Here is a 72,089-nt window from a genome sequence, read left to right on the forward strand (position 1 = left end):
AGATCATGAGCATGGATAGAGTAGATTGGGAGGAGATGTTCTCTCTCAAGAGCAAGGGGGGAAAGATAATTGGCAAAAGCAGCATGTAAGAACACGTTTCCACACAGTGAGTGGTTAGGATCTGGAATGTGCTGCCTGAGCATGCGTTGCAGGCTGGTTCAGTCAAAGCTTTCAGAAGGCGCTTGTAATCTGAATGAGTCATGTACAGAGTTACTGGAGAAATTGGGAGCATGGCACTCAGGGAATAGTACGGACAGAGCTGATACAGCCACAATGGGCTGAATGGCCTCCTTCTGCACTCTGTAGCTACTCTGTGATATTCAAGTTCTTGGGTTCAAATGCCTTCTATTCTATGGTGTTTTTGATGTTTATTTTGTTCTACACATATTTTGTGTCAAAGAGCCAATTGGGGGAGAGTCCACAACAGCAAATCCAAAACCCAACAAAGCATTTTTCAAAATTTATTCACAGAACATGTGTCACTATCCAGCATTTATTGCCCGTCCCTAGTTGCCCTTTGAGAAGGTGGTGGTGAGCAGTCCTCTTGAGCGACTGCTGTCCATATGGTGTACTTAGATCCATAATGCCTTTCGGGAGGGAATTCCAGTATTTTGAACCGGTGACAATGAGGAAGTGGTGATATATTTCCAAGTCAGGATGATAAGTAGCTTGGAGACAAACTAGCAGGTGGTGGTGTTTCTATGTATCCGCTGCCCTTGTCCTTCTAGTTGATAGCAGTTGTGTGTTTGCCCAGTGCTGTGAAGGAAGCCTTGGTGAATTTCTGCACTGCCTCTTGTAAATGGCAAACAGATGACAGGCTACAGGAGATAAGTCCAGACAAAGTGTGCAGCAAGTCTTTGACAAATTACTATTGAGGGAGAAGGTCAGTCAGCAATGACCCTCAGCTGTTTCCTGTCAGTGTCTGTGCTCTTGTCAATGGTAGATACTTCATAATGAACCTGTTCAGAAATATTGCTATGTTAATTGTATCGATGAGATACATGGGTGACAGGAATTTCCGAAGTAGGCGCATGAGATAATTATAAAGAGAGACTGTGCCCCTTAAGAGACTGTCATCTTACAAATCTGATTTCATTTAAACAAGATTTGTAGTTCTGCAATTGTTGCAATGGAATAGTATAGGAGACAGTGTGTGTGCATTCATTCACTTATTGTCTCAGCACCACAGAGGCTAGAAAGCAGAATCAGTCCCCAAAACCAAAATTTAATTTAAACTTCAAAGCTTCCTCTCACAATTTTCTGTCATCAGCCTTAAAAGGGTAGACACCCATTTTGATCATTTTGTTTGCTTCAACTGGCCTGGTACAACTTGTTTCATCGAAATAGAGTTGAGAGAAACCTGGGTGCCCACCAGCACTCTGGAAGCATGCCACAACTGTCTGGTCTTCCTGGAGTGGATCACCAACTACCCCAGATTGAAACTGAATTTTGTTTTTGTCAGATCTCAGTTTGGTTGTGTTTGTTTGATTGGTTTTGATCAGTGTACGGAGAGAGAGGGAGGCTGCTAGGATTCTGGCTTGGTCAGTGAGAAGGGGACATATGTAACACTACACTCTGTGAGTAAATCCATCAATGAAGAAAAGAGGCAGTGTCAAGTGTCAGACCTAACTGTTTGGCTTGGGATCGGTACCGTGCTCTTGACCGAACCTTTGGAGATTGGAGAGGAAAGTGTCTGTGTCTTTCAGCAAAATTTATGCACCCCAGCAGCAACTTGGGCGATCCTGTTTGTTTGACCCTGTGGGTCAAGGCATCAGGAGGGGTCCCAGGCATACGTTGGAACCAAGAGTAAGGATGCAAATAGGAACCATGTCAGTTGCTTAAAGTCCCCTCTTCTGCCCTCTGGAAGGTTTCCCATTGACCTGTGGCCTACTCAGTGCAGTCCCAGCTGGGGCATGCAACTCTGCAATCCCTTGCGAGAAACTGGTTCCCTGTGTCATGGATCATCATCTGTGTTATTATCATCATCCTTATCATCATCATCATCATCTTCATCTTCGGTATTGTCGTCCTCATCTTTGTTATCATTGTCCTCATCTTCTTCATCATCATCCTCCTCATCTTTGTCATCCTAATCCTGCTCCTCCTCCAGCCTGTGTTTTGTACAGGTGCCATGCCCATCTCCATTCATGACTACCTGACACTCCACCTGACTCCAACCAAACCAATGCACCAAGTTAACTGGGCAGTGATTGCATTGGGTTGGCGACTGGGGTTCTCAAAAAGATAAGGGTTAGCCGATCTGTCCTCACTGCAGCTGGGGGAGAGAGAGAGCGCGTTCAACTTCTTCAGCCTGCCTCTGGATTAGACTAGGCTGATGGGTAGCTTGGAAGGTGCACGTCCTTTCTTCTCTGACACAAATCACGGAAAGAACTGGGTGTTAAAGTAGCTGATTTAAGGCCCTAGAGCACGGCGAATCAAGAGGGACCACAAGGTGCAGTTAATTAGCAACCAACATGATTAAAGTGGTTTTTGGACATTGCAGAAGGCAGGTGGAACAGTGACAGGAGAATTGAGTCAGTGGACCGTCACTAACAGCTCTGACTTGCTCATATTATTTGTTCAAATGAAAATCTAATTACCAGATTCAGACCGTGGTAACTGCTGGAGCCTGAGAGGGAGACAAGCTTGTCTTCAGTTTAAATATTGTAGTCAATGTAACTGGTCCACTTCATTTTTAATCTAATGAGCCGACCTTTTTATTCTCGCTTATTTGCATGTGCAGGATGTTCTGCCAGGGAGGAAAAATAACACCGACCTTTCGTTGGTATTTTCTTTTCGGAAAGTTTCTCATTATTCTTTATTCAATAAGACTAAATTCCCTCGTTGCCCTTGAACTGAGTGGCTTGAAAAGGCATTTCACAGGGCAGTCCAGAATCAACCACATTGTTGTGTGTCTGGGGTCACATGTAGGCCAGACCAGGTAACAATGACAAATCTCCTGCTGTGAAGATAATTAGTGAACCAGATGAATTTTCATCAGTGATCATAGCAATGGTTACCATTCGTCAGGCGTGCTTGAGATATTCTATTTTTTTAGAAATTACATTCAGTTTTCACCATCTGCTATGGTCGGATTTGAAACCTGTGTTCACAGAGAATTAGCAGGGGCCTTTGGATTGGCAGTCGACCATAGTCTCTCTCAAGGCTGATCAATTCTTGATTGAGTTTTTGATTGAGGATATGGCTAAGAAGATAGACAAGGGCAGAGCGGTAGACATTGTCGACACAGACTTCAGTAAGATTTTGCTTTGTTTGTTGGAATTTTAAAAACAGAAGATCAAGAACAATTAAACTTTAAACGGGAGGAAAGGCAGAGAGCAGGAGTCGTAGTTTCAGGAGAAACCACGTGGGATGTCAGAGAATTACTCCAGAGTTCAACAGAAAAGAAACGTCAAAACAACCGAGCTGCTTGGCCTGCTGTGTTCATCCAGCCCTGCACCTTGTTGTCTCGGATTCTCCAGCATCTGCAGTTCCTACTATCTCTAAAACAACCGAGCAGTGGGCTTTCACAGCTGACTGACTGTGAAATTAAAGCCTCTCTGAGAATCGGAGTTTGGTCCAAGACAAGCAAAGAAGACCTCATTATCAGAACTCCCCAAGCTGGGAATGTTAGGATTGCAGAGCCTGATCAGCTAAGTATTTGTTTTTAAGATGTATAAAGCATATAAATCTTAATTTTTTTTAGAAATCTTTAGTAATGAGAGGGCAAGATTTTTTTGTGTTTTGCTGAGATGTGTATCTTGATTAAATTCTTTTTCATATAAATCAACTGTTAAATTATCCTAGAGCAGTGTTTGAAGAGCAATAAGACTGTGCTATTTTCTGGGTCTGTAGATTGTTTAAGGCGCAGAGATGGCCTTTAGTTGAGTGATATGCTCTTCCTGTCGGATGTGGGTGATTGGGGAGAATTTCCATGTTCCAGATAATTATGTCTGCAGGAAGTGTGTTTAGTTGTGAATCCTATTGGATCGCATGGGTAGGTTGGATCATCAGTTGGAGGCACTGGGGAAATTACAGGAGCCAGGGGGTGCGATGGATGGCAGTTTCAGGCATGTAGAAAAACTGCAGATGCAGTCAGGTAGATGGGCTACCTCTGGGAAAGGTAGGAGAAGTAGGCAGGAAATGCAGGAGTCTACTGTGGCTATCCCTATCTCAAAAAGTATTCTAATTTGGAAAATGCAGGGGGTGAAGGACTCCCAAGGGAATGTAGCACTGACAGCCGAGTTTCTGTTACGGAGACTGGGTCTAATGTAATGTGGTGTATCTCATGTTCCTGGCAATTGATTGTGATAGGGGCCTCTCTAGTCAGAGGCACAGACAGATGTTTTAGCAGCCAACAACGAGACATCAGCATAGTGTGTCGCCTCCCTGATGCCAGGGTCAAGGATGTCTTGGAGAGGGTGCAGAATATTCTCAAAGGGGAGAGTGACCAGTAGGAGGTCATTGAACACATTGGTACCAACGACATAGGAAGGGGAAGAGATGAGGTCCTGAAGAGTGAATGTAAGAAATTAGGCAGGAGGTTTTAAAGTAGGTCCTGGAGGGTAGTAATGCCCACATTACACCCGGTGCCAAGTGCTAGTGAGGGTAGGAATAGGAGGTTAGAGCAGATGAATGCATGGCTGAGGAAATGGTGCAGGGATTTGCAGTTTTGGATCATTGGAATCTCTGCTGAGGAGAGGTGACTGTATAAGAAAGTTTGTACCTGAATTGGAAGGGGACTAATATCCTGGTGGGGAGATCTGCTCATGCTACTCCTGGGTTGTGGGATGGGGGAGGGGGTGTTTGGGGGTGTTGTTGGGGAGGTGGATGGTGTTGTGGGACCCAGGGAGACAGTGAGAAAAGAGCAAAGTCTGAGGATGGTACATTTCAGAAGAGGAGCAAGTTAAACAGTGAAGGCAGGCAAGAGCAAGATAGAGAATGAGATAAGACTGATAAATGAAACTGCATTTATTTCAATGCAAGAGGCCTGACAGGTAAAAGGCATATGAACTCAGGACATGAATGAGAACGTGGGACTGGGATATCATAGCTATGACAGAAACGTGACTCAGGGACGGACAGGACTGGCAGCTTAACGTTCCAGGATATAGATGCTATATGAAGGGAGGCCAGGTGTTTAGGGGAGGTGGTGGTAGAGCGGGGTGGGGACTGGGGTGCATTTTTTGGTTTGGGATAACATTACGACTGTACTTCGGATATTTTTGTGAGATCGTCCAGTGACGTTTAATGGGTGTAATGGAGAAATAAGGAAAGTGATGATCACTTTTTTGGGATTGTGTTAGAGGGCCCCCAGTAGTCAGCAGGATCCTGTGAAGATGGATCACTAATTTTGGACAATCAGTGTTGCAGGCAATTGACCAGGAGAAGAGATAAAATAGTGGGATTGGTCTGGGGATGTGGGGGGAGACCTTGAAGGAAACCCAGTTCGTAAAATCTGAATTGGAGAATGATACACCACTTTCAGGCAGACAGACTGAGCAGGAATGGAGTTTAGATCACAACTGTGATACAGTCTTGAATAAATAGAAATAGGTTTCAAAAGTTAATTGTTCCAAATGCAAGTAACAAATTAAAACGAAAGCATTCTGAGATTATTTTGCAAGGAACAGTTAATTCCATGTTTGTTCTAATCAAATTGTTGACCCTCTGTAATTATTTTTGCAGATACAGTCTATTGTTGAAGTAAGCAGCTAGAATAACAACAATGAGATACTTTGAAGAACAGTTTGTATTGTAGTTGTTCAATAATTGGAAGCCAGCAACAGCCTTGAATGTACACACAATACACAGAATGTTGCACAATACTGCAGCTTGCTCCTAACCAGAAACTGAACGACACCAGCCTTGTCTGTGTTGTGGTTTCAGGGATCAAGTCAAGGGCTGGGAAATCTGCTGTGAATCACTCTCCTCCCATCTCCCAAAGCCTATTCAGCATCGTTGAGACACAAACCAGGACTGTGTAATGCAACGCTGTACACTTGCCTGGATCAGTGCGGTGCCAACAGCCATCCAAGGTAGTCAACATTGAGGGCAATGGTCGGTAGGGCTCCCCACTCACAAACGTAAACATTGACTCCCTCCATCCCCAATGGACCTGGCAAAAGTGTATACGATCTGTAAGATGCACAGCAGCATCACTTCAAGGCTCTTTCATCAACATTTCTGTGTCTGTGACCTCTGACTCCTAAAATAACAAGGATGCCAGACATTGGGAGTACCGCCACCTGGAAGTTGCCCTCCAAACCCCACACCATCCTGACTTCGAGCTGTCTTGCTATTGCTTCATTGTCGCCAGGTTCAAAATCCTAGAATTCCCTTCCTGACAGCACTCTGAGTGTCCATACAGGACATGGACCCCAATGTTACAAGAATTTGGATGAAAATATAAAAGGCATGGTTAGTAAGTTTGTGGCGACATCAAAATTCATGGCAGAGTAGACAGTGAAGAAAGTTTTCTAAGATCACAAAGGGATCTTGATCAAATGGGTCGATGGGCTTAAAATTGACAGAAGGAGTTCAATCTAGATAAACTCAATGTTTTGCATTTTGGTACAACAAATGGGGGTCAGACTTATACAATTAATGGTAGGGCCTTGGGTAGTATTGTAGATTGGAGCAAACGCGGGGTTCAGGTACATAATTCTTTGAAGTCACATTTGGACAAAGTGGTTAAGAAAGTGTTTATCACGTTTAACACAGTGCGTAGCTGGAGGAGCACAGCAGGCCAGGCAGCATCAGAGGAGCAGGAAAGTTGACGTTTCTGAAGAAGGGTCCCGACCTGCTGTGCTCCTCCAGCTCCACACTGTGTCATCTCTGACTCCAGCATCAGCAGTTCTTACTATCTCTGTTTATCACGTTTGCCTTCATTGCTCAGATCTTTGAATACAGGAGTTGGGAAGTCATGTTGAGGTTGCACAGGACATTGGTGAGGCCATTTCTGGAATATCGTGTCCAGTTCTAGTCGCCCAGTTATAAGAAGGATATTATTAAGCTGGAGAGGATTCAGAAGAGATTTCAGGATGTTGCCGTGTACAGAAGGTTTGGGTTATGAAGAAAGGCTGGATAGTATGGAACTTTTTTCATTGGAGCATTGGAGGTTGAGAGGTGACCTTATAGAAGTTTATAAAATCATGCAGGGTATAGATAGGGTTAATAGTAGTTACCTTTTCCCTAGGATGGGGTATTTCAAGACTAGTGGACACATTTTTAAGGTGAGAGGACAGAGATTTAGAAAGGATATGAAGGGCAAATTTTTTTACACAGTGGATGGTTCATGTCTGGAATGAACTTCCTGAGGAACTGGTTGATGTGGGGCACTATTACAATATTTGAAAGACATTTGGTTAAGTACATGAATAGCGGAGGTTCGGAGGGATATGGGCCAGGAGCAGCAGGCAGGTGGGACTGGTTCAGTTTGGGATTATGTTCGATATGGATTGGCTGGACCACACCGTCTATTTCCATGCTGTATGATTCTATGACGAAGGCAGCTCACCACCACCTTCTCAAGGATAGCTCATGTTGCCTGACAAACTTTGGCCAAGCCAATGTTGCTCATGTCCTGATGTAGATCAAAGAACACCCCCCCAATTGTTTCATCAGCGACTGTGTCTTTCTGACCTACACAGTTTTGGAAGATCTGAGTGTTCTGATCCACCCTTACAGATTGTACCTTGGCCAGAGGTTGCGATATGGAGAATTTCCCTCATTACTGCAGGAAATCGTCTCCAAGTGACCACTGGTCAGGGTGCCCAACATGTGGATTCTCGAAAGCCACTGGATGGAACTCAGCCTTTTTGTCGTCGTGGATCACAGCTGAAGAGGGGGTGTACCTTTTGAGTTACTGGCAACAGAAGAAGGCAGACCCATTGAGTGATGCATCGCTTGTCCCCTCTGAATTGTGTCTGCTTTCATCATCTTGACTGGTATCTTATCTTGTAACTCGTTCTGAGTTTGCAACATTGGACTTATTGTAGCAGAGTGGTATTGTCATAGGACTCGGAATGCAGAGACTAATGCTTGTGGACCTGAGTTCGAATCCAACCTTGGCAGATGGTAAAATTAGAATTTCAATTCGTGGGTTGAATGAATGAAAATGTTGGTTGGCTTATTGTTATAAAAACCCAATCGAGCTCACCAATGAAGGAAGGGGCTCCTGTAGTACAGTGGTAGTGTCCCTACCTCTGAGCCAGACAGGCCCTGGTTCAAGTCCCACCTGCTCCAGAGTTATGTAACTCATGAAGGAAGTCCTTACCAGGCCTGCCCTATGTGGTGACTTCAGACCGACAGCGATGCGATTGACTCTTACCAGCCTAATGAAATGACCAACGAACCACTCAGTCCAAGGGCAGTTAGGGATGGTCAATAAATGCTGTCCTAGACAGTGAATTAAAATAAAAACTTAAACCAGAGAAAGCCAAGTCCAGTCAGTGCCCATAGCCATCCATCAATTCCAGTACCCCACTTCTTAGATCATGTCCTCTGGTATTAGAAGCCTTCTGGAAAACTTGCAATCCTTCCAGAATATGAAGGATCATAAAAGAATCCAACATGCAGCAGGTTGTGACTGGTCAATGAGTGTCAGAGAGCATGTGGAGCCATGATTCCCCACCACTGCATGATCCATTGAAACTTAGAGATCCTACTCCCCAGTTTCATTTCTCAACACTTGTCCCTGCCCATCATATCTCAGTGGGCCAAGTCCCACTCCAGGGTTTCAGCACAAAAGCATGACCTGAGAATCCTGCCTAGCAAGAGAAGGGGGAGCATTGCGTTGCTGGGAGGTGTTGTCTTCTGAGTCAGACATAACACCATGTTCTCATCCCACTGCTCGTTCAATAAAATAGGAACCTATTGTGCTATGAAAGAGAGAGGGAGCAAGCAAAGTTCTCCATATTTTGCTTGGTCAGCATTTATCCCTTGACCAACGTGGCTGGAGAAAATAGATGCTCTCATCACGTTGCTTTTGTTCTCTGAGCTGGCTTTGTATGCACATTCTCAGTCCCAACAGTGTGCTTGTGTGTGTGTGTGTGTGTGTGTGTGTGTGTGTGTGTGTGTGTGCACGCATGCGTGCTCCTGTGGGACCTGGCCGTGTGCGGTTGTCAAATTATGATGACATGAACAACTCAAAAGTGCTTCCTTCATTCGCAAAACACTTTGGGACATCCTAAGGCCCTGAAAGGCGCTTTGTGAGTTCTTTTTTTGAGTTGCCACTTGTTGAAACTACCCAGACCTCTCATGTTCAGTCGCTCTTTCAACTGAAGTGATTGGGAGCTTCACAGGTCTCATTGTCCCCACTGGTCTGAATGGAAAATGGCCCATTTTAGAAATGTAAAGGAAATTGGGTGTGCTGTACTCTGTTCGATTCCCAAAACTCCCATGTAAGCTGAGGAGGAGAAACCTGTGTTTTGTTTCTCTTCTCCTTATTTTAACAATTACAGCATCACTGTCCGACTCCTGCTATTCCCAGGGTCAGGCTGATTAGCTAAGAGGTAGCGCTATCTCAATGTCCAGTTAGTTCCCTTGGGCAAGTAACATTTAGATTTTGTACAACGAGTGTTGGCATCCAGTATTGCTCATTTCAGGCTTGAAGCATGGCAAGTAATTCACTCCCACAGTGCTCCAGGAGTTTCTCTCCATTCTATTTCCATCTCTTACATTGGGTATCAATGATGGTTCCATTTGTTACAAGTTAATGTACTCTGCATGCTGCCTGATCCCATGAAGAACCTTCATTTATCTCCAAGTGTGCTTGCCAATATTTGCTGCATTATGTCCACTGTTGCACTGTGGACTCATGCCCACTTCAGATTAGGCTGAGACTATCTTGCATCCTTGCAGTCGAGAATAAGAAGTGGCTTTAACCCCGTTAGCCTGGGCTTGACTCCAAAGCCAGCCCTAAAATTCAGCCTGACATTCCAGTAAGTTCCGTAAGAACTGCAGACGCTGTAAATCAGGAACAAAAACAGAAGTTGCTGGAAAAACTCAGCAGGTCTGGCAGCATCTGTGAAGAAAAAAATCAGAGTTAACGTTTTGGGTCCGGTGACCCTTCCTCTGAAGGGTCCCACCTCCTGTTGTTCTGAGGAGGGGTCACCGGACCCGAAACGTTAACTCTGATTTTCCTTCACAGATGCTGCCAGACCTGCTGAGCTTTTCCAATAACTTCTGTTTATGATTCCAATCAGTTCCTCTGCTTTGTATGCAGTTCTTTCAATATGGTAGCTAGACTTGGGAGATGTTAATAGGTTGTCTCTGCTATTTTGCCACTAGCCCTGATTCCCCTGTTCAAATTGAACCCAAATAGATGCATACCTCTACATGGTATGGGTCCTGTCAGACTATCATTTTAGTTTCCTTCTGTAAGACTGACAATGGTACTTCGTGAGGACTGAATATTATAGGCATGTGTATATATATCCTTCAATACCTTCAATATCTGTGATCCTTTTTGATTTGCATCTTGAGGAACCAACCCAGCCCTCTGGGGTTGAGAATTCCTGTTGTCTGATTAATGTGACAGTGGATGAACTTGAGGGGACCTGCCTGTCCAGAAATAGGGCAGTGTGTTTCTCGATACTGCAGCAAATTGCACCATCACCACTGGCGCATGGGGACAAGCTGAGAATCAGAATTGCCACACAGGCTCTTGCCCGAGGCACTGCAGGTGCCCTGAAAATGCCATTCACCCCACGTCCACATGACTGAGGTGACGATTCAGAGGTGACTTGGAAGTCAATGTCCGAAGATCTCAAATCAAGGGCACGGTTTGCAACACGTGCAACCCCTGCAGCGAAACACCTCCTCGTGTGGATCATTTCTCAGGGCAAACATGTGCCTCAGGTTGCAGCAGATGGGACGGCAAGAAGGTGATGAGTTGAGCAGGTCTCGATATTCCTGACGGTGGAGAGGTTTCGCCTGTTCCGCTGAGGTGTGCTGTCATCGTTTGAGAGCCCAGGGCTCAATCATGAGAGGCCACTCTGTCGTGAGAGGAGTTTGCACCAGCTGTTGAGGGTTCACTCTCCTGGAGTGAGAAGGCAGACGGGTTTTTTTTTTCGCGGTGAAGCCCCTTTCTGGGATGGCTTTGCACTTTCTGTGTGATCCTGAGGGGAGGGTGCAGTGAGTGGTTGGAGTCGCTGGCTCAGGGATCTGCTTTCACAAACCAACAATCTCAGAGACCCTGAGTCTGCTTTTCCCCCAGTTTGAAGGTTGCATTTGAGAGTCAGTCAGCTCTTGATCCTGCCCCACGCTGTCCTTCCCTGTCAATGGCATGTTGCTGGCAAGGTGAAAGGTAAGCAATTATATAGGAGCAGGGGTAGGCCATTCGGCCCTTCGTGCCTGCTCAGTGAAAGGCTGTTGTCGGTCAGGAAGATAAGGATGTTTCAATGAAAGAATAATGGGGAGGAAGTTCAGGTGGATCATAAGCTAACATGGAATCATTGTGCCATCTGTTGGTGCATGGTTCATAGGTAGGGAGCATTAAGTCCTGAATGTCACCCACCCCACCCCAATCTCATCAACACCACTTCATTCGCTGAGTCGGCAGCAGGTTTTCAAGCTGAGTACGTTGGCCAGTTTCCACTTGCACTGATGGATGGTTGCCTGGAAGAACCCTGAGTGGGATGAGGTCAAGTGGAGACTCTCTGTTCTCAGGGTGAAAGTATTTGCATTATTACTCTAAGAGCTGCGCGCAGCCTGGGACAGGTCAAAGAGGGACAAGAAGCAGATGGGTTTCTCTCTGTTTAAATGATCGAAGTTCTACAGTGTTGAAAGCAGGTCATCTGGCCCGCACTGACCCTCCGAAGAACATTCCATCCAGACCCACCCCTCTACCCTATCCCTGCATTTCCCATGGCCAATCCACCTAACATGCACATCTTTGGACTGTGGGAGGAAACCGGAGCACCCGGAGGAAACCCACGCAGAGAATGCGCAAACTGTGCACACAGCCGCTTGAGGCTGGAGTCGAACCTGGGTCCCTGACTCCAGAGGCAGCAGTGCAAACCATTGAGCCACCACGCTGTCCCATTTGGAGCCATTCAGAGGAGAGCAGAAAAACCCTGCAGCACCGAGGAAAGCTACAAAGCACATTCCTGCAGTTGCACAGCTTTTGAAAAATTGAAGCAGCTTGGAATAAAGGAGGGTTAAAATTTGAATCAGAGACAGTAGGAACCGCAGATGCTGGAGAATCCGAGACAACAAGGTGCAGGGCTGGATGAACACAGCAGGCCAAGCAGCATCATAGGAGCAGAGAGGCTGACGTTTCGGGCCTAGACCCTTCATCAGAAAAGGGGGAGGGGAAGGGGATTCTGAAATAAATAGGGAGAGAGTGGGAGGCAGATAGAAGAGGGATAGAGGAGAGGATAGGTGGAGAGGAAACAAACAGGTCGAAGAGGCGGGGATGGAGCCAGTAAAGGTGAGTGTAGGTAGGGAGTTAGGAAGGGGATAGGTCAGTCCAGGGAGGACGGACAGGTCAAGGGGGCGGGATGAGGTTGGTCGGTAGGAGATGGAGGTGCGGCTTGAGGTGGGAGGAGGAGATAGGTGGGAGGAAGAACAGGTTAGGGAGGCAGGGACGAGCTGGGCTGGTTTTGGGATGCGGTAGGGGGAGGGGAGATTTTGAAACTTGTGAAATCCACATTGATACCATTGGGCTGCAGGGTTCCCAAGCGGAATATGAGTTGCTGTTCCTGCAACCTTCGGGTGGCATCGTTGTGGAACTGCAGAAGGCCCAGGATGGACATGTCGTCTGAGGAATGGGAGGGGGAGTTGAAATGGTTTGCGACTGGGAGGTGCAGTTGTTTATTGCGAACCGAGCGTAGGTGTTCTGCAAAGTGGTCCCCGAGCCTCTGCTTGGTTTCCCCGATGTAGAGGAAGCCACACCGGGTACAGCGGATGCAGTACCTCAAGCTGCACCTCCATCTCCTACCGACCAACCTCATCCCGCCCCCTTGACCTGTCCGTCCTCCCTGGACTGACCTATCCCCTTCCTAACTCCCCACCTTCACTCACCTTTACTGGCTCCATCCCCGCCTCTTCGACCTGTTTGTTTCCTCTCCACCTATCCTCTCCTCTATCCATCTTCTATCCGCCTCCCACTCTCTCCCTATTTATTTCAGAACCCCATTCCCCTCCCCCTTTTCTGATGAAGGGTCTAGGCCCGAAACGTCAGCCTCTCTGCTCCTATGATGCTGCTTGGCCTGCTGTGTTCATCCAGCCCTGCACCTTGTTGTCTGGAATAAAGGAGGAGCAGTTTTAGAGGCCCCAAAAAATTTGGTGGGATAGAGAGAAAACTGAATTGCACGTTCAAATAAGCAATGGATGGAGTGTGCAACATGTGGTTTGCTACTAATATTTGGGGTCGAGTACCCTAACATTTTAGCGCATGCCGTGACCCACCTCCTGGAGCAAGAGGGACTTGAACCTGAGCCACCTGGCTCAGAGGTAGGGACATTACCACTGTGCCATGAGACTCTCACTTTGAGAGTGTATACTTACGTGAACAAATCAAACAGAAACTAAGAACCAGACTAATTAATGGAGCAAAATTGACTGGAAGGCACCATGTCCGTTGTCTGGTTGCTGTTGAGAGCAGTTGATGCTTGTTAGAGTGCATCTGGGGCACGTGTTGAAGAAACAGGTTGTTTTTTGTGGTGCAATGGTAGTGTCTCTACCTCTGAGTCAGGAGGCCTGGGTTCAAGTCCTACCTGTCTGAGAGCTATTATTGATTAATAATATGTAAAGAAGCAGGTTCTATCTGGTTGTGGCATGATTGTGGAAGGGAGTCTGTACTTGTGCTGTACAGAGTTCTGTAAATGAGCCAGATTTGGAAGACAGGTTCGTTTCTGATTTTGCCTTGGCCAGCTGCATGTCTGTGAAATGAGTAAACATCATTAACTGACCAGTGAATTCTTTGGAAAATCTAATGGCTGTTGCTAGGTTGCAGGTAGTTTCTTTCCAAAAAGAACCTGCACCAGCACTTAGCTATAACTTGTAATGTAAAACATGCTTGACAGGAGTGTTATCAAACTAGATTGAGCACTGAGTCACCTACAACAAAACTGGTAGATGACAGTAAAAACTTGGCCTCAATATAAGGTTTTACTCAACATCTTAAACGAGGAGGAGTGGACCAGAGGCAGAGAATTGTAGAGATGTACAGCACAGAAACAGACCCTTCAGTCCAACTGACCAGATATCCTAAATTAATTTGCCAGCATTTGGCCCAGCATTATCCCTCTAAACCCTTCCTATTCATGTACCCATCCAGATGCCTTTTAAATGTTGTAATTGTACCAGCCTCCACCACTTCCTCTGGCAGCTCATTCCATACATGCACCACTCTCTGCGTGAAAGAGTTTCCCCTTAGGTCTCTTTTATATTCCGCCCCCCCCCTCACCTTAAACCTATGCCCTCTAGTTTTGGACTCACCCACCATGAGGAAAGACTTTAGATATTCATCCTATCCATGCCCATCATGATTTTATAAACCTCTGTAAGGTAACCCCTCAGCCTCTGGCGCTCCAGGGAAAAGAGCCCCAGCCTATTCGGCCTCTTCATAAAGCTCAAACCCTCCAACCCCAGCAACATGCTTGTAAATCTTTTCTAAACCCTTTCAAGTTTCACAACATTTTTCATATGGCAGGGAGAGCAGAATTGAATGCTGTATTCCAAAAGTGGCCTGACCAATGTCCTGTACGGACCACAACATGACACCCAACTCCAATACTCAATGCACTCACCTACAAAGTCAAGTGAAGTAAATGCCTTCTTCACTATCCTGTCCACCTGTAAGTCCACCTTCAAAGAACTATGAACGTGTCCCCCACCAGGTCTGTTTGTTTGGCAACACACTCCAGGACCCTATCGTTAAATGTATAAGTCTTGCCCTGATTCACCTTACCAAAATGCAGCACCTCACATATATCTAAATTAGACTCCATCTGCCATTCTTCGGCCCATCTGATCAAGGTCCTGTTGTCGTAAGAGGTAGCCTTCTTCACTACCCACCACACCACCAATTTTGGTGTCATTGGTTGAAGGAAGAAATCCCAGAGTTTGAGATCAACAGGTAGCTGAAGGCAGGACCATGGAAGACTGTTGAATTTTGGAAATGTGCAAAGGAGGCGAAAGCACTGTGACCTTGAAATGTTGGAGCCCTGACTGGATGAGGTCATGCACATAGGGATCTGCAAACTTAACACATATTTAAACATGAAGATGTTGCTTCACTGTTGTGGATCTCTGAGAACCAGGGTAATGGATGGACAGAAATCACTGTGAATCTGGATACGGGCAGCAGAGTTTCACATTAAGTTGATGGAAGAAAAATGGCTGAATGGACTACATTGGAACAGTCAAATGTAGGAGGAACAATGGCAAAGGGTGAACCAGTGATTTGCTACAGTCCACTTTTGGTGGTGATGATTAGCAGGAGGAATTTCCGAGAAGAGACCAGTTACAGGGTGAACGTCACATGGTGCCTGGAACCCGGCCTGGTAAAGAGTCAGGGAACATGGCCTTCCTTAACTCAAACAAGGTTGACCTCTTACTCTGAGATTCATGTGTCTCATTCTAGAATCTCCACTGAGGAGGAAGCATCCTGTCGGCATTTAGTTACACAACACCATTCATAATCTCAGGGCACCACAAAGCAAGTTCCGAGCCAGCGAAGGATGCTTAAGGTAGCCTGTATTTCAGTGTCGGGAACACAGCTGTCAGTCTTTATACACGTGGGTCATCACATTTGTTCATCAGCTGTCTGCTGCTCCTCTAAGAAGTGTGGCACATTATTTTAAGGAGCAAGCGGGGCAGGGCCTCAGTTAAGCATCTCATTCAAAAGACACCACCTACACCAAGTGTAGCACTTGGACAAAGAGTGTCCAGAGTAAGACTTGAACCGAAGACCTTTCGACTTGGAGGTGGAGGTGCTACCTTCCTGAGAGACAGCTGATGTTCTCATGACTTCTGATATTCACAGTGATGGAGCATGTGGGATCAGTTCCAGGAAGAAATTGGAATCTTCCCGATAAAAATTCCTCAGTTCTAACTGGGTAATTGCAGCTTTAAAAATAAATGCCCAATTTTCTCTCTTCGCAAGCAAAAGCAAGCAAGTTCTTTGAAAGCCACTTTAAGACAATGTTTGAATTCCTGTCAACATCAATGTAACTTTAAAGTTGACTTGTTTGATGTTAATATGAGAAGTGAACACCATCTGTGATGTGAAGGATGCTTATAGTGGAAACTAAACACTGATGAGCTTATCCATTGACTAAATGTGTACTTGTCAGGGTCGACTGAGACATTTTGACATGCTGTCGTATAATTAGACAAAGGAACATTCTTATTTAATTTTCAGAGACAGCTGCAGGCTGAGTTTATGCAAAGTGCCATTGTTTTTAGGATTTGCATTGAAAGCTGAGCTGGAATGGAGGAAGTTGTCACCAGCCTGGTTAGGTCTCAAAGTCAAAGCACTCATCCACCTATTGAGAGACTGAGTTAAACCAAGCCTGAAGTCGTGACTACTCTGATCAGTCTTGACACACTCAGTCTGATGGTTTAGGGGATGTGGCAATGTTGTTTGAAACTGGCTCGCATTCATGAATGCACTTGTCAAGGGGTAAGGCAAGATCACTAAAGGTTGAGATACAAGCCAAGGTCATGTAGTTCACTGAAGATCACTGGGCCTGCGGCACAGGGTGAAGTTCATCAGGTCAACACTTCACAAAAGAAGCAACTGCTAGGTAAGGAAAATCTTGCTCACACAAGGAGTCATCAGGGTCTGGTTGAAATAACTTAGCAGAGGCCGGTACCCCATCGCCAAGTCACCCTTTACTCGCACGTGTGGAGAGTCCTTGACACTGGTCCAACTCCCTCAGAGCCAGCTCTCAGAGTGAGCAGAATCCCTGAGGCTCCTGTTTCTATCTGTCAGCCAGGGCTCCCTGATTGGACCAGGTGGGCAGCCCCAATCAGGGAACTCAGCTTCTCTGAGGTTCCACCTGCCTCACCTCGGTACAGTCAGTGCGGTGGAGTATGCTATCAGAAAATGTGGTGGAGCCTGGTTCAGTTCGGGCTCTCAAGAGGGTAACAGGTAATAATTTGAACAGAAACAATGTGTGGGGCTTTGGGGGAAAGTGAGGCAATAGGTATGCAGTTAAAATGGTCAGACAGCCAGTGCCATCACAATGGGCTGAATAGCCTCATCTCTATGACAGTGCTGTGATTTTGTAATGAAGTGTTTCACATTGCTGTGGTTGTTTTGGAGAATCGTCTGGTGTCCATCTCATGCAGCGACACGTGCTCTTGTTTGCGGGTTGGGATACCTGCTCTGTCTTGATGATCTTCTTTGGTGGAGAAGTGATTTGCAGAATGTTACGGCCTCTGCTAGCCCTTGCTCAGATGACACCCTCTGTTTTTCATGACTCCTACAGTGTGCATTCAGCATCTGAGTAAAACAGAGAGTCCTGCACAGGTCTGATAGGCCTCAGGGCGGTCTTTAAAAAGAGAAAAATGAAATCTCACCTGGAGATGTGAAGAGTGAAACAGTGTTGATCGAGATTAGGGGCTGTGGTGTTATAGAGGTTGAGTATACAATCTTCAACACTGGTAAGAAGTGTTCCCAACCAAATTAACTATTGGTGCCTTCATTTCAGCTGCAGAAGTCATGAAGTGGCAAGTTGAACTGAACTGTTGCTTCCCTGTCAACAATACCAAGAATAGTCCATCTGTCCCTCAATCATTCTCTGCTGAACTAATTGCAACCTCAAATCCACATTCCTGCCTACCCCCGCTTACACCTTGCGCTTGCTTCCTGAAGAAGAACCAATGCACCTCTGCCTTAATCAAGGATTATGCTTCCACAACCTTTTCAGAGTCATAATTCCAAAGACTCCCACCCTTGTGGGAGAAAGCATTTTGCCTGATCTCTATTTTAAATGGGTGATCCCTGATCTTTAAACACCGTTCCCTCATTGTGGCTTCTCACTGAACAGGAACCACCCTCTCCACATCGACCTGTAAAGATCCTTAACCGTTCCAACCAAGTCAGCTCTAACTCTTCTCAATTGTAGTGGATATGAACCTAGCCTGTCCACCCTTTCCATTCATTCCAGGTATTAGTTGAGTCAGCCTTCTTTGAACTGCTCCAGCGTATTTACAGTCTGCCAATACTCTGGATATGGTCTTAACAGTGCCCTGTATTACTGAGGCATAACCTCCAACACTTTGACCAATCAATGTCAACGTGCCAGCCATTTGAACTTTATGTTCCTGGCTGGTCTCTCTACTGGGGCCAAGTTATGGGCCAAGCATAGGCAGGTGGGAGTAGTTTAGTTTGGGATTATGGTCAGCGTGGACTGCTTGTACTGAAGGGACTGTTTCCGTGCTGTATGACTCTCCCCCAATGACTGCAAGATGAGAATCTTTGGCGACGTGTCTTGTTTTCAGCAACATTGGAGGCACAGTCTTCCTGAACGTTGAGCCCCATCAAGATCTGCTTGGGATGCAAATGTTCCCTTTTCCTATGTGCACAGTTTCAGTTTGCTGCTGTGATTCACGTTCCCCTAGAGGCACGATCAAGACGTTTGTCATTATTGTTGAAGCAACACAGAGAGGAAAAGAACAAAGGATAAAAAGAGACTGTCTCACATCTCCCCATCTTTCACCTTCCCGAATGCTGCTCAACTCTGTCATGTTGTGTAATGGAGTGATTCAATTTGCTGAAACACTTGATTAAACCATCACATTAATAGAGAAGGACCATCAACTTTGAATGATAATAATGAACATAAAAGATGGTTCTCACTGAGGTTGGGAAGGTTTGCAATGAAGTTAGTGGTTTCATTTATTTGCATATTTTGTTTGTGCACTTGATTAATATTCTGAAATTGTTTTAGCTCAGCATCAATACATTCGTGTCATTCCCAGCTCTCTGCAGATCTCAATGAAATGGCTAACTCTGGAGGGGGCCCTGCGATCACTGTTGAAGCATACAAATTAGGAGCATTTGTTTATTTTTCAAATTGTGTCTTAACATGACAAAGAACGAACCATTACCTGTGTGAAGCTCTGTTTTGTAGAGCATCCTCTTTGGCCTACTGTCTGATTTTTGGAAATGAACTACCATGGGTAACATGGCTTCTCTTGAGAGAGCTGGTCTCAGTCAAGGTGGCGTTTAGGATACCAATATTTGTGCTCAGTGCCATTGAGTGAGGGAAGACAATAGAAGTGATCATACAGTATAGCTGTTCCTCCACTCTTTGTTGCTCTTGATCTGTATTTCTGACTCCGAGTTGGGTGGATGGGGTTTTGCATCTAATACAGAACTGTGGAGGTTTTGTGGTCCTTGAGGAGGATTGTGGTGAACTGCAAAAGGGCATAGATCATGCGGTGAAATGTGGCAAACACATGGCAGATGAAGTTTAATGCAGAGAAATGCAAGGTGGTTCATTTGAGTTGGAAAGAAGGGCCTGATTTTTTAAAACTTATTTGTGGGGTGTGAGGGTCGCTGGCTAGCCAGCATTTATTGCCCATCGCTAGTTGCCCCTTGAGAAGGTACTGGTGAGCTGCCTTCTTGAATCGCTGCAGTCGACCTGCTGAGGACTGACCCACAACGCCATTGGGAAGGGAATTCCAGGATTTTGACCCAGCGACAGTGAAGGAACAACGATATATTTCCAAGTCAGGATGGCAAGTGCTTTGGAGGGGAAGGTGGTAGTGTTCCTATGTATCTGCTGCCCTTGGCCATCAATATGGAAGTGGTCATGGGTGCTGTCTGAGGATCTTGAGTGAATTTCTGCAGTGCATTTTGTAGATAATACATACTGATTCTTAAGGGAGGTGCTGGAACAGAGGAAGGAGAGGGAAGGGGCGATTGGTAATTCATATGTGTCCACATCATTGGCGGTGGGAAGGCAGGTTAGGGAAGATGCACAGGAGCTCACGGGATTAGTAAGAATAGGCAGAGAGTGTGACATCAAGCAAGTTATGATCAGTGTGAAGAAAATAAACCATTGTTTGTTCTCAGCTGGACTGTTGTGACCTATTCTGGACAACACATTTGGGGAAGGATGTGCAAAGTGCAGAACACATGCACACGAGAATGGTTCCAGGGATCAGAAACTTGGGTCAAGCAGGTGAGTTGGAGGAACTGGTGCTGGTCTCCTGACAGAATTAAAAATTGAGAGCAGATCTGTTGTGCTCAAAATCCTGAGGGACCTGGACAGAGCAGATCAAGAGAAACTGTTTGCAAAGGTAGAAGGATCAAGCACCAGAGAGAGCCGAGTTAAAATGTTTCACAAAAGAAGCACAGGGTGGCATGAGGCAAGGTATGTTGGAACAGCAAGGGATCAGGATCTGAAATGCAATACCTTGGAGCGTGGATGAAGCAGATACAATTGGGCCTTTAAGGCAATGAGGAAAGAATAATTTTTCAAATGACAGTGAAAGGGTGGCGAGTTCTGGGTGGAATGCTGTTAAGAGGGTTGCTGAGCACTCGATGGGCTGAATGGCCTCTTTCCGCATTGCATGAACTCTATGATGCTTCTATGTAAGCAAACTCTTCAAAGACAGTGTGCTATTTGGCAGCTTTCATGGGATGGTAACACGCTTGCCTTGAACCAGGAAATCGTGACTCATAAGGTGGAAAACATGCCAAGATAATACACTAAGGGGTAGCAGAAGACAGGTGGGAGAAAGCCTGTGGGTATCATGAATATGGGTTTTCACTAGTCAGTCCAAATGGCTTGTTTTTGAGCTTTGTACACCCCAGAACTTGGGAAAGATACAGCTCTTAGTCTAGACAGCGAGAGAAGGCAGCATTCATAGAATCCCTACAGTGTGGAAGCAGGCCATTCAGCCCATCGATTCATGACCCTCTGAAGACCATCCCACCCAGACCCACCCCCTACCCCCTATCCCTGCATGTCCAATCCTGGACACGATGACCAATTTAGCACGGCCAATCCACCTAACGTGCGCAGCTTCGGACTGTGGGAGGAACCCGGAGCACCTGGACGAAACCCACGCAGACACGGGGAAAATGTGCAAACTACACACAGGCAGTTGCCTGAGGGTGTAATCGAACCTGTGTCCCTGGCGCTATTAAACCAGATGGATGGCTCGACAGTTACTGGTTGTCATGGTAGAAGAAGCAGCAAGTTCTCAATCAATATCCCTGATAACAGACAGGTTGGACGCTATTATCTCGGCACGAAACGTCAGCCTTTCTGCTCCTATGATGCTGCTTAGCCTGCTGTGTTCATCCAGCTCTGCACCTTGTTGTCTCGGATTCTCCAGCATCTGCAGTTCCTGCTATCTCTCATAACACAGTCTAGATGGTTTTCTGATGTTCAAGACAGCTGCCCTGTTGAATATTGCACAATTTATGTATATTTACACAGTCGGTTGTTGGTGAAACACTTGATCTTTTGAAGTGATTGCCATGATCAAGCTCGGTGTAAAAAGCTAATGCAAGCACCGTTGTCTTTGTCATTCTAAAAGCCAGTGGTACACCCTTTATCGGTAAACTTTTGATCACTTTGAGGTGAAAATACAGAAACCAAGAAGTAGAAGCACAAACCTGCTCCACCATTGGATAAAATCATTGCTGCTCTGACTGTAACCTCAACTCCACATCTGTCGTCTCCCTCGACAATCAAAAATCTGTCTAATTCAGTCTTGAATAAATTCATTTCCTCCAGGGCTCAGTGGGGAAGAGGATAGTACAGACTGCTGACATTGCTAGTGGAAAATAACTCATTGAATCATAGAGTTGTGCAGTACTGAAACAGACCCTTCGGTCCAACTCATCCATGCTGAGCAGATATTCTAAATTAATCTAGTCGCATTTGCCCCATATCCCTCTAAACCCTTCCTATTCATATACCCATCCAGATGCCTTTTAAATATTGTAATTGTACCAGCCTCGACCACGTCCTCTGGCAGCTCATTCCGTACACACACCACCCTCTGCATGAAAATGTTGCCCCTCAGGTTCCTCTTAAATCTTTCCCCTCTCACCTTAAACCTGTGCCCTTGAGGTTTGGACTTCCCTACAGTGGCGAAAAGACCTTGACGATTCATCCTATCCATGCCCGTCATTATTTTTATAAACCTCCATAAAATTCAATCCCTCAGCCTCCGACGTTCCAAGGAAAAAAATAGTCCCCGGCTGTTCAGCCTTTCCCTCCAGCTCGAACCCTCCAAACCCGGAAACATCCTTGTAAATCTATTTCAAGTTTCACAACACCCTTCCTATAGCAGGGAATGTCCTCAAATGTGTCTTAAAAGATCCACCTCCTCTTACTTTTAAAATATGTCACCCAGCTATCACCCCCTCTGCAAGGAGGAAATATCCCCCCCCAGGATCTGCCTTTTGATGTTTCCACCCCCCATCTAGGTTTCATTCAGCTCACCTCTCAACCTCCTGACTTGAAGGAGCAAGGGCCCAACCAGCTCACCCATTGTCCTCAAGTCAACCGCTTCACCCCAGGAATCATTTGGCTGAGAAGTAAGGTGTAGAGGTCCTGGAGAGAGACTGAGGTCAATGTCCTCAGATCAGAGAAGAGCCCAGGGAGGACAGGCCGGAGGTGTTTGGGAATTATTGGAGGCTGTGTGCAGTAAATGGGGACTGTCACAAGTGTTGAGATATGTTGGGCAGACAAACCTGCAGGAGTTGGGCGTGTTTCTTGGTGTGGTGGAGGATCGACAAATTTGAATCGATCAGTTTGTTTTCATCTGGATTGCAATGGAGGCAAGTTTGGCAGTCACTTTCAAAAGGGAGCTGGAGTTGGACAAGGATATACATACTCATTGGACACCTTTGCAGCACAGTGGTAGTGTCTCTACCTCTGAACCAGGACGCCTGGGTTATCTGATGACCTGTGTTCAGCGGTGCTCAATAACATGCCAGCAAGAGGTTGATTCGACAGTACCTGCAAAGACGTGTTGTAAGTGCAGTGTGGAGAGGTCAGGGACATGGGATTCATCGGGCAATCGTTTCAAGGATCCTGCCAGAATCAGGGAAGGGAAGACTGGCATCTCTGTGAGATCCTCAGAGGTGTGAGAGGGTCATCTCCCCCATTTATGCACAGGCCATTAAGAAGTCGGGGGTTGGTGGGCTTGGTGGGGTGGAGAGATTAAGAGTGTTGGATTGACCAGCCGAGAAGCCAGTTGAGGTTCTCTGGCTTGGTCTGGAGACACTCTGTTGAGCAGTCAAGCAAGATCAGTCTCACAGGAGTTGGCTCGCCTGTGTGAGAACATGACTGACAGTCACTGCCGGGCTCTGGGATTCAGATCGCGGATTCACCTTGAGAATACATGCCTCCTGATTTCTCCTTTTGAAACTTGTGTGGTTTCCAACACCTAGACAGCTGTCCTGTTGCTACACGCACATGCAGCAGTTCACTCTGTGCGGGTCTTGAACAATTGAATGCCTTGGGAGCCTATAACCCGATGGTCTCAATGTGAACTTTACCAGTTTCAAAATCATCCTACCCCTGATCTCATCCCATGACCAACCCTCCCTCTCATCCCTGCCTCCTTGACCTGACACAATCTGTCCATCTCCTCTCCCACCTATCCAGTCCTCCCACCTCACTGACCAATCCCCAACACTGTCTACCTGCACTCACCTATCACCATCCCACCTACCTTCCCCAGCCCCACCTCTCCTCTCTATTTATTTCAGAGCTCCCTTCCCCCTCCCCCATTTCTGAAGAAGGTTCCTGACCTGAAATGTCAACTTTCCTGCTCCTCTGATGCTGCCTGGCCTGCTGTGTTCCTCCAGCTCCACAGTGTTATCTCTGACCCAACATCTTACTATCTCTCTTGAACAGTTTTCTCGCAGCATAGACTACATGAAATTACCCACCTCGGTTACCCTCGGAGCTGCCCTTCCTCGAGTTTTCCATTCTCCTCCAGCCGCTCGCCCTTCTTCAGTGTTCCGCTGATTTCCTTTTTTTCCTCTTTCTCTGACGGATTTCAACTCAGCCGAAAGCAGGACATATACTCCCCATTCGCAACTGCGAACATCTGGCTTCTCTTATCTCTTTTCTGCTGCCAAATGTTGCTTTGTCCCTTCAAGGACTTTTTGTTTGCTTTTCCCACTGCCCCTGTCTCTCAGCCACTTAGAATCTAGGCAATTTCCATGCACCAGGCACCTAGGTGAAAGGAAGTCACATTGTGCTCAGCAAGATCCCACAAACAGCAAAAGGTTTAACGGCAGTAATCTAGTTTGCCAAAGTCGGTGGACGGATAACTATTACGCCCCCACCCCCTGCCTTCGTCTTCCTGTCACGTCATAAAAGCTTCAGCAGTCCAATAAGGGGAGATGAGACACGAGTGTAGCATCTCTATTCTACACACCTTTAGTGCTGCCCTGCAGTCATAGAGTCATACAGCATGGAAACAGACCCTTCAGTCCAACCAGTCCATGCCGACCATAAACCCAAACTAAACTAGCCCCACAACTTTTATGGAATCCCCACAGTGTGGGAACATGCCATTTGGCCCAACAGGTCCACACCAACCACCGAAAGAGCTTTCCACCCAGACCCACCCCCATACCCTATTCCTGTAATCCTGCATTTCCTGTGGCTAATGCACCTGACCTTCACATCCCTGAACACTTGTGGGTTAGTATGGCCAACCAACTCACTTGCACATCTTTGGATTGTGGGAGGGAAACCAGAGCATCCAGCAGAAACCCACGCAGACATGGGGAGAAGCATGCAAAATCCACACTGATGTTTGCCCGAGGCTGGAATTGAGCCCAAGTGCATGGCGCTGTGAGGCTAACCACTGATCCACTGTGCCACTCCTAAATATCCTTCTAAACATTTCTTATTCATGTACTGAGCTAAATGTCTTTTAGATGTTGTGACTATCCACCACTTCCTCTGAAGTTCATTCCACGCATGAATCACACTCTGTGTGAAAAGATTGTCCCTCATTGGTCCTCAAGTCTCAACAGTGGGACTTGAACCCATGAGCTACAACCTGGGAGGTGTTTCCAAGTGGGCTCAGTGGCTGAGTCGGGGGAGGGAAAGCACCAGCAGCATTGTGGTCACTTCAGTGGGCAAGTCAACCAGAGGTCCAGGCTCCTGCTGCAGTTTAAATCCCACCACCACAGCTCGTGGAACGTGAAATCACCATTGTAACATCTGGGACTGAAAACTCAGTGCTGTCATGGGCTACCCATCTGGTGCAGAATGAAGATCCCTGACAGAAGGGAACCTTGCAATGCTCAGCAAATTGGTTGACAGCTGTCTGAAATGGCCACTCACTTAAAGGACAATGAGGGATGGCCAACAGACATGATCAACCATGTCCCAGCAAAGAACGAATTTTTTTAACAAAAGGCTGGGGACAAGTAGCAGCTTAATTGTGCTGCCTGTCTTGGTGAAGTGACCAGAAGTAGAAAATGGTCAATGTTGAATAAATAGCAGAGGAGGAAGGGAGGAAATGAGCCTGAAATGCCTCATTTTGATGAGCAATGAATAAATAGTCTTTTTTTACAGAACTATGCAGGAGACCAGTTAAAGCAGTAACAGGACAGGCTGTTTCAAGGGTTGGCACGAAGCCAACTGCAGAATGAGCACAGACAGACAGCAAAGTCTTCGAAATCATCCATTAATCTATGTCAGTGGCCGAGATACCTTGTTTCCAAGGTTACAGCTCTCTACCACATCATAGGACTTTCAGCAACATTGGCCAAGATGGTTTGTCGGCCGTGGTGCTGAATGTGAAATGATTGCTGTGGATAAGGGATTAATTAGAAAGGGGGGAGAGAAAACATCACCAGACTTGCCTTCCTTACTTGGATTAATGCCACCTGCTCAATGTATCATTCTCCACTGGCACTAAGAGTGGGTTATTGAGCCCTGTCCCCTCAATCCCAACACACAGTTCATGAGATTGAGGCTGATTTACCCCACAACTCCAAGAACACCTGAAGTCTATTAATTTCAGGCTAAAAAATTGGCAATTCATCTGACCTCGATTGCCTTCTGCTAAAGAGGTTCCAACTTCCCTCATTCTGTGCAGGAGGGAAGTATTTCCTGGCATCATTCATCAAAGATACGTTTCTAAACTCTCAACTGTGTTTATTATTTTCCCCCTTCCCAACTTAACAATTCTAACCACTTCTTAAACCCATTTCAACTGCTTGCTATTTGAGACCACATTCTGGACATTTATTCATCTTTCGATTTGAAAGCACAGTCTGAAATATTCTCAGCATCAAAAAATTTCAACCCCGATGTTCCTTCTGGGTTAGCATTGAAGGAGGGGCCATCAGTCATGCAGTTTCTTCCTTGTCTTACAAGATGGCAAACTGACAAGTCATGGGATCTTTTTGACCTCTAATTTCACATTTTGCATTTGCCAATGTGAGTCCAGTACTGGTTGAGATTATCATTGGGTTGCTTAGCGGGTTTGGGGTGAGGTGCCAGAATGAGCTCAGCCTTTCGATGTATGTTGGTTTAACACTAAACTCCTGTCAGCCTTTCTGTTCAGCCAAAGCCATCTTCCGAGCACCAACAGTGTCGCACATCGAGTGTCTACCTCTTTCAGTGACGTGAGACTCCATAGCAAGTGGCCATCTGTGCAGTATGTATCGCCTGCTTGGTCCCTCTGTGCAGTTTTCTGTCACCCCAGTCCCTAATTCCCTCCATACTATTGATTGCCTTCATCACTTCACACTTAGCCTTGCAACCTTTTGGATGGGACCCAGAATTCTCATATTGCCCTGCGACCATCTCAGGAATGGTACGCTGTTATTGTGTCCAACCTTGCCTCTGCGTAACCCTTCAAACAAGCCAAGTAGAGCCCGACTTTCTGGTTGAAGCAGCAAATTCAGTACCTGGCTTTTTAATGGGGCCCAGAAAGCAATAGTATGGATTCCATTATAACCACAGTCCTTGGACTCCCCTCACTTAATTGAAGAGGAGGAATGAACAGTGGTTTAGCCAGTGTTGTTCATTGATCATTGACAGGTGGGCTTCACAACTGCCTCTTACATCTGCTGTATCATTGGAAACCTTTGTAAAATGTGCGTTGAACTTTGAACATTCTAAGGAATATCACTCCAATCTCGAGGCGCTGTGAATTGTGAAGTTAGACTCCTATTTCCTTGTTGATGTATTTATCCACAGATTTTCATGTCTGCTTCCTACATTCCCAACAGCCAAGTGTCCTTGCAGTTCACCCTCATAATATTTCAACTGCACCGGTTGACAAAATTTAAGCTGAATTAAAAAGGGTGATAACTCCTTAATTTCAGGACCAGCCTCTTCCCATCTGATTCTTGAAAAACCATGAAATCTAGAAGGCATCTTGAACCATATTGACATTTGGTGGTCCCAGTGGAGCAGTGTAATAATTCTCCAGGGCCTTGGCAAGATCCTGACACACAGGGAGAGACTGGATTTGTTAGGTTTATTTCCCCTAGAGTTCAGAAGAATGAGGGGATGGGTCTCACAGAAACCTGTGAAGTTCAAACTGGACCAGACAGAATAAATGCAGGAAGGATGTTCCCATTGACTGGAGATTCCAGAACCTGGAGTCACAGTCTAAGCATATGAGGTAGGCCCATTAAGGTCTGAGATGAGGTGAAATTCCTTCACCCAAAGAGTGAGTGAGCCTGTAGAACTCTCTGCTACAGCAAGCGGTTGAGGCCAAAGCATGGAATGTTTTTGAGAAGGAAATCAATGTAGTTCTTATGACTAAAGGGATCAAAGGGAAGGAAGATGAAGTGGGACGTTGAGTTGGTTGATCAGCCACGATGGTATTGAATGGTAGAGCAGGTTCAATGAGGCTGAATAGAAATAGCTTACTCCTCCTGTTTTATATGTTTTTTTTTTACATTTCTGTCAAAATGAACCCCAAAGGAAACTTCGGAATTGAAATGAAGACATGGATTTTGGGGAGGAGAAGGTGCTATCCACTCCCTGTGGTGCCCATTGGTCAATGACGATCTCAAGTGTTCTCATGGATTCTATAGGCACTCCAATGTAGATGCGTCAACAACGCTCTTCCCCTGTGTAACTTAGCAATCTCATTAAGATACCAGCAAAGTGGCTCAATGGTTAGCACTGCTGCTGACAGTGCCAGGGTCCTGAGTTCGATTCCAGCTTTAGGCAATTGTCTGTGTGGAGTTTGCATATTCTTACCCACCGTGCCTCCCTCCTCCCCCACCTTCACCCCCCTCCGTGTGTGTGGGTTTACACCGGTTTCCTCCCACAGTCCAAAGATGTGCAGGTTAGGCGGGTTGGTCAGGCTAAATTGCCCATCATGCCCAGGGATGTGCAGGTTAGGTGGATTAGCCATGGGAAATGCAGGGTTACAGGGATAGGTAAGGGTGGGATGGGTGGGATGTTCCTTGAAGGGATGGTGTGGATTTGATGGCCTGTTGAATGGCCTGCTTCCGTGCTGTAGGGATTCTGTGATACCATTGGAAGGCAAACTTGCATTCACTTGAAGTTTCTTTCTTTTGGGAAGCATTTACATTGAACAGTGCAAAGAATGTAATAGCTGTTCACACAAGCCAGTTAAAGCACAGATAAAGCATGGTGTGAAGCGAGATCCGGACGATCCCATCAACCACACCCAAGGCGCAAGATAAATATGGAGTGAGGTTCCCGTAACAAAGTCCCCATCAGAAACTCCCAGTGCGGGTACAGTACGGGTTAAAAGAGCAAAGATGTTCCAGGTTGATCTAGTCCTCAGGTCCCTCACCAACCCCAAGTGAACCAATTTACAAAATTTCAAGCTGTTTGGTTTGTGGATTCTGCTAGTGCCCCTGTGTATCCCATCTTTACAGTCATTCACTGGAGAAAGAGAGAGTGTCAGAATTCAGGCCTGCAGTGTCATATGTACTGTATCTCGCTATTGTTGGGTAGGATATGGATTGTAACTTGTGTCAAGACAATTCCAGTGGGGGAGGATTGGTTTTGTATCCACTCTGAAACTCTCTGCCTGCAGGTTTCAGAAAATATTTTACCCCTCTAATGAAGTGTCACCGAACTCTTTCATTCCAGGCTTATACTCTTAACGCAGTTCGATGAAGCCATGCCCCACACTGTTAATTTCTCAATTTTTTTCCCTTCTTGAAGTGTTTCTCAGGCATACTCAGCAGGCAGCTTGGTTGCTGTATAACTGACAACCCCTTTTGTAAAATTGGAAGATGAATTAATTGGCCCTACTTATAAATTGTGATTTTTTTTGAGATATCTTCTTTTCATCTGTGATCCTTGTCACTTCCTAATAGCTGTGTCTTTCTAACTTATTGTACAACGCATAAAGGAACGTTGAACTTGGCAAATCATATTCTGCTTATATTATGTATGTTTTGTTTTTTAAGTGCACCGTCATTTGTGACTGTGTTTTGCAGGCAAATGTTACATTTGCATTTTACATATCTGAGCGCATATTTTCTGAACAAGTGCAGGATATATTCAATTTTTTTCACTTTGATGTGGCACAAGACAATTGATGAGATTATTTCCTTTGGACTTTTGAACCTTGATGTCTGATTTTGTAGCGGTTAAAAAGAAAGGGAGTGTGTGAGCATACTGGTTTGCACTGCGTTATTAATTCCAGGGCCTTGCTTAATGAACCTAGGTATAACTTCAAATCTCACTACAGCAGTGAGGGAATTGAAAATCAGTTCATTAATTAAGTGCATCAGTAATTTATGTATAAAAACGGAAGCATCTGCAATGGTGACCATGAGACGACTGAATTTGCCTTTTAAAAGCAACCCAGTTCACTTATTTCTTTGAGGGAAGGAAATCTTCCACCCTTGACCTGTCTGGCCGAGGTGTGAATCCAGACCTGTGGGTTGAGCTGGACACTGAGCTGTGTCTTGAGGTGGTCTGGCAAGCCACCTCCGCCCCTGTTTAAAAAATAAAGCACTGCTCCACCCTTCACCAACTTCACCCCAAGAAGAGTGTTTGGCACTGTTTTCTCTGGGGTGGTGAAAGAGTGGAAGGGGAGCAATTTGTGATTCATGTTCGCTGCCCAGAGATTCCTGATGAGATGCACCTTTCTCGAGAAGAGTATTGGTGACGATGCCCTTGGGTGCCATGGGCATTCTGATCTCAGCTGCCCCTTGAACCCCAGGCACCGGGGACCTGCAGTACTTCATGCTCCCATGTGTAAGTTCTGCATCCCTGTGTTTATCCAGGTTCACTGCAGTTGGCAGTGTTTCATCAGTGAATTGGCTGCTCCTTGAGAAAGATTCCATTAAACTGGAGTAGGATGTTGCAGAGTTGAGCATGTGTTGACATCTGTCTTTCTCTGCCTGTCCATCAATGTCTTTTACACGATAGCCATGCTTTCAGTGTGCCACCCTTCAACTGCGTGGAGGGCACAATTCCCAAACTGCAGAGTGATGGAACATTTCTGCTCCCTGTTCCTGTTCCTTGTCTTTCAGTTTTCCGAATGCCAGTTCTGATCAGGGCTACACTCTAGCAGCAACAGATGTGAGCTGACAACTCAATTCTGTTTTAATTAGGGTGCTAATAATGTTTGTGAACTCCCTAAGTTGTCAGATTCCTACATATTAAACAGCTTTGAGCTCCTGACTCTCGGATTAATTAAAATTCATAGACCAAATATTACATTTAAATTCACGCACAGTCGGACCAGAATTGTTTGTGACAATACTTAAGCCAACTGCTTTTTAATTCTAATTCTTAACGATAACTGGACATATTTTAGCCAAAATTTTCAACTCAACAGTCTGAAGGACCAAAATGCAGTTATTCTTTTAGATTTGTACCTTCTTGGGCTGTCCCATGGCAGACACTACACAACCTAGATAAAACATAAAGTACCCTCCTCTCTGTCCACATCATACGCACCAAGGACAGGTACAACATGTGGTTTCACACAGAGTAAAGCTCTCTCTTCACTGTTACCCCATCAGATAGTCCCTGGAAAGATCAAGCAGGGAGTTAGATGCAGAGCACAGCTTTGTCTACACTCTCCCAATAAGCACTCCCAGGACAGAGACTGCACGGGATTGGATACAGTGCTAACCTTTCTCTGCAGTGTCCCCATCAAACAGTCCCAGGACAGATACAGCACGGGGTTAGATACTGAATAAAGCTTCCTCCACACTGTCCCCATCAAAGACTACCAGCAAAGGGGCAGCATGGAGTTAGGTACAGAACAAAGCTCCCCCTACACTGTTCCCATTAAACACTCCCAGAACATTTACAGCATGTGGTTAGATACCAACTAAAGTTTCTTCCACACTGTCATGAACAAACATTCCCAACACAGGGTTAGATGCAGAGTGAAACTCCCCCCACACTCCCCCTGTCAAACATTTCCAGGACAAGTACAGTGTGGAGTTAGATACAGAGTGAAGCTCCCTCAACACTGTCCCCATCAAGTATTCCCAACAGTGGAATAATCTCGTGGAATGGTGGAACAGGCTTGAGGAGCAGAATGGCCTATTCTTGTTCCTCTGTAAGACAGGCATACCACCCGTGATACCACCCAAGCTCAAAGACACAGCACTATCCCATATTCCTTTTTAGAGGATGAAAATTAAAATCATTGGGCTGGATGTAATGGCTTTGTTATTGACTGGAATATAGAAAGTGCAGAACCTTGCTGTAATGCACTGACGAGTGAAGTGTGAGAAATAAGTTGTTTTTTTGGCATAATCACAGCCTCTCAGTGAGCAGGTCTAGGAGTCAAACTTTAAATTGTTGAGCGACTGAAACAAGCCATGAAAGAATACGTTTGAAATGAATGCAAATCCAGTTTACGCAGCAGAGCCAACAAGAGCCTTGAGGGAAGAGAGTCAGTCATGATGCAAAATGAAAGGGTCATTTGACTTTCAGTTATTCATCACATTCTCTGATGTTACTGTATTTCTGTTCACTGATTCCTCTTAAAATCAAGCAGGTGCCAAATTCTGGACAGGACGAAAATTTTGTAATGTCACGATAGTCACAACATGTTTGGTGCTCAAAGCGAATGCCTGTTTTCCACATGCATGTTTCTTCCTTCTGTTCGTGAAAGTGCTGGCCCTTATTAGACATGTTCAGACACTCTCCAAGGCACCACTGTACTACGTTATACATTTGAGTGAAGATAAAGGCTATTGGACTCCAAAAGATATCACTGTTAAACCAAAAGCTGTCCTTGTGGAAACTGCATGACCCTTCTTTAACCCCCACACCAACTAGACATCGAAAGTCTAAACTATCCCAGACTTGACCTCGAAGACCGATGTTGCAATTCCAACATGAACACCGCGACAAAGGATCTTTGATCAAGGGCCTGCTCCTTAGAGGCATATGTGCACGTGGGCTGGTCACAGTTACTTCGTATTGCTCAGGATATAACCTGAATGATTTGAGTACGCCCCAAATCAGAGATGCTGAGCGCAAAATTGCATTCCCACTTCTGAAACCGAGCACCCCCCCCTCATCCATGGTGTCTTGAGCTGAAATAAGACCCACGTTGCAGAAGTTGGCATTTCTTGAGCAGTTAGGGGCATTTTTCAGCAATCATTGTCAAAAATGTCTTGCACTTGAGTTATATCTGTTCAATCTGTTGTGCTGACTTGATTCCAAACTGGTGGCCAGAACAATACAGTATCTTGAACTGACACTGGGACAAATCATATTTTGGTCTTTACTCAGTCTGGTCCATCCTCAGATCGGGCGAAGTTAGCAAGCCTCAGAAGGAAGAGATGACCCTTTGGAACTGATATGAGGAGTTCTTTTCAGCCAGAGGGTGGTTAATCTGTGAAACTCATTGCAGCAGAAAAGTCTGTGGGTGCCAAGCCATTGAGTGTCTTCAAGACAGAGAGAGATTATTGATGATGAAGGGGATCCAGGGCTCTGGGGAAGAGGCACAGTATTGGGGTTGAGAAATATATTAGCCGTATCAGCAGGCTGGATGAATTGAACAGCCTAATTCTGCTCCGATATGTTATGGTCTTATGTTAGAGGGGAAACAAACTCCCTGGACGCGAGTGGTTCGGAAGAGCCTCCCACCCTGATATTCCCTCAGTGTTCCAGGTGAACGTGCATCCTCAATTTCTCCAGACAGGTGGGCAGAATAGTTGAGAGAGGGTAGGGAGCGAGGCAATATTGATCTACGCCGGCGGATCGTGTGAATTGGTATGAGTCAACTAGTTCATCCCAGTTGAACGCACACTGTGCTGTCATTCCCTGTGTGTTGACTTAGGTTTGCCGTCATCCTGCCTGCTACATTAGAGTTCCTGGTTTTAACAAAGCAACAGTCAGTGAACATGAAAACATGACATGTCGAGTGTTTGGACATGTTTCTCAAAGAGGTGAGAAGCTTCTGTGTGAAAATTCTTTCCCAGTGGATAAGTCAGTGCAGTCTTGAGGAATCCCTGGGCTGCTGGAAGTTCCAGGTCAGACGTTGAATCCACTGAAGCCAAGCCTGTTCGGGACGCTTGCCTTCATTAGTTGGGGCGTGGAGTACAGGAACAGAGAAGTCTTGTTACACTATATAGAGCATCAGTTAGGCCACAGATGGAATGCCATGCGCAGTTCTGGTGGCCACACTGTCGAAATTGGATTGGAGAGGGTGTAAAGGAGACTCACCAGGATATTGCCTGGGATAGAAAGTCTCAGTTATGAGGAGACACTGGATAGGCTGGGTTTGTTTTCCCTGGAGCAGAGGAGGCTGAGGGGGGATCTGTTTGAGGTATACAAAGTTGCGAGAGGCATAGACAGAGTAGATCATGAGAATCTTTTCCCTATAGCGGATGTGCCTGAGACCAGAGGATATAAGTTTCAGGTGAGGAGTAAGTGGTTCAGTTGGGATCTGAGGATACGTTTGTTTTGAACCAGAGGGTAGTAGAAATATGCAGTGTGCTGTCTGAGAGGGTGGTAGAGGCATTTACTCTCACAACGTTTAAAATGTCAGGTCGTAGTAGGCGATGGACCAAGTGCGGGTAAATGGTGTTGGTGTAGTTGGGCGTACATTGGTCAGCATAGGCTTGCTGGGCTGAAGGGCCTGTTTCCATGCTATGTGATTCTTGGCTGGATCTGTAAGACCCTGAGGTGTTAATTAAAGAGATATGCGAAAGCAATTCTCTCTGGTTTCTTGGCTACGATTTTTTCTCTCAAATCAAAATCCAAAAAGGAGATCTCGTGTGTGAATTAGGATGTCGCATTTCCAACATCCTCCACTGACTGCGCATAAGTTATTGGCTGGAAATATGGTCATAGGAATATACCATCCACAGCAGTTATGGACAATGCAGTTTCTCCACTCTGTTCCCCCATTCCGTAATGTCTGGCTGATCTTATTGCTGTCTCATCTCATTTTCTTGCTTACCCGGGATACCCTGTTTGAGTACCCCAAGTGTCAAGGATCTTTCACTCCCAGCCTTAAAGTTAATCAATGGCCCTGCCTGCACTGCTGTCTGAGGCAAAGTCAGCTTGTGATGACATCAGGACATGAATGGTCTCCTGTAAAAGTAAGTGTCCCTTATTTTCAAAAATGTAGCTATGACTTCTCATGTAGTTGGACAAGGATGGAAATTCAGATTCACCCAGAGACCAGCTTGCTTAAACTTTCGCAGAACTGTCTGTCGTGAGAGATCTGGAAATATATGCAGTACAAATAGTTGAATGGTGTTAAGTCCGCACTTTTGCTTTCCATTCATAAGTTCAATCTGTTCTACAGAAAACATGGCCTGCAGCCATACTTCCAGGACTGGCCGTAGAAACTCTTTATTGGGTGTGATCCCTTTGTTAAATCAGAAGGTTAAGTCAGAACTCAAGGCATTTGAAGACAGGGGCATGGATGTCACTGGGTCTTTCAGGAGAACGCAGTAAGGGAGGAGCAGATGCCTGCTGTGCAGGTCTTGCATGTGTTGTAATATCCCAGACATCAACCAGATGTTCATGCAGATGGATTTATGAATTAGGGGCAGGAGGAAGCTAATTGATTCCTCGAGCCTACTCAGCCAATCAGAAAGTGTGCAGCTGATTTGCTGACTCCCCATTGCTCCCTACCCCCAATAACCTTTGATCCACAATAACCTTTCGCCCACCAGCTTTTCCACAGTCGGTCCACCCCTGCCTTAAAAACAAATTCTCAACGACTCTACTTCTCCTACAATTTGGAGAAAGGGGTTTCCAAGACTTGCAACCCTCCGTAAGAAACAATTTCTCCCCATTTCCGTTTGAAATGGATGAGGGGTGGCATGGTGGCTCAGTGGTTACCACTGCTGCCTCACAACACCAGGAATCTGGGTTCACTCCCAGCCTTGGATGACTACCTGTGTGGAGTTTGCACATTCTCCCTGCATCTGCGTGGGTTTCCTCCGGGCGCCCCGGTTTCCTCCCACAGTCCAAAGATGTGCAGGTTAGGTGGATTGGCCGTGCTAAATTGTCCAAAGTGTCCAGGGATGTATGGGTTAGCTCTGTTAACAGCGGGAAATACAGGATTACAGGGATAGGGTACAGGGATGGGTCTGGCTGGGATGCTCTTCAGATGATTGATGTGGACTTGTTGGGCTGCATGACCTGTTTCCACAATAGAGATTCTATGAGCCATTATTTTTGAAACAATGACCCCATGTTCCAAATCGTCTCAGAAGAGGAGACATCCTTTCTACATCTACCCCATCAAGACTCCTCAGGATCTCATATATTTCAAGCGGGTTACCCTTGTCTTTCTTGACATTCAATGGATAAAAACCGAACTTGTCCAGTCTTTCCTCACAAGACAAGCACCCATTCCAGGAATGAGTCTCATAAACCTTCTCTGAACTGACTGAAAGATATTTACATCCTTCTTTCAATAATGAAGCCAATATTATACACATAAAATCCGGAGATACTCTCCCCAGTGCTCAGTATAAACTCCTAACTTTTCTATTCTTTTTCCCCTCACATTTTCCTTCCCTTGCCGCTGTCTGTCTTCAATGTGAGACGTTAGCTGCCTTCACAATCTGCTTTCCTCAGCCCTGTGTTCTAAAACGTGTTTACCTTTTTCCAGTTTGGTCAGGGAATGTGGGTCAGGCCAGAATTCATTGTCTATCCTTAATTACTATTGAGAAGATTGTGGCCTTGTTGAACTAAAGTAGTCTGTATGATGCAAGGACACTCTCCACTGCTGTCCAGGAGGGCATACCAGGATTTTATGAAGGAAGAGGTGATGTTGATCCAAGTGGGGAGGGTGTATGATTGTCTTAGAGGGGAACTCCAATAGATAGTGATGATGGTGTTCCTGTGAACCTCCTGTCCCTTTCGAGATGGTGCACAGGACAAGTTTGGAATGTGCTGTTGAAGGAGCTGATAGGAGTTTCTGCAGTGCATCTTATAAATGGCTCTGTGTTCTCCAATTCCCAGTGTGACTCCACATTCATCTGTATCTGGGCTGCAACCCCCACCCCACCCCTCCTCCACGGCTCTTGTCGTGTGGATCAAGAAGCACAGACACTGTTTGGACTGCCTTTTATTGCTTTGCCCCAAGGGTGAAACTCTCAGCTGGTTCTCTCGCTTGGATTGGTCCTCCTTCACTTTGAAATTTCTTGCCTGGTCCATGACCTCATTTCCTGTTGTGGAGTCTTGCTGTGCCAGATGGGCTGCAGCAGGCGTTTGCTCCTCAATGACTCCCAAAGAGTCAATGCAGTGGATACGAAGTGACCATGATAAGATGGAATATAAGCACCTTTTATTTTTAAGCGATCATTTACAGACAGGGCACAGCTTCTGTTTGATTCATCCATGAAGGAGTGTCATTGGGAAGGCCATCACTGGTTGCCCATTGCTTGAGAAGGTGGATTTCAGATAATGCCTTGAACAGGTGCATTCATAAGGTGTAGTTGTATCTCCTACAGTGTTGTGATTGGATCAGCGTGCCAGGGTTTTGACTGAGTCACATTGAAGAAATGGCCAACATATGTCCACGTCAGGATGTTGTGTGGCCTGGAGGAGAACCTACTGGTGCTCCCTTCTGTCCTTGTCTGTATTCGAGGCTGGAGGCTGGGGAGGTGCTGCTGCAGAATATTTTCTGAGCTCACAAGAAACGTGTAGGCTCTTGCCTCCTTTGATGGCCCGGGGCTCTTTCGACTTTCTCTGTCCCCATTTGATTCTTGCCTGTCACTGCATTTTGTCCGTCCACCTCACACAATTTGTAACCCAGCTTTTCTTGAGTTATTTGTTCAGTTTGCACAATTAAAATCCAATAACCACAAGAAGGATGTGATTCTCAACATAATGAGTCATCTGTAGTGTAAAATTGTAACTGCAAGTCCTGTCTCCTTAATCCTCTGAGTTGCCTTTAGCTGTAAGCATTGTTTCATTAAAAACATTTTCACCTCTGAGACCAGTTCTTGTAGATTGAAACCCTTGCACCAGAGAATTGGAAATGTATTGCACTTGAGTACAGTACTGAGGGAGTGGCACATTGTCCAGCACCTTTGGTGATAAGCTAATGAACTGCGCAAGAAGCTTAAAGTGATCCATTGGCACAAATGCAAGAGGGGCTCTCCGCACTGCTTTTGAAGTCCTCTGCAAAATTTACCCCTCGACCAACACCTTGAAAAAATGGATTAGCTGGATCACTATTGCTTGTTGGACGTTGCTGTGTACACGTGGACTGATGTTTCTTTCTCCGGTGACAGCAGTTTGAGAAGACTGTGAGAGACTTTGGGATGCCTTGAAGTCAGCTCAGCATTGGATATCAAGCCATGTTAAACACTGAGCTGGACGTTTGACGTGACACTTTCTCCATTCCCAGAACATCCCCCCGCCACCCCCACCCCCCCCAGCCCATACTCCCTTTGCCCATCCCTCAAAACTTTTGCTGCTGAAATCCTTGTGGGCACCTTCTTGAACTGAGACCCTTCTGAGAGGCTCTGAGGCATCATGGGTCAGTCAGCGATAGTAAGAGCTGCGGATGCTGGAGTCAGCAATAACACAGTGTGGAGCTGGAGGAACACAGCAGGCCAGGCAGCATCAGAGGAGCAGGAAAGCTGACGTTTCAGTCAGCAATGTCCACAGCCCACAAGGGAACAACAAAAACCGTGAAGCATCCCAAGGTGCTTGAGAAGTTTGACATGGAACTACATCCAGGAAATATTAAGGCAGGTGACCAAAAGTCTTGGTTGAAGAGGCTCTTTTCATTTCTGAGGAGTGAGAGGACTGGGATGGAGACACAGACAGCGAGGGTGATTACACATTTTTCAAGTCATGAGCACCTTGGTATCCTTGAATGCTTCTTTGTTCACATGTGGGACATGGACATTGCTGGTTGGCCCGCATTTTTATTGTCCGTTCCTAGTTGCCATTGAGAAGGTGGTCGTGAGCTGCCTTCTTGAACCGCTGCAGTCTACATGCTGTAGGTTGACCCAACAATGCCCTGAGGGAGCGAATTCCAAAATTGTGACAGTGAATGAGCAGTGCTATATCTCCAAGTCAGGATGGTGAGTGACTTGGAAGGGAACTTGCAGGTGATGGTATTCCTATGTCTGTTGCCCCTGATCTCTAGTTGGACATGATTGTGGGTTTGGAAGGTGCTGTTTGAGGGTCTCTGGTGATTTTCTGCAGTCCATCTTGTAGATAGTACACACTGCTGCTACTGAGTGTCAGTGGTGGAGGGAGTGGATGCTTGTGGATGTGGTACCAATGAAGAAGAGTCATCTTGGACTGGAAACGTTAACTCTTGTTTCTCTCGCCATGGTTGCTGTCAGACCTGTTGAGTTTCCCCAGTGTTCTCTGTGTTTGTTTCGGATTTCCAGTATCCCTCGTGTTTTGCCTTGCTGCTTTTCACTGTGTTAGCAAAGCTCTGTTTGAAGGCATGTTGTCAGTCTCATTCTTGAATTCACTCTCACCATGTCTGGTGAAAACAAAATATCCTCTGTCAACCATTAACAATGTGCCAAATGAAACATCTTCAGTCTCAACACTGCAAATACCAACGGAGATCCAGCAGCACCCTTACAGGTGGGAAGGAGCCAAGCTATTTGTGGATCTCATTCTTCAGAATGAGTGAATGGATTTTCTGTGACATTCCTGGAACCATATTTCTGTGCACATTCACTTTGCACTGGTTTATCTCCAGGCCTGTAACTTGTCTCAATTAGCGGAATTAACATTTCTATCTAATTATACCCCTGAAAGTAATTGCTTGAAATCATCCACTGATTGAAATTAGTTTGTTGTGTTTCATCTGCACCTTGGAGCACTCATAACTCAAAGTAGGAAAAAAAGTGTCATGTTCCAGGTTTACTGTTTGATAGGTTACTTGGCTGATGTCCGCTTTTGTGAATATTTTTAAGCATTCCATTCTGAAAGCTCTGTTGACGGTTTAAACTGTTTTCTGCTCAGTGTTGTTTACCAAACAAGGGTTTGTGGGTTTGTCGCACAGAGGCTGTAAATAGGAAATTACAACTTTATCTGTCGTTGTTTGAGTTGTGTGTAACCTGAGTGTTCAGTCCTGAGAGTTATCGCCTCATGGTGCAGTTGTAACCCAGCTAACAGTCGCAGGACGTGCATTCAGATCCCTGTATGGTGTTGGAGAAAGTAGAACTCAGTTGAATCTGTACTGTTGACCGTGTGACTACAAGATCATCATGGTGATCAGTGATGACCTCTTAAGGTAGGAAACTTGTCGTCCTGCCCACGTGTTAGGGCAGAGCCACAAGCATGTGACTCACACCGATCTATTCATACAATGTGTTAAAGAGAGACTGACTGCTTTAGACTACCCTCACTGGAGTATACAAGAATGATATCACTGCACCTCATACAAACCTATAAAACTTGAATAGGACAGACCAGGTGAACACAGGATGGATGTTCCCAATGGCCAGGAGTAATAGTGTAAGGATACGGGCTCGGCTATTGAGGAGAGAGATGAGGAGCAATGTCTTCACGCAGAGAGTGGTGAGCCTGTGGAGTTCTCCGCCACAGAAAGAAGTTGAGGCCAAAATATTGAAATTTTCAAGAGGGAGCTAGATATGGTTCTTAGGGTAAGAGGTATGGGGAGAAAGCAGGAACAGGGTGCTGAGTTGGATGATCACCCATGATCATATTGAATGTTGGAGCATGCTCCGAGGGCTGAATGGCCTAATCCTGCTCATGTTTTCTACGTTTCTATTCAGGGAACATGTATCCAGAAAGCTGCCACCGCATGCATACAGGGAAATGGGTTTGTCATTTAACATGGGTGAAGTGCTATTGCATTATTGCATCCTTTGGGAGTGAAGACCTGCCTGTGGGAAGGTTACACGTGTGACTGAGTGCAATATGAACTACTCCTCACGAGCTTGAATGTTGAAGTTCCATGTTCTGTGGAGAGAGCATGGACTAATAGTCATGTCAATGGACTCATAATCCAAAACCTCAGGCTTGCACTCTTGGGGTCACTCATTCTGGTGGAATTTGAATTCAACCAATAAATCTGGAAAATGAAAGCTAGTCCCAGTGATCACTGAATCCTGGAATCCCTACAGACTGGAAACAGGCCATTTGGCCCATCAAGTCCACTCTAACCTTCTGAAGACTATCGCACCCAGACCTCACCCTACCTCATCCTTGTACCTCTGCATTTCCTGTGGCTAATCCATCTAGACTGCACATCCCTGAGCACTATGGCAATTTAGCATGGCCAATCCCCCTAAATTGCACATCTTTGGACTGTGGGAGGAAACTGGAGCACCCAGAGGAAATCCATACAGACACAGGGAGAATGTGAAAACTCTACACAGACAGTCGCCCGAGGCTGGAATCAAACCCAGCTCCCTGAAGCTGTGAAGTAGCAGTGCTAACCACTGAGCCACAGTGCCACTCCACAAATCGTGACCAGAAATCTCTCATAGATTGTCATGAAAGCCCACCTGCCTCAGGAATGTCATCTAGTCAAGGACACCTAACTGGCCTGCCATCCATGTGAGGCAAGAGCCCCAACAATGCGACTACCTCTTAAATGCCCTTTCCACCTAGCTCAAGGGTCAATTGAGAATTCTGGTATTGCCAGTGATGCTCATATTCCACATGTTTTGGATTTGCGAAGTATGTTGGACTGTCAGTTTAAGAATCCAATTGCAGTATGTAATGAATCATACAATCTCTACAGCATGGAAGCAGGCCATTTGGCCCATTGTATCTAAACTGAACCTTCCGAAGAACATCCCACCCTGATCCACCACCCCAAACTATCCCTGTAACCCTGCATTTCCCATGGCTAATCCACCTCGCCTGCACATCCCTGGTCACTATGGGCAATTTAACACAGCCAGTCCACCTAACCTGCACATCTTTGGACTTTGGGAGGAAACCGGAGCACCCAGTGGAAACCTACACAGTCACGGGGTGAAGGTGCAAACTCTGCACAGATAGTAACCCAAGGGTGGAATCGAGCCCGGGTTCCTGGTGCTGGGAGGCAGCAGTACTTACCACTGAGCCACTATGCTGCCCTTTAAATCTACGTCTGAACAGGGACTTGAACCTTGGACCCTCAGCTTAAAAATCTGATGCTCAACTGACTGAGCTATCTGAGCTCATGCTAGTGCACACAATGGTGACGGTAATGCCTTCTTGGTTGGGAAACAGCTCTGTCTAACCTTGCTGCCTGTGGAGTGAGGTCCTTCAGAATGAAAGAAACGTTGGACTGTGGATGCTGGAAATCTGAAGTAAAAACAGAAATTGCCGGAAAAACTCAGCAGATCTGGCAGCGTCTGCGGAGAGAGAAAAACACAGTCCATGTTTCGAGTGCAGTGTCCCTCCTTCAGACGCGAGAGCACCTTGGAAAAAGACTTCGTACGAATCTTGATGACAGGGCTAGGTGTGGGGTGTAAAGGAGTGAGTGGACAGATGGAGACTGAGCCCAGATAGAGCAAAGGCAAAAGTTCAGCAGACAAAGGGATTGTTGGTAATAAGTCAAGGAAGAAGAAAAGCCACTGCACTGACTGTAAAGAGGTGATGCAGGTGGAACCTCAGAGAAGCTGAGTTCCCTGATTGGGGCTGCCTACCTGGTCCAATCAGGGAGCCCTGGCTGACAGATAGAAACAGGAGCCTCAGGGATTCTGCTCACTCTGAGAGCTGGCTCTGAGGGAGCTGGACCAGTGTCAAGGATTCTCGACACGTGCAAGGAAAGGGTGACTTGGTGGGTATTGGCCTGGGTGGAGTTACTTCAGCCACCACAAGGACAATGTGAGGGGGGAAATGGCTTCACTGTGCTGAAGGGAACCCTTATCCCGACAGCTCCTAGGCTGGAGGTAGGTGAACGACGTAGAATGGGTGTTAAGATTCCAAAATAAAGCTCATGCTGTTTATCACTTTGACCTCCTGGTTCTTCTTGAAACAACATGTAAGAAGCAAAGAAAAAATAAATATTGGAATTTGAACCTTCGGTTGAGACCTTACACCTACTAATGCTTCATAAATGATATCATTGAGAGTTTTTGATGAACTTGCAGAGATTTTTATTCACTGCATATATTGATCAAGTGTGCTTCGGGACCTGCTAAAATTATAGTTTAGTTTTTAGGTAGGAGGCAGAGAAACATAGTGCCTTAGTCTACAACTAAATCAACTGTGAAGTAAAGGATTTGTGTTCAGATTCATGCTTTTTCATCTGGTTGGGGACCCATTTAACAATGCCCACAGCCTTATGGCATTAGTTTATTGGAGCGTTAGATCCCCAGTCAAATTGGCAAGTCATAAAACTCTGCAGTTGTGACTGTCTCCTATCTGGTGGGGAACATATATCGACAATGAATTTTACTTGCTCTCTGGCTTGCCTGTTAAGTTCCCTGAGAGTCAGTGCAGAGTAATTGAATTTACATTGAAAGGATTCATAAAACATTTGTTGCTCAGCATCAATATCAGTGAAGCAAGATATATTCTTTGGAGGGATTAGTTTGGGAAGGCTTTATTTGCTTTGTGCTAAGTAGTATAATAAACTGTGGTAAGGTAGCTTGAAGTCCACGGCATGTAATACCGTAAAAAAGTACTGTCATGGAGCATCATAATTGTTCTCTGTTACTTCAACTTTGTATGTAATGAACCTAGAGAAATATTGAAATGCACAAGCTAGAGGTGGTTGAAACGCTTGAGTAGTTTCCAGTCAGCCAAGATGGTACACCACAGGCATCACTATCGAAATTGACTTGTCCCACGTTTGACGTCATTTGATGGGATGACTCCACTGTCTAATGATCTGGGCTACTGTTCTAGACAATTCTGCTCTTCTGTACTGGGCCTGTTTTTGTGCCTTTCGGGATTCATTTTAGCTCCGAATCACCAAGTTGTAGGTTCAGGCCTCACTCTGGCACTTGATTTACGGTCCTCGCTAAATCTGAGTACCAACTGTAAGAGATTTGCTTTGTGTCTAAACCCCGTGCTTGCCTGTCCTGTGAGTGTTTGATGGGGTTCGAGGTCAAGGGAGCTTTATTCTCTATCTAACCCTGTGCTGTACTTTTCCTGTGAGTGTTTGATGGGGAAATAGCAGAGGGAGCATTACTCTGTATCTAATCCGATGCTGTACCTACCCTGGAAGTGTTTGGGAATTTTGGAGAGGGAGCTTTATTCTGTATCTCACCACATGCTGGTCCACTCCTGGAAATATTTGATGGGGATAGTATAGAAGATGCGTTACTCTGCATACTCTGCAATATGGCATTAGTTTATTGGAGCGTTAGATCCCCAGTCAAATTGGCAAGTCGTAAAACTCTGCAGTTGTGACTGTTTCCTATCTGGTGGGGAATATATATCGACAATGAATTTTACTTGCTCTCTGGCTTGCCTGTTAAGTACCCTGAGAGTCAGTGCAGGGTAATTGAATTTACATGCTGTACCTGTCCTGGAGTGTTTGATGGGGATGATGTAGAGGGAGCTTTATTCTATATCTAACCCCATGCTCAACCTGTTCTGGAGTGTTTCATGGGGTCACTGTAGAGGGAGATTTTCTCTGTATCTAACCCCATGCTGTCTCTTCTTGGTACTGTTTGATGGGCGCATGTGAAGGGAACTTTATTCTCTATCTAATCAGCGATTTTAATTTAGACAGATTTATATGATTGCTAAAGCTTGTTGGCTTTGCTGTTGAGATAACAAGGTGGAGATCTGGATGAACACAGCAGCATCAGAGGATCCTGCTGTGTTCATCCAGCTCTACACCTTGTTATCTCAGATTCTCCAGCATCTGCAGTTCCGACTATCTCTGGCTTTGCTGTTGTGCTGCAGAATGTAACTCACTGATTTGACTCAGTATGGTTCAAAGCTGTCATTAAAATAATTTTGTTGGAAGATAAATGAATATCCTTCTTATTCTGGCCTCAAATTCATGAAGCTTTCGAATTAATTTCTGTTTGGCAATGAAAAGCTGTTAATGTTCATTGAAACTCTGCAGGCAGAATAGACTTGTGATATGCGGAGACCCCTCTTTGACCTCACACCAGCCCTGCAGTGCAACCATGTTCAATTTATCTTGGCCTTGCAGTCTATAAATCAGCTGTCAGATCAGAGAGGCTAAGATTTATCAATCGCGTGGCATCTTCCGTCAGATTACTCACAAGCATTTTGTGCAGCGTGCAAGTACTGATTGAGTGTTCCAGCGGAAAGGGAGTGTGTACCGCAAACTGAAGTCTGGTGCAAGCCAATTCAACAGAAGTAGAGATAACACAGTGAGGAGTTGGAGGAACACAGCAGGCCAGGCAGCATCAGAGGAGCAGAAAAGCTGACGTTTTGGGTTGGGACCCTTCTCCCGACCAGAAACGTCAGCTTTCCTACTCCTCTGATGCTGCCTGGCCTGCTGTGTTCCTCCAGCTCCTCACTGTGTTATCACTGACTCCAGCATCGGCACTTCTTACTATCTCAACAGAAGTAGAGCTCGTTTTCAATCTTCGGATGGAATGAGCTGCCCCTCTCAGTTGTACTGCGAACCGAGGATGGAACTCATGACTGTTGTGAAGTCCCATGAAGTCTGGACATTGGTATTTGATTCAGTCCTGTTGAATCTCCTCCCAGAGAGCAGACTGTCCCTACTCTTCGTCAGCTGCATCTCTGTCCCGAGAGTGACAATTGCTCGAATGTGAAATGGTGATACAGGCTGAGTTGAGGAGGAACTTCTTCACCCAAAGGATTGTGAAGCTGTCAAATTCCCTGCCCAGTGTAGCAGTTGAGGTTACCTTGTTGAAGGCAAAGATTTTTGCATAGTAAAGGAATTAAGGGTTATGGTGAGCGGGGCAGGTAAATGGAGCTGACCCCACAAAAAGATCAGCCATGATCTTATTGAATGACAGAGCAGGCTCGATGGACCAGATGGGCCATATGACCTACTCCTGTTCTATTTCTTATGTACTTATATACGGAACGTGAGATCACTAATCTTTGTGATTCAACTGTCTCGTACTGCTCTTCCCTTCATCTCCTCTCGGAGCCTTGATACAATGTGGCTGTTGATGTTGGTGTTTGATCGCCATATCATCAAGGTCTCATTGACATTAGATTTCCCATGACTTGGAATGGAGCCCAGCTTTGTTTCAACTTATATGGGGCCACTTTATGCTGGCACCTGGACAAGTTGACAATCTCTGTATGCCACTGCCTGTCAGTTTGCACGTGTCACTTGGTCCTGAGATAGGCGTGGCCATCAGCAGGGTGGGTCCAATGGGATGTAATGGCAGGAGGACAGTCCCAGCTGTATGTTGTTTGCTGGCTTGCTCTGGTTAGTGGTAGGCAATGATACTCTGTACGTGAGTGATCTCAGCCACTTGCTGCCTTCACACCAGCTATGTACAGAGTCATGACTGGCAGGAGAGAAATCTCTTTGTTCAGAGGGTTGTGAACCTCTGAAACTCCCTGCCCCAGAGACTTGTGAATCCCCGTCATTGATTCTATTCACGGCTTATTTTTGGCCGCCAAGGAACAAGAGGAGAACGTGGATGAGATGGGGAAGTGGAGTTGAAGTAGAATATCGATCGAAATCTCAAGTGAGTGATCAGTCAAGGGACCCATATGGTCTAATTTCTTAAGACCCAGGATTCGCAATGTTGAGGCTATTTTTTTAAATTATAGAAAGTACATCCATTCAGCCCCTCAAGACTGCTGTGGCATTCATGTCCAACTCCACATTTCCACTGACCCTGCAAACCTTTGATTCCAACCTCAGTCAGGAAGACACTGTTCCATCATGCTAACTTCTTCCACAAGGGGGAACATCCTTGTAGCATACACCTTGTCAGTCTCAGTGAGACCCCTGAAAGCAGCAGGACAGATTAACAGGGTAGTCAAGAAGGCATTTGGCACACTTGCCTTTATCAGACATGACGTAGATGATAAGACCAGGGAGGTCATGTCGGAGCTATACAGATTAGAGCACAGCTGGAGTAGTGTGCAGTTCTGGTCACCTCATTATAGGAAGGATGTGATTGCTCTGGAGGGAGCACAGAGGAGATTGACCAGAATGCTGTCTGGGATGGAGCATCTTAGCTCAGAAGAGAAGACGGACAAGCTCGGGTTTATTTTTGGAGCAAAGAAGGTTGAATGAGGCCCTGGTTGAGGTTGCTGAGGGGCATGGACAGTGTGGATGGAAAGCAGCTGTTCCCCTCAGTTGAAGGGTCACTAACAAGAGTGCATCATTTTAACACGAAAGGCAAGCATTTGAGGGGTTTTGAAAACATTTTTCACCTAGAGGAGGGTGGTGAGAATCTGGAATGCACTGCCTTGGAGGGCAGTTGAGGTGGGAAACCTCAAAAACTATTTGAATGAGCACTTGAAATGTCATAACATTCGAGGCTATGGGCCAAGTGCTGGAAAGTGGGACAAGTGTAGATTTATTATAATTTTCATTTGTTGGTGCCTACTTGATGGACTGAAGGGGGGGCCTCTCCTCACCTCTCTGGTTCTATGAATGTGTGATTGATCACATCTGAAGACATCGTTGGAGGTGACCCAAAAATGGGCATTTCAAAACCCACACATTGTAAAAGAAAAAAAAGAGGATAACGATAAAATAATGCAAAAGGGAGTCACAGAAACATTTCTTTACAGGAAGTTATTGATACTGTCCGAGCGAGATGAGATGAATGCACGAGACAAGAGGCAGCCTGGCCGTGGGGCAGGTGGAATGGAGCTGAGACTCTTGTGGCACTTGAGTAGCAATGAAGATGCATTGGCCCAAATGGCCTGTTTCTCTGCTGTATGTATACTGCCATCTGTCGAGTTGGACAGTTCATACTTAATTGCCCGAATAAAGCGATTGTCACTTGTCTTCAGTCAGCACCAGTCTCCATCAACGTTTTCTTCATGAGCAAGCAGCGGTTGATTGCACAGAAACCCTTCTGACTGTCGGCCTCAGAAACCGCTGGTATTTGAGGTTTGCCATGCAATTTGTCTTCATTTTACTCGGCGATTCCCTCAGAATGTCAAGTGTCCTCCATGATTGAGCTGCGCCCTCATTTGCTCTTTAGAGAGTTTGCTTTTGAAGTTCTCTTGGCTGACGGTGGGCACTGGTAGTGTCAGATCCCTGAAGTGATATTGCACTGTATATGCGACGCTTGGTCCCTGAGGCGGCGTCCTTGTTAAAACAAGGGAAGACTTCAGATGCAACCGAGTCAGGCAGCAGCAAGGTCTTCCGACATCAAAGGACTGCTGGTGTGAACCATGTTTGCTGAAGTGTTCAGATTCTCTGAGAACGTAGCAAAGCTGTAGAGAGTGGAGGGGAGAAAGGAGCCCGTTTTAAACCCTCCAAATCGTTGCAAATGTTTCTGATGCAGCAGCAAGGCTTGTTAGTGACAGATGGGCCTTCAGCTTGCAAACTGCAGGAATAATTTCACTGGCATATTACCAATGACAGCTGTTAGCTGACTGACAGGCGGTTTAAAAAAAGCACTTAACCAAATCACTGCAAGCAGTAGTCAGGAACAGCAGCAAGTGTCTTGCACTGTTTGTTCCCTTTCCAGAGGCTTCACGTTTTCTCTCCCAAGGATTAGGCCACAGAAGGGTCTGACGGTGCTTGGGCCGGGGGGTGTGGGTGTGTACGCTGGGCTTATTGTTCAATCCTTGACCGTCCTCCTCCAGCTTGTTCTGATGCCGGCAGCGACTGAAGTGCTCGAACTCGCTGACTGTGAGTCAGAAAATCGTCAGCCTCAGCGCCTCCTCCAGAGGCGTCCACACTCCTGCCTTTTCTGGAAGGAAACCTGTCATACCCCACCCCGTTCTCGAGCCTACACATGGCTCTAGACCAACGGCACAGCAGTTGACTCTTAACTACCCTCTGAACCTGTCTGATGAGCCACTGAGTTCAACTGCATTTGCAGGGTGGGCAAAAAATGCTGATCTCTCCATTGACACCCACGCCCCAAGATAAATCGCAGAAGACCATAAATGTGGATAGAATTGGGCCATTCAGCCCATTGAGTCTGCTCCACCATTAAATCATGGCTGATATGTTCCTCAACCCCATTTTCTTGCCTCCTCCCAACGACCCTCGATCCCCTCACTAATCAAGAACCTGCCTATCTCTGTCTATAAATACACTTAATGAGTCCACCTCCACAGCCCTCTGCAGCAATGAGAAGAGCCCATCTCACTACCTCTTGTTGTGTGCCTTGGTGTTGCATCTTGCCTGATTTATCACCCTTTAGATGAACCTTGGGATATCTCGCTGTGTCTATCAAGGTTGCCACATGAATGCACGTTGTCGTGTGCTGTGCAGCAGCGTGAGGCCTGACAGAGTAATCAATGTCGGAGGAAAATTAATTGTGTCGGCATTCATCTCCCTAAGATGACGGGAAAAGAGGAAATGAGTTAGGGTACTCTAGAGAATTGGCTGCTTTCAAAGGGAGTAGTGAGCTCCAGGTTAGTTTGCCTGACCCTGTTTGAATTCTGATCAGTGTGTGTGCCTGCACTGCATAGCAATGTCCTGCTCACAGCATCTCTTGTGAATGATGGATGTGTCATTCCATCAGGAGAATCCTCCTTCCCTGTTTTGTTTGCATTCGGCGGCAGCTCCTTCTTGCTTTCGGATTCATTCATTTCATCTGCTGAAAATGCACAAGTTCCGAGTTTGGGACATGATTGTTTTGGTCGCCCTGAGCCTTGTTTATCTGAGGAAGGGGATTCTGTTAGCAGGTCACATCAGGAAGGTTTGCTCAGAATCAGAAGACGCTGTGACCAGCCTGTGACTACCCCCGTGACCCCACCCTCCCAACCCCCTACAAAGCCATTTTACAATGTTGCACTTAGAGCTTGCAGAGAAATCTAACAGAGAGGCTGTCTCATGCATTAAACAATTCTTTGGCAGCCGTGAATATACAGTGCAAATTCTCTCCTCCAAATGTGTTCTGAGTCTGTTTCTATCTGTGTGTGTGTGTGTCTTCAAGTGTGCATGTGTTGTGTGTGCACCATTTGTGTACGTACGCGTGCATATCTGTGTATGTGTGTGTATGTGTGTCTTCAAGTGTGCATGTGTTGTGTGTGCACCACATGTGTACATACACCTGTGCATATCAGTGTGTGCATGTGCACTAAGCATAGGTTTGTACATGTGTTTCTCTTGTACACTGCATGGAGTCTGTTTCATGGCTAAGTCACTGCATTGTGTCCTTGTGTCAGTGTACATGTGTTCAAGTATGTTTATGCAGGTGTGTGCGTGTCTTTGTGTCGATAGTTGCGTGCCTGCTTTCTACGGGATTTGGTCTCAAGTAAAAGCTGTCTTGTTTTTGTTCCTCACGAAGTACTTGTTGGCGATTGAAGGTGACGGCTTCACTTTGTGTAGAAGTGCGGAGTGCTGAAAAGGTCAGAGTTTATGGTTAATTTGCAGATTGTGTTGCAAGACTGTCTGACAACTTCGATTTCTCAGGTTTATGATGCTCTGGGTTGTTAAATTTGACTTTCCCGTCACCGCTGCCAAGTTGGATTAGCCGAGTTGTCGTGGGATCTACTTTGCAATCTCTGCCCTGGAGCTGCCCTGTAACCAGGAACAAAGACACTGTGAAGGTAGATTCAGCAAGGTAGCTGTTCTGGAATTCCCTGCATGGTATTGAACACCTCAGTCAGGTAGGTGCAGAAAGATGCCATCCTGAAGAATTTATAAGGCGAGGTCATTCTGGGTTTTCAATGCCCTTTGTCTGGTATCAGAGTGAACGTTTCCATTTTATCCACAGTGCAGGTAGTCAGTTCTCTTTTCACTCTGTCAACTCTTAAACATCGCAGTCAGACCATGTTCCTATCTCCCCTCCTTAGGGCAGCACGGTGGCTCAGTGGTTAGCACTGCTTCATCACAGCGACGGGGACCGGGGTTCGATTCCAGCCTCGGGTGTCTGACTGTGCAGAGTTTGCATGTCCTCCCCGTGTCTGCATGCGTTCCATCCAGGTGCCTCAGTTTCCTCCCGTAGATGCGCATGGTTAGGTGGTGGATTGGGTCATGCTCAGTTGTCCATAGTACCCAAGGATGTGCAGGCTATGTGGATTGGCCATGGGAAATGCAGGGTTACAGGGATAGAGTAAGGATCTGGGTCTGGTTGGGATGCTCTGCATAGGGTCGGTGTGGACTCAATGGGCCAAATGGCCTGCCTCCACACTGAAGGAATTCCACGATTCTATCTCTTTCATCTAAAGACTGGGATGATACATCCTATTGTTTTCGGCAGAATTAGGTTTTCATGTCTGGCCTTTGGCTGCAACAACCCTTCCCAAGAGAAATTTCACCTCTGTTACGAGTGGGCCGTTCACCTCCACAACAAAACCAGGACTGCTTTTGCCAGAATCGATTAGCTTTGAACCCCGGCCCCTGAGCTTAATTGACAATCTTCCACATGCTTTAAGAGCAGGGAGGTGATGTTGGAACTGTATCCAAGGTTGATTCGGCCACAGCTGCAGTACTGTGTGCACTTCTGAAATCAGTCTTTGTTCGAGTGATTTGATAGCACTGGAGTGGGTGCAGAGGAGATTTCCCAAGGTGTTCTTCTGGCCGCAGAGTTTCAGTCACAAAGAAAGATTGGATGGATTGCTTTCCTTAAAGCAGAGGAGTCTGAGAGGGGTGTATACGTGAATGAAATGCATAGGAAAACGAGAGGCAAAGATAGGGTAGATGGGAAGAAGCCTTTTCCCCTTGATGGAGGGATAAATGACCAGGGGCATAGATTTAAGGTAAAAGGGCAGATTTACATGAGATGTGAGGACATTTTTTTTTTCACCCAGAGGGTGTTGGGAATCTGAAACTCTCTGCTGAAAAAGGATGGTAAGGGCAAAAACCCTCATAACATTGAAGAAGTAGCTACACTTGCAGTGTCAATACATTCAAGGCTATGGGCCACGTGCTGGAAAATGGGACTAGAATAGATAGGTGCTTGGTTTAGACGGGCACAGATTCAGTGGGCCGAAGGGCCTCTTTCTGTGCTGTAGACCTCTGTGACTCTTGGGCAACAGGTGTTCACCCGAATTCTGGGTTTTCTTCTGCGTCGTTTTTACTCTTTGGTCCCCGTGATCTCTTCACATTGAATAGTTATCGACAGCGTGAATAAATTGGCTGAACTGCAAACCAGTGACCCGCATGTTGTGATGATGACATGTGGAACCTGCAAGAGGACACAGGTCAGTAGAGTGAGTGGACGAAATCTTGCTGCTTGGGGTTGCCTGGAGGGAAGGAAGAAATAAAAGACAGGCTGCTATGGAAATGGACTCTTTCTTAAGGAAAAAGCGCTGCACACAGAATGTTCTTGTGTATGAAACACAAATAATTCAGAAGGTGGAGGAATTCTGTCCACTGTTGCTCAGAGTTTGAAAAAAAAGGCAAGTCTTATTAGTGTGACACAAGGTACAGACTCATCACGAAGACGTAACACCTTTCTTGCTACTCCTGGCTGTTGTTGCAGAATGACAGAAGGAGATGACTGAGCTCTTTGGACGGGCCTCTGAAAAAGCTGTGCCACGGATATCCTGCTGTTTCTGCGTATAACTGCTTGTTTGACAAGTCTTATAAAAAGGGCGTTTGCATCTCCTTCCCGTGCCTGCCCTGGAGTTCTGTAGTGGCCCATTCTGCGACCAGCATGTGTATCTCTCCTCGCCTGACAGTAATTCACTCTGTGTTGAAACTCTAGGGTACATATTTTTAAGGCGGGAGGAGAAAGGTTTAAAAAGGACAGGAAGGACATTTTTTTTTAACGTAGAGTGGTTCGTGTGTGGAATGAAATTCCAGAGGAAGTGGTGGATGTAGGCACAGTTAAAGCATTTAAAAGACATTTAGATAAGTACATGAATAAAAAATGTTTCAAGGGATGTGGGCCAAGTGCAGGCAGGTGGGACGAGTTTAGTTTAGGACTATGGTGGGCATGGACTGTTAGGACTGAAGGGTCTGTTTCCGTGCTGTGTATGACTATAGGACTGTACGACTGTCAGGCTCAACTTCTGGCCTCCAGACTCTGGTTCCTATCGTACTCCCACACCAATCCACCCCCACCCCGCAAAATCATCCTCCTCTTCCTGCCAATGCAGATACAAGTAACATTGCGTGACACAGCCAGGAGGCCATTTGGCCAGTTCTTGTGCCAGTTCTTCAGCACAGCTTTTCCACAAAGACCATTCCCCAGTTTTCCCACCATCCTTGTCATTTCTGTCAGAGAAACAAAGAAGATAGGAGCTGGAGTAGGCTATTCAAACCCTCGAGCATGTTCGGCCATTCATTGAGCTCAATACCCTAATTTCCACCTCTCACCTCCACCTTTCATCCCTTCAGCCAAATAAGTATATCTACCTCCTTCTTGAAAAAGCACAATATTTTGGCCTGAACCACTTTCTGCGGTTGTGAATTCCATAGGTTCACCACTCTCGAGGTGAAGAAATTTATTCTCACCTCTGTCCTAAATGGTTTAGCCCTTGTCCTTGTGCTATGACCCCTGGTTCAGGACTCCTCCACTATCGGGAAAATCCTTCCCACATCTTACCTGCCTCGTCCCGTTAGAATTTTATAGGTTTTTCTATCAGATCCCTCCTTCCGACCTTCACTGAGTAGAACCATGACTGACTCAATCTCTCCTCATAAACCTGTCCTGCCATCCCAGGAATCAATCTGATAAACATACGCTGCACTCCCTCTGTAACAAGAGCATCCTTCCTCAGATCAGGAGACCAAAACTGCTCAGAGCATTCCACCAGTTGCGGTAAGATGTCCCCGCTCCTGCACTCCAGTCCTCTTGCTATGAAAGCCAGTGTTTAATTTGCCTTCTTCCAGCCTGTCGCACCTGCACATTTTTCAGCGATCGGAGCCACACGTAGACGTTGAAAATCCGCCTCTCTCAATTTACAGCCATTCAAATAACGATCCGCCTTCCAAAGTGGATGACCCTCGCATTTATCCGCACTATACTGCATCTGCAATGCATTTGCCCACTCACTCAGCCTGTCCAAATCACACTGCAACATCTCTGTAGCCTGCTCGCAGCTCCCCCATTCCTCCCACCGCTGTGTCATCTGCATTGCGTTACCCCTTTGTAACCCTTTGGATTTCCCTTCACGCATTTGTAGAATGTCTTTTGGGAAGCGGCCATTAAGATCTGCTCCCACCATTCTGCCAGGGAGTCCGATTCGGATTGCAACGGAAGCATTTGGAACAGCCAAGGGATATGACGAGGCCCATTGCTGGGTGTGAGGGCATCTTGTATGTAGATTGCGGATGTACCCATTCAAATACTGGACGTCTGATATGTGGCTGTGTGAAGAATGTATTGTTTGCAGCACGAAATGCAGATGAAATGGAAACACAAGGCTTTTTCTCAGCAGAAAGGCTGCACAACTCTCAACGGAATGTAATCTTTCTCCCAGATTCAGTTGCAATGATCTGCAGCTGCCACAGCGGCGATCCAAATGAACTCTGGGTCACAGTTCAGTGCTTTTGGAAAGCTCCTGAGCGAACCGACTCAAATGGAAACCTGCACTTAGCTGAAGCTGATCAGAGTCGAAATTAATAGAAGTGACTTTTGTGGTCTCAGTGATTTTCTTCTGAGGCCTCTAGGCTTATGTCGACATCTGCAGCTTTATAGCACTAATGGAGCAGTGAGAATGACTAGAGAAACAGATCTTTTTTGTGGGAATAGGCATTGCTTGTACAATATTAACTGTTGACTGTTATCAAAGGCGTCAGCATTGAACACACACACACACACACACAGATTCCCTACTGTTTTAGTGAGTAAATATGCCCCATGGGAATGTAACGGACTGTAAAGCCCAGGGATGCAGAATGCTTTCTGTGCTGTAAATTCTCAACGAGTCACCTGATACCAATCTGTTATTTACAAACCCTGTGTTAATCAGCTAAATGCTTCGCTTGCTTAATTAGGTAGTATTGTGTGCAAATTAAATTCATGTCAAATCATTCCAAACCATTTGGTGAGAGAAACAGAAACTGAGGCTTTGGTTTGTGGAGAGAGTTTGTCGACTTACTCAATCCTCCAGCTCTGATACAACAGCTGCAGTGTCCCAGATGTCACTCACTTACCTGTGTTCAAAGACAGTTTGTGTGTTTCTCTTGACATTTCAATGACATGAACAAACTGTATCGTCGTGATTGATCTGGATGGGACGCTCTTTGAGGGCCGGGAGGGTGGTGTTGATGCAGGCTCAATGAGCCGAATGGCCTCTTTCTGCACTGTAAGGATTCTGTGAGTCAGTGAAAAATAAGCAATTGAAGATGGCTGCGACAGGGTTAGCTCCTATGATGCTGCTTGGCCTGCTGTGTTCATCCAGCCCTGCACCTTGTTGTCTCTGTAATTGAAGATGGCTGTCTGTTTTTTCATCGCAGGCACACTGAACTGCACAGGAAGTATAATATCGCCTCAGGAGTGCACACAGAAAAGGTGATAGAAGAAATGCATTATTGTCACACTACAAGGCTGGCGGTCATTGCTGCCATTTCACACAGACCAATTGTCCTTTCGGAGAGCTTTCTGAAAGAAACACGTGAGCATGTTTTTCTATGCCTGTCAATACAGTATGGAGCTGGAGGAACGCAGCCGGCCAGGCAGCATCAGAAGAGCAGGAAAGTCAACCTCTTCAAGGGTGTGAACCTGAAACGTCAGCTTTCCTGCTCCTCTGATGCTGCCTGACCTACTGTGTTCCTCCAGCTCCACATGGTATTGACTCTGATTCCAGCATGTGCGGTTCTTGCTATCTCCTTTCTCTGTGCCTGGTTTGCTGTCCTTGGTTCTGTTTGTTGCAATCTCAAGGTGTATACAGAGCTCGTTCTGATTACAGTGTGATGCCAGCACCTCTAATTCCTGGTCGAATTCTGTATGGAATTGTAGAGCAGTTTCCTCTGCCCTTTCCCCCACAGGCCAGGCTAAGGGAGAGACTTGTTCTAAGGTGCAATTGATGGTTATGGAAAAGGCACAGTTCATGTATTATCAGAATGAAAGAGAAATTACAGTCACTGCTAGGATAATGGTTTGAGTATAAGATAACGCATAGTGCTCGAATGAGAATCTGAAAGAAGACTGGGTACTGTATGTTTTAGTGTGGGTTATTCTGCTTTTCATATTAGATTAATCCAGACCTCAAGATGTCTGGAAACCTGTGCTTATTATATCATTGATAGTAAGGCAGCAGTCAGGGTGGCACAGTCGCTCAGTGGTTAGCACTGCTGCCTCACAGCAACGGGGACCTGGGTTTGATTCCACCCTTTGGGTGACTGTCTGTGTAGATTTCTTCCGGGTGCTCTGGTTTCCTCCCACAGTCCACAGATGTGCTGTGCTGAATTACCTCGTAGTGGCCAGGGATGTGTAGGTTAGATGTGTTAGCCATGGGAAATATTGGGCAGCGGATGGGTGTATATGCGTTATGCCCTTCGGAGGGTTGGTGTGCACTTGTTGGGCCGAATGGCCTCTTTCCACACTATAGGGACTCTATGAACTCCTTCCTTTGAATTGCCTTAATTCCAACCTTCTGAGTCTCTGGCTCCTGTAATTGTAGCCGATGTCATAGGTTGGTCTGCATATTCACTTTCCACTCTGTGGAACATTTAAACAGCGGTTTGTTCATCTTTTGCTCAAGTTTTAATCTTTGGCTTCAAGTGTGTTTGTTCACCCCGAGATGTAAAGCTACAACAATTTGAGAATTTCTCCAGCACAATCAGGGGCAGCACGGTGGCTCAGTGGTTAGCACTGCTGCCTCGCAGCCCCATGGACCTGGGTTCAATTCCAGCCTCGGGAGACCATCTGTGTGCAATTTGCACATTCTCTCCGTGTCTGCATGGGTTTCCTCCCACACTCCAAAGATGTGCAGGTCAGGGTGGATTTGCTATGCTAAATAACCCAAAGTGCCTAGGATGGGAAATGCAGGGATAGGATAAGGTGTGTGTCTGGGTGGGATGCTCTTCAGAGAGTTGGTGTGGACTCGTTGGGCCGAATGGCCTGCTTCCGCACTGCAGGGATTCTATGACGACCTGGACCCGGTCCTGTATCAGGCCAGCTTTCCAACTTACTCAGTGCTCTGCTTCCTCGAAATGTGGACTTCCTCTGGGCCCTCCCTTCCATTCTGAGGATAGGGATTCTTGACTGGGACCTGCAGCTCCCTCGTGCCTTGCCCTGGGTGCTCTCTCAGGTGGCTGATTGCTCAACAATCTGAGGCATCGCTCCTCTGGCCAGTGGAGTTCTCCCCCAACCCCCAATCAGTATTTATAGTCCAACCTGAATTGCCCAGAAGGCAGTTCAGAGTCAACCACATTGCTGTGGGTCTGGAGTCACATGTAGGATGGCCAATTTCCTTCCCTGAAGTACATGAGTGAACTAGATGAGTTTTTTCCTGACAATTGGCAATGGTTTCATGGTCATCATTAAACACTTACTTCCAGATTATTATTCAATTCAAATTCCACCATCTGCCATGCGCGATTAAAATTCAGGTCTCCAGAACATGACCTGGGTCTCTGGATTAGTAACCTAGCGACAATATCAGCTACCCATGTCATCTGACAAACTAACAGGAGGGAAAGTCAGTTTCTTCATGAAGGGCCTGATAATTCAGACCAAGTTAGTGAGATGGTTTGGGCGAAGTCTGGTCATTGGGGTAGAGAGAATCGAGAGTCAGTGGTCTGGGGGAGTTGGGACTGGGTCAGAGGGATTGGTGGAATGGAGGTGGGTGCATCAGTACTCGGGTTGGAGGGGGACAGTGGGGGTGTTGGGTCAGTGATATGGCTGGGGTCATTTGAGTTTTTAGGGTTGAGGTGAGACTGAGTAATTGGGAGTGGACTGTGTCATTGGAGGTGGAACTCAGTGCTGGTGGGGGACGGGTCAGTGGGAGATGGCACCATTATTGTGCATGGGTCTTAGGCTAGTGGACTCGGTGTTTCAGGGTAGACAAGTGGGCCAGGGGGTGAGAAGGTTGGGTCTTGGATTATGCAGGTGGGAGCAAAGGGCTGATTCTGAGGCGTGAACATAAAGGGTCTGTGAGAAAACTCCAGTCGTCACTGCAATGTAACGTTGCGTTTCAGCGGAAGATTATTTTTTATTCATTAACAGAATGAGGGCATCGCTGGCTAGGCAGCATTTATTGCCCATCCCTAATTGCCCAAAGGGCAGTTCAGAGTCAACCACATTGCTGTGGGTCTGGAGTCACATGTGGGCCAGACCAGGTAAGGATAGCAGTTTCCTTCCATGAAGGTCATTAATGAACCAGGTGGGTTTTTCCGACAATGGATTCACGGCCATCATTAGATGCTTAATTCCAGATATTGTATTGAATGCCATGGCGGGATTGGAACCTGGGTCCCCAGAATGTTATCCAGGTCTCTGGATTAACAGTCCACAATAACACCAGTAGGCCAAACACTCCCCTATAGGTAGATAAGCACATGACCAGATGACTATAAGGAAGTTGTTGATGGCGTTCAACGAAGGGAGAATGGGAGGAGAATGACTAGAATTGACATTGCTTGGTGCCATGAATCCTGTGCAAATACATTGGGCATGAAGTGAGAAGATAGTTTTTACATAGACTTGTGAAAATCTGGATTGTGCAACCCACAAGTACTGTGTTCGCAGTTTCAAGTGGAACCTTAGAAAGATGAGGCTTAATTTGCTGTGTTGTGGAAGTGGGGTTTGGAGGCAATAGAGAACAGCCGTGGCAACACATCAAACAGCCCTTTCAAAGAGCCAGCAGAAAATTACTGGGCTGAACAGTCTCAACCTGCTCTGTGACGTTCCACAGTTGCATAACCATGTTTTCGGGAGGAGAAACAGGGCAAATCTGGGGAGAAATTGTGCTCCCACCCCAATAAATGTAAAAGAGCTATTTTGGTGACAGCACTCACTTAGCTCAACCAATGAGTGAAACGGTAGATTTGCAAAGTGTCACTGTGCAGGGATGCGTTGTTCCTGACACTGACATCAGTCACAGAAAATAAACAGAAGGGTCTCGTGCAGAAATAGCAGATGGATTTATCAGTCTTGTGCTGATTCAATTCCTTGATATAATTGCTATAAAGCGACGACAGAAAGTACACTTCAGCCATCACATTTTATCATGACCACTGATATGTATCTGATAGCGTTCCCTGAGCAGAAACTCTCTCTGCATGTCTTGTAAATATGTCTTGTCTCACATGAGCTGGTATCCCCCTAGATGCAATAAAGCTACCACATCAAGACTAATGGAACAAAGTGAATAGTAATGTGCAGACATGTGTGAATGTAAATACAAGATTTTGTATCTGAACCTGACTGAGTCCAGCCTGCATTGCTGTGACTGGTTGATGTGGTAAGACAGCTATATTTTAAACTGTCTGTCCTAATTGAAGATTAAAATGGAGTCACGGAGAGGAGCATGTCATTTCATAGAATCAATAAAATGGGAAAGCAGACCATCAAGTCCACACCAGCCCTCTGAAGAGAATTCCACTTCCCCCACAACCCTGTATTTAGCCTGGCTAATCCACCTAACCTGCATACCTCTGGACACTGTGACCACCTAACTGTGACAATCCACCACTGTGACAATCCACCTAACCTCCACATCTTTGGACTGTTGAAGGAAACTGGAGCACCCAGAACAAACACAGACAAACAAGGAAAGAATGTGCAAGCTCCACACAGACAGTCACCCAAGGCTGGAATCAAACCCGGGTTCCTCGCGCTATGAGACAACAGCGCTAACCACTGAGCCACTGTGCCGTCCCATCCCTAGTCCTGCCTGGAGATAAGCCAATGTGAGACCCAGCTTACTGTGGGGATTGAGACCTAGGTCCAGTCCTGTTGAAACTCAAGTGCCGGCTTTCAATCAGCCAAGAGCAACAGGCTTCTCAGTGGGCAGACTTGTAGACTCTCAAAGTGAGATTCACACACCTTGGATGGAGAGATGGTAGAGGCGAAGGGGGGGTGTACTGCATCTGCTGTGCAAGAAGGGGAATAAACGACCCTGTCTTCACCACCAGACAGGATGCTGGGTGGAGCTTGTTCAGTGGTCCATGAGAACGGACATGCAGAGGTTGAAGAACAGTACTAAGGGTGGCCAGGAGAAATCGCCATTCGAGCAGACCTTGTGAATTGACTGGTGCAGGCACGAAGGGCTGAATGGCCTCCTGCTCAGCAGTATCAATTCTGTGATTCAGTTGCCTTTCTCTCTCTCACCTGTATCCAAGGTCACACCGCAGCCAGGGAGGATTCTGGCTGAAAACAGCAAATGCTGGAGATCACAGCGGGTCAGACAGCATCCACGGGGAGAGAGAGCAAGCTATTGTTTTGGGTCTAGATGACTCTTCATTAGAGCTGAAGTGAAGTGTGGAGTGGACAGCATTTATTGCAATCGTTTGGGGGGAGGGGGTGTGGTGGTAGTGGGTGTAGGATGCTGATGGAAAAAACCTGTTGATTATTCAGATTAAGTGATCAGATTGTGGGAATGGGCTGCTCTGGGCTCTGAGAGCACGGAGTCACAAAACTTGACCATTTTGATGTCCTGTTTTTGGGTCAACTTGATACCATAAGATAAGGAAATTGATGAACTGGTTGTTGGCACCATGTCCTTTAGGTTCCCTCCATGCCATTGGGCTTGCAAGCCAAGATTATGACACTGCTGCTTGCTTGTTCAACTCAGACCCTTGCTCCCAGGTTATTTCACACAACGACAGAATTGCTACGGGACAGGAAGGGGCCAGTCAGAACATTGTGCTTGCCCCAGTTCCATTACCAAGTGTCAATCTCCTGCCTTTTCCTCCATATCCCTGCACAGGTCTACTATCTAAATAACCATCCACTGCCTCTTTGAATGCCTCAACTGAACCTGCCTCCACCACATTTCCAGGTGGCAGTGCATTCCATATCCTTACAACTCTCTGTCACTCTTGCTCGTTGCTTTGCACATCACTTGGCAGTGATCCAGAGAGGATCTGAACTGTCACGAGGATTTGATTATCAGCTGGAGGATCAGGAATGGGAATTTCCAAGGAGCCACGAGAGCCGACTGAATTGAAATAGGCAGAGCCGAGAAAAAGTTGCGGTGGGGTGAGATCAAGTTGGAGAGGCTGTCCATCAGACAGGTAGCTTGTTTCATCTGTTTTATCCAGGAAATGCAAGAAACCATCACTTCAGAAGCAAATCCAGCATCAGGCTGTGCGCATAATTTTGCTGACAGCTTTTCTCTATCTCAACCGTTACAGTATTTTTCTGATTGGTCTTCCAGTCTCTATTAACTAGAATATGTGCAAAACTCAAGCCCGTGTTCTCATCCGAGCCAAGTCCCATTCCCAACCTCTGCTCTCTGACCTCTCCTATTTCTTGGCCCCTGAAAACCTGCACTTGAAGACTGTTATTCTCCTGTTCAAATCCATCCACAAACCTGGGGGATCTTGTGGAGCGGTGGTAGTGTCCCTGCGTCTGGGCCAGTGAGTGGGGAGCCAGGTTGAAGTCCCACCTGCTCTGCGGTTATGCAATGATATGTCAGGACAGGTTTGAAAATATCTCCCTCCATGAGCCCTGACCAGCCTCTTACTCCGACACAAGTTCCCGTCAACCCAGTAGGGAAGTCGATTGTGATTAGGATTCCCACTAAGCCTCTCCAGTCCCAATCTTTATACTGTTTCCACCCCTGCAACCCTGAATTCCTCCTGTTTTGCCCTTTGTGGCCTTACTATTGGCAGCCTCGTTTTCAGTTATCTCAGCACGAAGCTTGAGAATTCCTTCTCTATCTCCTCTTCCTCCTTCAAGATGCCCTTTATAAACAATCTGCTTGACAGCTTCTCAACACCGATGCCCACATACCTCCTTCACCGTTCAAGTTATCAGATTTAGCTCAAGGATCGCTCTCCTGTGAAGGGAGGCCCTCGGGACTTTTTGCTAGGTTAGAGGTGCTACATAAACACAAGTTGTTGCTGTTGTTGTCACACGCCAAACTGTGGTTTAGTATTTCCTCACATCCTCCGTCGAATCACAGAGTCTCGAGTCCTCCCAGATAAGAACTGTCACGGGAGCAGCGCCAAATGAGACTCAGTGAGCATTGAGTTTGACGTTGCTGGTGGTGTTGCCTGCAGCAAGTGGAGGTCACACAGCATCACTGCTATTTACGGTCTGGAGGACTCAATATCACAAGCTGTCACTATCTTTTGAGCACTCTTCCTTTCACACTTGTGGTGCCGTAGAGTAGTGTGTTTACCCATTCCCTTTCCTCATGGCAAAGGGTACGAAGGTCCTGTCAAGACTTACCGAGTGTGCCTGATTCATTGTGTAAGCTCCTTACATGTGAAATCCATGGCAGGATGGTGGAAAAAGCTTTGAAATAACTTATGAGAAGCAATAATTTGCAGAACCATGAGGACAGGGCTGGAATGTGCAGCACTGATTCGGACAGATCCCTCAAAGTGCCTTGCACAGGCACAGTGGGCCGAATGGCCTCCTACAGCACTGGAAGGTTGTATGAATTGTGGACGTAGATGTGGCGAACGGGGCTGGGGAAGAGACGGAGGGGTGGGACAAGGGAGTATGCATAGCATGTGCAGAATAAGAAATCAGCCATTTAGGACTGAGGTAAAGAGGACTGCATTTACTCAGTGGCTGGTGAATCTTCAGAATTCTGTACCCTGGATGCCTGTGGAAACTGCATCACTGAGGACGTGTAAGACAGAGATCAATAGATTTCTAGATGTTCAGGATATCAAGGGCAACGTGCACAGTGCCATGAAAAGTAGCACTAAGGGAGATGATTGGTCCTGATCTCTCAGGATAGCGGAGTGTGCTGGACATACCAAATGACTTCTTGCTGCTTCATTTCTACATTTCCTCCCCCAGTACCTCAATTGGATTGTTTAGTGGCCATTGGCTATTCTTGAACTTGGCTGTAAACTTCATGAGAATGCTACCTTTGTGTTGAGGAGTGCATTGAGCATATCCCAGTCAGAATTTTACTCTAGTTCTTTATCTCTGTAGCAGTGAGTTGTGAAAATCAGAAGGTTTCGGATGATAAATGCTCTGACCAGTGTGGACATCAGCCGGACTGACATGAAGAACCTTGCGTACTTTGCCTGTGTTGTGCTAAGTTAGTTACTCATGGTTCTGCGGTATCATTTCGTTGGGTTAGATGTTGGAAAATCGATCAGTGTTTGTATCTTTGATGGTTGCCCTTGCTGCAGAGTGAATATAATATCAGTTAAAGACTTGATATAAAATCAGAAATTTTTGGGAAGGCTCAACTTTACTCAGAATTGTCACTGGACCCTTAACCTTAACTCGGTTTTCTCTCCACAGATGCTGCCAGACCTGCTGAGCTTTTGTATAACATTGACGTGATTGACAAAGAAGACCATCCACACAAAACCATTGTTATATTGTCCCGTGCCAGAATGCCGGAGGTTAATTAACATTGCACCGAAGCAGAGCAGGTTAGAATCTTTTCTTGGTCACAGTTGTATATTCTGGAGTATGTAGCAAATAAGAAATATTTGATTTTGTGGTGTCAGGTATGATTTAAATTGCTGGTTGAATATCACTAAGTGCATGCATGTGAATGGCCACACAAAGATTATCTCACCTGTTTGACTTCAAACTGCGAGCCAAAAATCCAGTGCAAACAAGATTGAAGATAAGGTGAGTGCAAATTTTACCAACCCTTTGATTGACTGAATGCCCTTAGGGTAGCAAAATACCAAGGCTCTGAACAAGAGCAAGTCTGGGTTCTCTTTTTGTTTTGTAAAAGCCTCAAAGTTGAACAGCCAAGGAGGGAATTTCAGACTTCCGCACCTCTGAAGGCCTGGGTAAGCCAGCTGAAGACCGACAATGAATCTTGAGGTTTTAGCACAATGAGGATCCAGGCAATGTGGGGAGCACAAAGTACATTTCATTTACATTGGTTACATACCAACTGGAGTTGCCAGAAGATGCTGAACCCGTGACCTCTGAGATCTACATGACTTAAATGAAATTATCTCATTGTGACTTAGGTGCCGTGAAGGAGGTCTTGTCGTTTGTTAATTATTTGCAGTAATTTCCTGCACTCCAAACAGTATCTCAGTTGTTAATTATAAAACTGAGGTCAAATGAGGAAAATGATACAACTTGAGTAGGTCCAGTCTTACCTTGTCTCCTACCAAGCGTAATACAGTTAATCAGTCTTAACCTAATGCAAGCTGTTTAGCTTATGATTACATAATAAGCTACCTCTTGCTGGTTAGGACTGGCCTCTTGGGGTTAACCCTTCAGTGTTTCATACTTTTAAGCTGTGACAATTGGTGCCAGTAGAATGGTTGATAGCAGTACATCCACTGAAAGGAGATGTGAGAAGTTCCAGGTGCAAATTCGGGCCTCTCTCACAACATGGATATTTAAGGGGAAGTCAGAGAAACAGATGGGGGAGTAAGGTATAGAGGGAAATGTTCATGGAGTGAGATAAAGAGGAGGGAGCGTGGAGGAAACTCAGCAAAAACATTAACACCAAACTTGGACCCGTTGAACAAAACTGAGTGTTTCTGGGCTCTTAAAAATTTGATGATCCCAAAAGCACTCCTCACAAACAGGGAGTTGGGAACTTGCCTTCCATAGAAACCTCATTGAAGCAGATAACAGTTGGTGAGACAGAAGATGGATTTGTGGAACGAGAGGGAGTTTAGAGGTGAGAGGGAGTGGCATATATTGCCGGGTATGGAAGGTTTGCGTTACAAAGAAAAGCTGGATACACTGGGACTTTTTTAACTGAAGGCATAGGCGGTTGAGAGGCGACTTTATAGACGTTTATGAAGTTATGAGGGGTACAGATAGAGTTGGTCGTGGTTGTCTTTTCCCTAGGATGGGGGATTTCAAGTCTAGGGGGCACTTGTTTAAGGTGAGAGGAGAGAAATTTAAAAAAGACATGTGGGACAATTTTTTTACACAGAGGGTGGTTTGTGTGTGGAATGAACTTCCAGAGGATGCAGGTATATTTACAACATTTAAGAGACATTTAGGTAAGTACATGAACAGGAAAAGTTTGGAGCCAGGAGCATGCAGGTGTGTCCAGTTTAGTTTGGGATTATGTTCGGCATGGATCTCTTGGTTTGAAGGGTCTGTTTGTGTGCTGTATGATTCCATGACTGTATGTGCAGGATGATGTGTCGGATTTCCGTAACCTGATGCCCCAATATACCTTCCTTGAATGACTTGGTTGTTGCAGAAGGGAGAATTTGTGACCTGAGCATTGGATTCATTATCAGGAATCTGAACGATCAATTTCTGTGCCACTCAATCCATCTTTGTTGACAGCAACTTTCGGCTGTTGGTGACAGGAAAACACCATGTTCAAGAGTGAAGCAGAGCAGTCGAAAGGGGCACAGGAACAGTGGCCGCAGTTTCCATTTGCCTGGAATGCAAGGTACTTCTGAACATGAGCAATGCCAACAAAAATTTAGGATAGGAGTAGGCATGCCTTGCTGTGCAGGTACACAGGTCTTGGTGAGGCCAGACCTTGATATTGTGTGTAGTTTTGGCCTCCCAGTCCAAAGAAGAACATTCTTGCTATTGAGGGAGTCCCAGCGAAGGTTCACCAGACTGATTCCCGGGATGGCAGGACTGACATATGAGGGAAGACTGGATCGACTGGGCGTGTACGTGCTGAAATTGATCTCGTAGAAACCAATAAAATCCTGACAGGACGGGACACGCGAGTTGTGGGAAGAATGTTCCCGATGTTGGGGAGAGTCCAGAACTAGGGGTCACAGTCTAAGAATAAGGAGTAAGCCATTCAGGACTGAGATGAGGAAGAAATTCCTTCACTCGGAAAGTTGTGAGCCTGTGGAATTCTCTCCCACAGGAAGCTGTTGGGGCCACTTTGTTGGATATATTCAAGAGGGACCTGGATGTGGTCCTTGCAGCTAAAGGGATCAAAGGGTATGGGGAGAAAACGGGAGTGGGATACCGCGATTGCGTGATCAGCCATGATGATATTGAATGTTGGTGCAGGCTCAAAGGGCCGATTGGCCTACTCACACACCTATTTTCTATGATTCTGTGTAAAATTTGACACCGAGGCAAGTAAGTTGGTTGGTCCAAGAGGTAAGCTTCAAGTACCCTCTACGTGAGAAGCAGAAGGATTTGAGGAGGGATGTAGAACCCATGCAGTTGTTGGCACAGGCATCAGTGGTAGAGACATATCGTCTGAGGGAACGGACAAGAGGCCACAATTGGAAGGATGGAAGAGATTCCAGATAGGCTGGCAGAGAAGAAGGACTGTGCCGAACAGAGGAATATGGAAACAAGGCTGAGAAAGGGAGAACTGAGGCGTTGCTTCACCGCCAATGGGTTTCAGTCAGTGGCTGAGAGATAAAGGAAAGCCAAGCTGACCAATCAGTTACTTTGTGCCGTCCTACACCATTCACCTGATATGGGGCAAGAGAGAAAGGTGAGGGTGATCTCTTTGGATTGTGGTCTGTCCAGTGATGGGCTTGGGCTCAATTAATCCATTCAACATCATTACAGGGTCATGTGTCCTTGTTGACAGGCCCTGGAGGCAACACTTTGATCTGTTCGGATGTTTTTCCCCATTGGGCACGTTGAGGAACAAAGGCATGAATTATGATGAAAGATTTGTGTCGGCAAATCATTCAGCAGATGTGTTGGATTTCACTCATCGAGGTTAATTGGCCTTAACAGCCAAGCTAATCAGTGCTGCTTTATTCAATTACACATTAAGTGCTGTTCATTAGGGATTAAGTGAGTGCATTTTTTTTTGTTCGGTCTTCACAGCAAAGGGTGGATATGCTTAGGAAAATGGGCGATGCAGGAGGCAGGATTTCCTGGGTTCTGATGTTTTGTTTTGTTACTGGGGAACAACCTTGTTTTGACAAATCCTGCCACCATGTTCCTCTTCGCTTCATCTCAACCTGTTTTTGACGTGGTTCATTGTTCCAAAAATGGAGGAGCCAATAGTCTGGGAACAAAGAGGGTCCTGTGGGCCCAGACCTCTTGCTTGATCAGCGGGGACAAGGTGGCAAGGAAATAGAAATCAGCTGGGCAAGGTCTCCCACTCTCTGTTGGTGGTGGACCATCGCTCATTGTCTGCGCAAGAGATTCATGAAAACCCAGCCATGTAGTGACCATTCCTGCTTGCTGACCCTCCAATGGCCTCCATGTTATGCAGTGTCCTTTGTTATCTGGTTTTATGCCCCCATCCAAAAGTCTGGATCGAAGACAGACTGGTTGAGGAGAAGGCATGGAAAGTATTGCCTTTAGACTTGGGCTTCCTCATGACACTGTTCGTCACATGTTAAGTCTAAATCCTTCAATACTTTCCACTCGGAGAAATGCCACGCTGCAATCTCACTATAGCATTTTGGAATGACTATTTTATGAGCTCTGTTGCCTAATGCAAGTTGCTTCACCCCACATGCTCTGGACATGTTTCTCATACCCACGTGGACAGACTTCTGGCTTCTACCTCACTCTTCACATTTCTCTCTCCCGTTCTTAAATCCGCCCACACTGTTCTATTTATACCCAGCGGGGAGCAGGTTTGTGACATTAGCGCACATTTGCTGCAGGGTCCTCAGGCCCTTGCAAAACAAGTTGCACCAGCTCCTCATTTCTCTGGAGGAATTGCCCCAGACAGCCCAGCCTATTGTGCCTGTGCTTTATCTTTGTAAGAGGCTGAACTCCAAATTCCAATGTTTTGTCCTTGACACAGTCTCGGGTGACAAAAAGCTCATCGAGGCCCCCTCCCAGGAATGCCACAGCATGAAGTCATGGGTTGTCAGGCTGTACCTCGTATAGATTCCCCTCAAATGAAGCTCCTGATTTCACTGAGGTCAGCTGGAGGATTGGCAAAGACCAACTGAAGAAGGGCAGGAAATGATCCTGTTCTGTGGAGGCCCTTCGCCTTGTGCAACATCTCTTGCCTGCTGACAACGTTCCCAACATATTTGTGCTGGAGACCAAGAAAGGGAGCGAGAGCTGCACTCACTCCCAGACCGGGCAAGCCCTAAATGAGGCCAGTTGAAGGAAAATAGATTGCATTTGGCCCCAGGATACAGAATGCATCCTCCAACACTACTCAAAGATTTGCACCTTCCTGTCTGAGTCAGGGGTTAGGTTCAAGCCCCACTGCAGATACTGAAACATGTCGCTCAGTCTTATAGTTTACTGCAGTACTGAAGGAGTACTACATTTTCAGAGGGGCCACCTTTCACTATCTGTCTTGCATTTATCATTGAAACCGACAGAATTTTATTAGAAATCTGGTTAGTGATCATGACTACCGACAGATAAGCTGACATTTTTACCTGCTTTACCACTGTGATTCTACTTTGTAAAACAGCGCAGGATATCTTTCGGTCATGATGAGTACAATAAAAAGTTCTTTTTTCTTACAAAGCCTTCGTGCAATGTATTAGCCTCAAGCCATGATTTTGCAGTGTTACACGAAGGTGAATAACAGGAAGACTTATTTTCCCTGAAACCCACTGTTTCTTCTTTCAATTTTCATCTCCCTGTGTGCTTGTGGTTTGCGATTTACTCATTAGACTGAAATGCTTCCCAAGTGCAGATAGTGTGTTCTCTGAAATCCAGCTCTTTGCAGCTTTTTGTTATTGTTAATGCAATTGCTGGTTAGGGGATTACTGCCACCTCCAGTGGTATTCTTAACTGTACGGGGTCATGGTTATAATTTCTCGTTTAAACCAAACCCCTTGCAGAGTGATTTTTGCAGCTGGAAAGTCTGCTTTCATGTCGGTGAGTTATCCCTGACAAGAAATCTTCTCTTGCAGGTCACGTCTGTATTGATTTTTTGAACTCGGTTGTTTCTACCCAACTCCACCCCCACCCAGCTTTGCTTGCAAAGTCCAACGGTGAGTGAGTGGAAACAGTCTGGGTTGCAGTCGCTGTGACACCTCACTGAGGTAACACACTGGAAGTTGAGCTGCGCTGTTCCCAGATTTCAAGGGTTTTCGCGCACACAATTTCTCCAATTCACCTGGCCCTCGAACCCAGGTTGACCCAAAGCACGGACTAGGTGACTGTGCTCTACAAGAATCACAGCTTATTACGGGATAATAGACTGAATTTGAAAGGGGAGTCACAGGTCGACACAATAGTGAAGGCAGTGTTTGGTACGCTTGCTTTTATTGGTCAGTGCACTGAGGAAGGGTCACCGAACCCGAGACGTTAACTCAGATTTTTTTCTTCACAGATGCTGCCAGACCTGCTGAGCTTTTCCAGCAACTTCTGTTTCTGCTCCTGATTTACCGCATCCGCAGTTCTTTCGGTATTCGTTGAGCATAGGAGTTGGGAGGTGATGTTGCGGCTATACAGGACATTAGTTAGGCCACTTGTGGAACACTGCGTTCAGTTCTGGTCTCCCTGCTATAGGGAGGATGCTGTTAAACTTGAAAGGGTGCAGAAAAGATGTACATACATGTTGCCAGGGTTGGAGGGTTTGAGCTGTAGGGAGAAGCTGAATAGGCTGGAACTATTTTCTGTCGAGCATTGGAAGCTGAGGGCTGATGTTATAGAAGTTTATCAAATCATGAGGGGCATGGATAGGGTGAATAGCCAAGGTCTTTTCCCAAGGGTGTGGGGGAGTCCAAAACTAGAGGGCATAGGTCTAAAGTGAATGGGGGAAAAAGACTTAAAGGCAACTTTTTCATGCAGAGGGAGGTGAATGTATGGAATAAGCTGCCAGAGGAAATGGTGGAGGCTGGTACAATTACAACATTTAAAAACTATCTGGATGGGTATATGATTTCGAAGGGTTCAGAGGGATATGGACCAAATGCTGGCAAATGGGATTAGATTAATTTCGGGTATCTGGTCAGCAGGGATGAGTTGGACTGAAGGGTCTGTTTCCGTGCTGTATAGCTCTGTGACTCTTGTTACAGGTAAAGCATTGTGAACTGTCAATATACGACTCCGCTTTTTAAAACTATCATAACCTGCCATCAAGTCTCCCTGACCCGCACATATATATATATAGACAAACACAGGGGGAAAATACTTGCTTATTACGGGTGGAGGGAAAAACTGGGAGGCAGCTCAGTCATCCTTGATCACAGGATCCACTGAAATGGTTATTGTGCTAATTGGAATACTGTTTTGCAGTTTTCCTTCTCTCGGTGCTTTCTGTGGTTTACAGGAGACTCAGAGGGACTGATTTTAAGAAAAGGTCTCTGACCTTTATTCTTTATAATCCTAACTGTAACCTTAACCTTTATTCATTACAATTCATAGCTTACAGCAGCTGCAGAAGGAAAGATAAATTGCTTCTCTTCAGGCTTAAAGTGGATGTCATTGCAGACTGAGCTCCCTGATCTGATGGCTTCTCCCTGTGTTGTTCAGCTCGCTCAGAAGTGATCACATGGATGCTGGCAGGCAAAAGGCCTTTGTCATCGATGAACTTCGATCCAAAGACCAATCAGATATTAGCTGACGTTTTGGGCCTAGACCCTTCTTCAGAAATGGGGGAGGGGAAGGTGGTTCTGAAATAAATAGGGAGAGAGGGGGAGGCAGACAGAAGATGGATAAAGGAGAAGATAGGTGGAGAGGAGACAGACAGGTCAAAGAGGCAGGGGTGGAGCCAGTAAAGGTGAGTGTAGGTGGGGAGTTAGGGAGGGGATAGGTCAGTCCAGGGAGGACAGACAGGTCAAGGGGGCGAGATGGGGCTAGTAGGTAGGAGATGGGGTTGGGGCTTGAGGTGGGAGGAGGGGATAGGTGGGAGGAAGGACAGGTTAGGGAGGCGGGGACAAGCTAGGCTGGTTTTGGGACCCCTCACCCCCATCCCAGGCCCCAAGAAGACATTCCACGTCAAGCAGATGTTCACTTGCAATCTGCTAATGTGGTACATTGTATCCGCTGTTCCCGTTGTGGCCTCCTCTACATCGGGGAAACCAAGCGGAGGCTTGGGGACCACTTTGCGGAACACCTACGCTCGGTTCGCACTAAACAATGGCACCTCCCAGTTCGAGAACCATTTCAACTCCCCCTCCCATTCCTTAGACGACATGTCCATCCTGGGCCTCCTGCAGTGCCACAACGATGACACCCGAAGGTTGCAGGAACAGCACCTCATATTTCGCTTGGGAAACCTGCAGCCCAATGGTATCAATGTGGACTTCACAAGCTTCAAAATCTCCCCTCCCCCTACCGTATCTCAAAACCAGCCCAGCTCGTCCCCGGCTCCCTAACCTGTCCTTCCTCCCACCTATCCCCTCCTCCCACCTCAAGCCCCACCCCCATCTCCTACCTGCTAACCTCATCCTGCCCCCTTGACCTGTCCGTCCTCCCTGGACTGACCTATCCCCTCCCTACCTCCCCACCTACACTCACCTTTACTGGCTCCATTCCCACCTCTTTGACCGGTCTGTCTCCTCTCCACCTATCTTCTCCTCTCCACCTATCTTCTCCTCTGTCCATCTTCTCTCCGCCTCCCCCTCTCTCCCTATTTATTTCAGAACCCCGTTCCCCTCCCCCATTTCTGAAGAAGGGTCTAGGCCCGAAATGTCAGCTTTCCTGCTCCTCTGATGCTGCTCGGCCTGCTGTGTTCATCCAGCTCTACACCTTGTTATCTCAGATTCTCCAGCGTCTGCAGTTCCTACTATCTCAGATATTTGCTGCTGGCTGACCCTCCGTTTTTCCACGGCCCTTGGCTCCAGCTCGTCTGAGCCTTGAAGCTGCAGCTATGTAAACAATGCTTGCAGTGAGTGGCAGTTTACCTGCTTTCAGAGAAGTGCAGCAATTCGTCAACAATCCATGGTTTTGAAACATTCTGCCCCTCATTTCAGCCCGCAATCGACAATACAGAGAGTACATTGTGTTTCCACTGGTCCCTGCCTTTGATTTTGCTACCTCCAATATTTCTTGACACCTGCAATGCACTTGTCTCCCACCTTCCATAGCCCTGCCTGTAAGCTTAAGTTCATCCAAAACTTTGCAGCCCACGTTCTAACCTAATATTAGTTCCTGTGTAGCCCTCACCCCTGAATTTTGAGGAATGCATGTACCCAAGAGGGTTAGACATATTCGGTGAATCTGGCTGGCCAGAACGTTGACTATCACTGACAAAGAAGTCCACTCACACAAAACCATTGTTATATTGTCCCGCCACCAGAATGCAGGAGGTTAATTAAACATTGCACGGACGCAGAGCAGGTCAGGATCTTTTCTTGGTCAGTGTGGTATATTCTGTAGTATGTAGCAAATTTAAGAAGTAAATTATTTCTGTGGTGTCGGACACGATAAAAGTTGCTGCGTGAATATCAATAAATGCATGCATATGAATGGCTGCACAAAGATTATGCCACCTGTTTGAATTCAAACTGCGAGCTAAAAAAATCCTGTGATGCAGGCAAGATAAGGTGAGCACAGGTTCTGCAAATCCCCTGATTGACTGAATGCCTTTAGGGTAACAAAATCCCAAGGCTCTGAACAAGAGCAAGTCTGAGTTCCCTTTTGTTTTGTAAAAGCCTTGAAGTTGAACAGCCGAGGAGAGAGTCATAGAGTCATACAGCACGGAAACAGAACCTTTGGTCCAAACAGTCCATGCCAACCATAGTCCCAAGCTAACCTCGTCCCACCTGCCTGCTCTTGGCCCATATCCCTCCAAATATTTCCTATTCATGTACTTATCTAAATGTCTTTGAAATATTGTAATTGTACTCTCATCGTTCACTTCCTCTGG

Source organism: Rhincodon typus, chromosome 40, assembly GCF_021869965.1.
Source record: "Rhincodon typus isolate 14 chromosome 40, sRhiTyp1.1, whole genome shotgun sequence".
Classification (NCBI taxonomy): Eukaryota; Metazoa; Chordata; class Chondrichthyes; order Orectolobiformes; family Rhincodontidae; genus Rhincodon; species Rhincodon typus.